The sequence below is a fragment of the Lethenteron reissneri genome, chromosome 37 (assembly GCF_015708825.2).
Source record: "Lethenteron reissneri isolate LAM-NWPU_2019-01 chromosome 37, ASM1570882v1, whole genome shotgun sequence".
NCBI lineage: Eukaryota > Metazoa > Chordata > Hyperoartia > Petromyzontiformes > Petromyzontidae > Lethenteron > Lethenteron reissneri.
Window position 1 is genome coordinate 4,707,117 of NC_083815.1, and position 60,948 is coordinate 4,768,064.

The 60,948-nt window shown below is 48.2% G+C and overlaps 1 protein-coding gene across 1 annotated transcript; it reads right to left on the minus strand.

Moving 5' to 3' along the window:
• Nucleotides 1-33,459: 33,459 nt before the first annotated feature.
• Nucleotides 33,460-52,242, minus strand: LMO2 (LIM domain only 2). The gene is given in 5 exon segments (XM_061566412.1): nt 33,460-36,666; nt 42,103-42,318; nt 45,754-45,938; nt 45,941-46,058; nt 52,223-52,242. Coding segments are annotated over 5 exon segments (762 nt in total). The 3' UTR covers nt 33,460-36,443.
• Between the last annotated feature and the right edge of the window lie 8,706 nt (nt 52,243-60,948).

The following is a 60,948-nucleotide window of genomic DNA, read 5'->3' on the forward strand; positions in this document are numbered from 1 at the left end:
TGCGGATATACCGGTGGTCAGACAACACTCCGTTTGAACGACATCATTGGCCACGAAACCTAAACTGCGCGAATACCGAATTTGAAGTCGTCACCGCCAAAACTCCGTCTTCATCAATGTTCCATTACATTCGTTTCGGGGTTTTTTGTGTCTGTGTGTGTATGTGTGAATAAGCCAAACATAAACGCACCATCTGTGTGCTAAACGTCGCAAAGGAGCGGGCCCATTATTATTCAGATGGGACAAATTTGTGGTTAATAGCTAAAGGAAAACGTGCATATGGGTGTAAGCGGCTCAAAAGCACAGGCGACCGCAGAGGTCGCACAATAATTCTCACTTCCCCCCCGCGCCCCTTGCTCCGGGATCAGATTAGCTGCGGATCGCTTGCTCGAGCGCGTCGCATATGGTTCTCCTTGCGTTGGGGGGGGGGGGGGGGGTCGTGAGCAGGGGGGGGGGGGTCCTCCACAAAAGTTATTGTAACGAGTCGCGGGCTCATTGAGCCTCCTCCCGGCCGCCACCCGCCACCCCCCCCTCTTTATCCGCAAGCCTCGTAAGAGGACGGCTACAGATGCGGCCCCCCCTGCGAATGTGTTAACACAGGAGGCAGCTTAGACAGAGGAGGCGGCGGCAGCAGATCGTCCCCGGGGGGGGGGGGCGAGGGAGAGGGCTCGCCAAATTCATGTTGCCCGGCGAGAGCTCGTTCACCGCTCCGCCGTCTTTCAAACCCACATTTTGTGTCGAGGTGGTTTCAGACGTTTCGACGGCGGTCGGAAGCCCCCCTCGCAGCGCTCGCGTTCACACATTTTGTCCTCCCGCTGTAAAAATGTCTTTGCAATTTTTGGTCGCGTGTTTATTTTTGGGGCGTGGGTTCGTTTTTTTTGCTGTTATATATCGAGAAAAATATATATGTGTTTTCTCTCCTTTTCGCTTTTTGGGGGGGGGGGGGGGGGGTAGAAAGCTCTTCCGATTTTTGCGCGAGCGGATTAGAACGTGTGGCGGCGGCGGTGGCAGCCTCCGTGAGCGGATGGGGCCGCGCGACGAAAAGCCGGGGGGGGGGGGGGGGTGAATGAATTGAGGCAGAGAGAAGCGTGAATAATAGAGGCGTGATGGCCATGTGGCAGCGGGCCGCGGATCCAGGTTTAGTATTTGGTTGTTTTGCAAGTGAATAAAACTTGTAACGGATTTTGAGATTAAGGCGGATAAGCTCTTCTTTACAGGTGTATCATGGGATTTTTAACAATGCTCGCGGCATTGCAAATTATGCAAGAGAACAAGAATAAAATTATGATGGCATAATCCAATGCCCATCATGGGATTTTTAACAATGCTCGGGCATTGCAAATTATGCAAGAGAACGAGAATAAAATTATGATGGCATAATCCAATGCCCATCATGGGATTTTTAACAATGCTCGGGCATTGCAAATTATGCAAGAGAACGAGAATAAAATTATGATGGCATAATCCAATGCCCATCATGGGATTTTTAACAATGCTCGTGCATTGCAAATTATGCAAGAGAACGAGAATAAAATTATGATGGCATAATCCAATGCCCATCATGGGATTTTTAACAATGCTCGTGCATTGAAAATTATGCAAGGGAACAAGAATAAAATTATGATGGCATAATCCAATGCCCATCATGGGATTTTTAACAATGCTCGGGCATTGCAAATTATGCAAGAGAACAAGAATAAAATTATGATGGCATAATCCAATGCCGATTACCACATTTTAACGTCGAACTCGTTTGAAATTATCGTTGCATTCATTTGCGTTTAATTGTTGTTTTAAATTATCGGTACATTCATTTGCGTTTAATAAGTTGTTCACTTGGCTACTCTGGTGTAAGTGTGGTTGTTACTGGTAACCAGTAACTTTTCTTTTGGCTTTCGTATCACGCGCACACACAAACAAATTACTTCGCTCACTCACGATGAAGATTGTTTATTTAGACGTGTTCAGCATGAGACTCAAAGCAATGTAGAACCTTCCGCTGAACGTGCCCTCTGAGTGGATCCAATCGACCTCCAGGCAGTAATTATTTGGAGGGCCCAATTTTGAAAACGTTGGCTTTTGGATTTTTTCTCTCGTTTTGAGCCTCGACTCAGACAGTGGCCGTTATTTACGCAGGAAATGAAATAATCCCTTTGGGACAGATGATACATTGACTTTTCTGCAAGGGCGACTATATTTGTGCCAATCGCGGCTTTCGAGTCCTGCCATGGTAGCGTAAATTCTCAATTTTTCTCCCGAATAAATAATCACAACCGTGTTTACAGTTATTCACAGACAGTGTGCAACCCTTCAATAAAAAAACAACAACAACAACACCACGTTATTCTGCTGCACCTCACACGGGAGATATTCGGCTCGCACTCCCATCGATGCTCTCACAAGCGAGAGGCCCAGCACGTGGCTTTGTTTGTGCCTTGAAATGAAGATGCGTCGAGCCACACGGATCGACGTGGCCGGCTAGTTAAAAAAAAAGTAGGGGAAAAAAAAGGCGTAATGATAATTTACTCGCTTTGTGCCGCTAAAAAACAGACGACGGAAAGGGGGCGCCCAGTTAACTGCGACCGGTCGACGCGGACCCATCTGCCGTGGGCGTGCATAACCTGACCGCTTGGCGAGCAGGGCGAGAGAGAAAAAAACCTGCCGCTGCCGACGGGGCCATCTTGAGGCGGGCACCACCCCAGCGGCCCCCGCGTTTTTTGTCCCTGCTCAAGCACCAAATCGTGGCATCATCTTTTCTCCGGCGGGAGCCCCAGCCCGCCACCCCCAACATCTCCGTGGCCACTACCGCCCTCCTCTTCCATCCCCGGCCTCTCCCCCTCCTCTTCCCACCACATCCCCACACACGCACCCCCCCCCCCACCACCCAATCTCACAAACTGCTCACATCCCTGGAAAACCCAGTGAGCTGCAGAAGTGGGTTGGCCGATGCCAGCAGTTCATTTCAGCCGTGTTTTTTTGTTGTATTGTGTTCGGCGTTAGGATTGGTGGTTGGAGGGTGGGGGTGCAGTGGTTCGGGGGTAGGGATGGGGTTTGTGTGGGGGGTGGGGTTCTTGTAGAGAGGGCGGGGGCTCGAGGGTGGTTGAGACGGAGGGGAGGGATGTGGGGGGGGGGCAGGGGGGAGTAGCAACGGGAGGAGGAGGCCGTGCGCGTGTTGTGTGTGCGTGTGCGTGTTGTATGTGTGTGTGTGTGCGCGTTGTGTGTGTGTGTGTGCGCGTTGTGTGTGTGTGTGCGCGTTGTGTGTGTGTGTGCGCGTTGTGTGTGTGTGTGCGCGTTGTGTGTGTGTGTGCGCGCGTTGTGTGTGTGTGTGCGCGCGCGCTTGCACCCCACGCGTTTCTTTCGCCCCGCTCGCCCGCCTTGCCGCTCCCCGGGGAGCCGTTTTTCTGAGAAATTAATGAAGCATGATGTGTGAATTCTGGGCTCCGCAGTTCCTTACCTGTGACAGCCCTTCACTGGCCGCTGAAAGGCTCATTCACCCGGCCGGGCAACAATGGGCCGGGGAAGGCTGACCCATTCACGCGGGAGTCTATCATTCCGTGTGCGGCGTCTTCACCGCTCAAATAACTGAAAGTCCCTGCTTTGCATTTCTTTTATCTCCGCATTCAAAATGTACAAACGGCAGCACTTTCAGCCATCCATCAGCCCACTAAAACAGGTTCAGAGGGTCAACCCTCTTTAAGTGAAGCATTTGAAACAGTATCAAAAAAGCATTTACATTATCATCCTTCAAACTGGCTCAAAAGTACTGCCTTGAAATATTTAATTCCGTGTTTTTTTTCTGACTTGATGTGTTGGGGTTTTTTTTTTAACACGAAGAATTTCGACGGGGTTTTTGTTTTTTTTAAGTGATGCATCGGCCGCTGCCGCCCTTTGGAGAATCTTCGTCGGGTTGAAAGCTTTAATGAGTTTCGAGGCTTTTGACGTAAAAACTTAGGCTCTCCTTCACTTTTGAAGTCAAAATGTGTGAATTCGACCTCAACCTTCGCTCGGTTGTTTTTCAGAATACGCGCGTCGGGGAAAAAAAAAGGACTGCGGGGTTTAAAGCGGTGACGTACGTCACACGACACCTCACTCGAAGGTTGTCTCGTTAACGGTGAAGCTGCAAGAGAAAAAAACGGGGGCATTCGTTTTCATTGGTGTGAGAGTTCACGCGTGTAACGAACTCTAGTGTGTGATCACTCTCTCGGAGTGGAAGAATAAATAACTGTTGCTGTAGTTGTAGCGAATGTCCTGGGTGCGATGTTAAACTGCTCGCTCGCACTCATTGCACACGAAGTGCTTGCCACACATGAACTACAGTACCTTGCTGATCTCGTCAAGAGGCATAAACCATCACGCGGACTCCGGTCATCCTCGCAACAGCGGCTTTTGGCTAACCGTCGAACAAAGATGGTCACCGCATCGTGCGCTTTCAGATGCGCTTACGCGGCCGTCTGGAACGCTCTTTCTTCCAATATTAGGAAGCCACTGATGCTATGCAATTTTCAATCTAGATTGAAAACTCCTTTCTTCAGTACTACCTTCTGTGTTTAGTTTGTTGTCCTTCTCCCGAACCTCCGATTAGCACGGTTGGCTACGTACGGTGCGAAAGAAGTTCAACGTGCATATATAGATAGGGCCGGCGATGGGTGTCACCTAAAAATACACCATCGCAAGGAGAAGCAATTTCAGATGTTCTCAACTGGCCATGGCTCCGGAAACCCAATGCGGTGTGTCGTGCTGTGTGGTGAAGTGGAGGAAAGTTGGGAGTGAGGACCGGATGAGATGGAGGGAGCTTGATCATTGGCCGAGTGGACAGCGGAGACCCTTCAGGAAGAGTACATCGGTATTTTTAGCGAGCGAGCGAGCGAGCAGGCTGGGACAACCCAGCACTGGAGCTCGGGGAGGGGGTGAAAAGTGGAGAAGGGATCCCGTTTAATTCTTTGCACGAGGGCCGATGCCAACCACGCTGAAGCCTCTGTAGCACAGATCTTGCTGTTGATGTAAAACGTGTTGCATGAGGGTCTCATTTTTCTCCTGAGCCAAAAGGCCCCACTATTGCATGGGGTTGGCTACAATATATATTTTTTTATGAACGACAGATGTAATGCTTAAGCATAACAACGATATGCATTGTTTTCTATTTCTAACCCAGAGTCATGGCAGACAGACGACCAAGTCCCATTCTGTCTCCCCCAGCTGTTGAAGCTCAGAACATACCCACACTTACACCACTCCACTACCTCCCGCAGGAGCCACCAACGCAAGGCAGCTTGGCTCAGTGTCCATGGACCGCCTCTCCTCGCCGCTCACCAACACGCCCTCTCACCCCCACCCCTCGCCCCCCACGTCACCTCGCCAGGGTAGCAGTCCTCGGTCGGTGGGAATGGGACACGCGGTAATTGGAGCTAAATGCGTGGTTCCCCGCTGGGCCCAGATTCATTCCGCCTGGTTCTTGCCGGCCACCCAGGGACTGTGACGGAAGTGTGCAGAAAAGGGGCAGTGTCAGCGCTGGGAATGGAGGCGGCGGAATGGGGCGCATGCGCCCCCCCCCCCTCCTTCTCCCCGGCGTGCCCCGTGACGAACGGAGTTTTTGTTATTAATACGGGATGGTTATGCTTTAATTAAGAGCCGCTTATGCGCCTGTCAGCCGTCCTCTTGAGCTCGCACAAAGGCCGAAGAAGTTGCGTCTCGGGGGCCACCCCCCCCCCCCCCACTGGCTCCGCCAATGCCCCCACCCTACCACCACCACCACCCCCGCTGGGTCACCGAAAGTTAATGGGCAAAAAAACAACACGATGACGGGAAGGGGCCCCCCACCTCCCCTCCCCACCTCGCGTGGACGCACACCTGCGGGAGAGCGTGCTCGGGCAAATCCCTGGAGAACGAGCGGAACGTCCACGTCCCGTCCACGTCCACATCAACGTCCCGTCGTCCACGTCTGCGTTGCGCGAATCCGCGGGTGCGTTCAGGGGGTGCCCCCGGCTCTGTGTCCGCTCGAGCGCGACGTTTCGCGCGTTACGCGGTCCGCGTGGACGTCGTGGTTCCCGTGCGCGCCGGGACGCACGTGCGTCCGTATTCACAGCGGGTAGAGGCGTGCAAATTTCACACCAGTTTATACTCGGTAGTGCGCTAGAACGCAATCGATTTACCATCGCGATCGGGTCGTGTAGCTTCCTTCGCACCGTACATAGCGAACCATATTAATCGGAGGTCCAGGGGTAGGACAACAAACTTAACACAAAAACAAGTTGTAAAGAAATACGTTTTCAAACTAGATCATTTAAAAGTGCATAGCTCCCGGTGGCTTTCCTAGGTGTCGCGAGGATTGCGGGGGATGGCGACGCCTTGGGGGAGCCCTCATCCGGCAGTGCTTTGATCGTCGGCCGATGATCATCGTGACTCGTGATCGTTATCGTGATCATGATGCTGATGAACTGTTTACGCGAGTGTTCATTTTCAGCGCCCAGGCCGTTACGCACGTGCCGCACGCACGCCGCGAACTTCCGTTCCCAGCGCCAAACGGCAGATTCGCAGCCCCTCGGAGGGACGAATGGGGTGGCAGGGTAGGACTTGGGGAGGGGGGGCAGGGGTGCAGGGCGGTTAGGTTTTGTGGGGGGGGGGGTGGGGGTGGGGGGCACACGAGGAGTAACGGCCCCACGCCATGGCCCGTCCGGCAACGCTCATTGAATGCCGCGCCGGAACTAATTGGCGAACAATTGGACTCGGGAGACTTGAGCCATTCCTCCCGTTCCTAAACGGCCGCCTGGCCGTCGTTCTCTGTCCTCTCAGTGGCCGCCCCCCCCTCCTTTTCCCTTCTCCACCCCGGACGCTCCCGCCACCACCACCACCACCACCGCCACCGCCACCACCGCCACCACCGCCGCCACCTGGAGCTTCACAATGGTACCACCAACGAGCTCCGGGGGCCTCGGCTCAATTGGCCAATTTGTTAGTGGAATTGACCAAGTGCCCTCGCCCGTTTAGCGCCAGATGTGGCGTGGAAATTGATTTATGGAAATAAATAAATATATAACCGCCGGCGGGGGGGGGCTACACCCACCCACTGTCACCCCCGCTGACTCCCCATCACCCTAACGTCCACATTGAGCCAACCGACCTCACGCCATCTTGCCCTTCGGCGTTTTACAAGTGATTTTTTTTCTCCGTTGACCTTTAAGCCTTCGCTGCATGAGGGGTTAAGATTTGCCGCGAGCTGTCAAGTTCGCAGAAGTGCTCCTACCCCAGAGCATTTGCACCGACGCAGCGGTGGCATTGTTGGTGTTTCACTGCTATTTTGTTTTGGCAGTTCTTTAAGTTTAATACTTGTGCATGCATGTGTCTTCCTCACCACGCGGCACTCCATCCCAACGTGTTTACCAGTCGTATACTCCGAAGTTTTCCAGCTTTAAATTTGATTGAAAAATACGTAATAATATTTGGTGGTGAACACATGTTCAGTCTCGCGCTGAGAGTATACACAGTAGTGGTGTGTGTATCATTACATTTTATTTAACGGCCCTGTGAAGTGAAATGTCAAGATTCAGGGCCAAGTTTTAATAACAATCACTATTTTTGCTATTGCCTTGTGTGTAGATTCTCGAGTGGCTGCCGGGTTTACATCACTTCATTCGTAATCAGCCATGGTAAATCCACTGTTGGTCTTGCGACGCAAAAATCCATCAATCCATCTCGCTTCTGCACAAGAAATGATTCCATTGCTCCGTCTTCTTGGAGGATGTCCTCTCCTTGATCTCCACAACCGCTGCCATCAGCACTTTTGGCGATGTTTCCTGCGGATCCCTACATTTCTTAATGATCAATATTACCTCTTAAACGTGCGCATGTGCTCTGATTCACGTGTTTCATCCTCCTAGCAGTCGCTCAGTATAAGCCCCAAGCCTGCAGCTCTCCTCGTTTATTTTCCTGCTCAGCATCAATATTTATGATGTATACACCATAGCAGGTGATCGTTACGCGCGTGATTGGTTACCCTTATCGTGAGCATGAGGATCGATTTCGATCGATGAATCGATGCATTGTTACACCCTCAGGTCTGCAGAGTAAGTCTTGCACACTGAACATAGCCAACTCTCTGGGGACCGATACATAGGAGGATGTGCGAAAAGGTCAGCGATGTGAACATATATGGAAAATGACAGTTAAACCACAGTGCACACTGTTTTAAACGTGAAAAAAAAATGCTTGACTGTGCTTTAGAATTGAATGTAAGTAGAACAGTAACATATTACTCCCGCACGAAAAGGTCGTATTTGTCAACGTCTATAGAGGACGGCAGAGCTTGGGAAATTGTCGGTGCCAGCTCACCAGCACGTGGCTGCCTTCCTGCCGCGTCTGTGGTTCCTTGCGCCTCCAAGTCGTTCTCTCGCTTTGAGAGCGAGCGAATACCGTGCAGAACGTTACAAGTTGAAATTAGAATAATGATAATAAAATAATAATTGATCGTTATTATTACGATAGACATGGACAAATATTGTAACTGGGCGTGGGCAGGTTAATCGGCAGGGGTGAATATGTGATGATGATGATGATGATATGCGACGTTGTACCGTCCTTACTAGCGTGTCCCAATGGCTTGGTATGCCCAACCCAGTGCCATGGCATCTAAGAGCGTTTTCCCCACATGAAGTGGTCTACTCAGTCCTCGGCAGTGCTCGCTCGCTGAGCCACCGAGGAAGCTCCATGGGAGAAGGGAAGGAGCTGCCTTCCTGGCAAAGGGGTTCATTCTTCCGCAGCTTAACCAGCTACTGGGTGGAGGTGGGAGAGAGGGAGCGAGGATTGAAGCGAGACATATTTTTTCCTCCCCTCTCTGCACACCCACCGAGCAGATGGTCTCGTGGAGACAATGCCGCCAAATGAATGGAGACATTACACATGGCCAGGCTGCCTTGCCAGCATATGCTCCACCGGCAGTTGTATGGGTGGACCCCTTTGCTATATTTCACTCTTTTGAAAATCTTGTCTGGTTGGTGACACCAACTCTCCGCTGCCTCCCCTCGTGCCCCCCCCCCCCCTAACACACAATGACCGGTTATGTTATGTACACAAGGTGTATTATCTTAATCATCATCATGATCATCGATTTTGAAAATAAGCATGGCAAGGAAAGTCGTATTGCACTTTAAGAACAATGCACGGCCCGCCTTATATTATTGCGCATTGCGTACCGCACAGGGCACAGGGGTTAGCCACTGAAATATATACTGGACAAATGTGAAAAAAGCTTCATAGCTCATCGGATTTCTCTAGGATAAATAAAGATTTTGATTCTTAAAACTCGGTGAGAATTGATTCGATTGCCTGCCTGCCACGTTAGCGGTGAGTGACATCTGAACTTGATTTTGCCCCCTCCCCCCCCCACTTCACCTCCCCGCACTGACCAGTGCGGTGAAGTATGGTCAAACAACCCCCATGTGGGAAGCCCTTCGTCGTTTCACGAGTGTGCGAAGGGGTCCGTGCCAAAATCCGAACCTGATTGCCGGCTCCTCACGTGTCTCCACACACCTTCGTACAAACTTGGTCCCGTTCACAGGGAGGAGAGATTGAAAAGCCACGAGCGATATCCCCGAGGTGTTTCACTCGGCCTCAAATGAGCACCTGTTGCGGCGTGTGACTGACAGCACGGGGGAAGGCAAAGGTGGGTGGGTGGAGGGGGGGGGTAGCACAGCCCCCGTTAACCCCGCGACAGCCTTAATAGGTGCTCGCCAACTTGAGTTAGCCCGACAGCCCGCATCGCGATAGTGGGGATCTCTCTGCCTCGTGTTGTATGCCTTTGCGAATGTAATAAGTGATATTTTAAAACAACTTTTTAAAAAACACGCTTTAATGAAATGTACTGTACTAGTAATGGCAGAAATCCACGACTCCAGGAAGTGGCCCCGAGGCTTGCCATAACGTAAGGGGCCATGGTGATTTACAGCCAACGTCAGTTGAGCGTGGACAATTAGACCCAAGCCGCAACATACCATATAAGAAATAATGATTAAAAATATATAATTTTCAATTTGTATGACAGAATATAGTATTGTCATCAGTATGACATAAGTATACCAAGTTTGCAGTCGATACCACATTGGGAAGTGGGTAAAAATTGAGTTACAAGATTTGAGGATGCAACAACAACAGATAGAGTGAGTTAATAAAAAGCGTGTAATTAAAATAAATAAGTATAACCCGTAAAAACAAAGTTTTTCACTATAAATCCTTTATATGCGTGGCAGCGAACTTAATATAAAGGATTTAAAAATATATTCGCCTGTGGAGGACGCGGGGATCGATCCCGCGACCTTCGGCATGGGAAGCGAGGGCGCTACCAACTGCGCTACTCCGCCACGGCCTGTGGAGGGGTTACGCTCTGGGCTCTTATACTGTGACGTTCAGCCAAAGCCAAGAATGAGTTCTATTTGAATATATGTAAAATACATTTTTTTGCCTAAAAAATGTAAAATTTTGGGAATTTTTTTTCACGAACATTAATTGTCTGGCACAACGAGTCTGTGTGGAAAATGTCAGCTCGATTGGATCACGGGAAGTGGGTTAAAAAACGACCGAAAGATTTGCACGGTCGTAAGCAAGGAAGCACGCAAGCAAGCAAACATGCGAACTTAATATAAAGGATTTAAAAATGGCCGCCTTGAACGAGGCTTTTAAGATGACGAGCCGTTCTCTTTGAGCCGCTTCGCCGATAGCTGAGCTGGGTAATGGCGAAACACGGCCGGCAGGACTGTTGGCCCAGGTGCACGCACGGCTTCGTGTTGGTTCTGCAAGAATAATACCGCTGCCAGCAATTCCCAGATGGACAGAGAATAGCACACCTCCCTCTCTAATGGATGGCGCGCCAAACGACACTGCGACTGCTACTAATCCTGTGCACACTTGTGCTGCACTGAAAGGATCTCGGTTTGCACAGGTGCAAGGCATACGATGGCTCACGCTACTGCTAGCGAAACTGCGTCATCGATAATAAAAAAAAAATCGATTCTTACGCCGGTAAAGTTTGCCACCAGTACACAATGAGTACGGCAACGGCAACATTGCAAAGGTGCGGCCCTGAAAGGGCTTGGTCACGCGACTGCTGGCAGAACGGCCTGCCCTCGAGGGAGCTCTGGAGAGCCACTTCTAGAAGGTATTTTTTTTTATTTCAGTTTCAATTTATTTGGTATAGCCCTGTGAGCCATTCGGCTCTTGAATCGGGTGCAGCCGCAACAAACAAAAAACTAAAACATGAACAAGAAAACATCTTAAAGTGACTATGTGACTATGTAAAAACAGAAAATCCAAGAAAAGACAGCCAAATATTGCAGAAAAAGCACCGTACACCAACGCTGTGTGCAAAAATCCCAGTGGGATGCAAGTCAAACAACAACAACAACCACAAGACAACTTAGATTAAGGCCATCAGTCTAACTCCGTACTACAACAAACAAACATGGCCAAACCAAAAAACGTTTTCGAAATCACCAAAATAAAGTCATAAAAACCATGATGGCCAGACGTCTCGGAAGACGATTCTACTCTATTCTTGCAACATGTCCAGGAGCTAAATGCCAACGTTGAGGCCTGCTCGCCATGAAAGGAGAGAGTTTGTGTCGTTTTGCCATTCTTGAAGGAGAGCAGGCTACATTGGTTTACTTTAGAGACAATTGTTTGGGTTGTATGGCCACAATAAAAACAACTATTGACTGCTGAATTTAACCGTGGCCATGAATTATGACCAGTCATCGTGCCGTGGTGACAGAGGTTCATCCAAATATGTATTTGCACTGCCTTTAATGTTTTGTGGCTGTAAGGTAAAATAGCAAGAGACACCATCGTTCTCTAAATTACACTTTTTTTGACGCAGTTGTGAATACCAAGGACTTTAATAAGGAGAAGCACAATGTCCTAAAACATCTATTTTATATATATGTAGGATAATGTTATTGGAAATTGTGTTACGTATGTTTAACACGTAGGCTTTCGCGACCAATATCATCCATCATAGAGGGTTTTTTTGGGTTAGATCGTGTGAATATATCAATGTGTCGTTAAACAGGTGGACTTCCCAAATCTAGCTGTCGCGTGATGAAGCTAGTTGTAATTACTGGTGAAACGTCGTACTCGGATTGTAAATGTTGTGCCTTGGCTCTCCAACACACAGGTGTGCTGTACTAGGGACGAATTGGCCACATTCTGTTTACGTGACAACCCTTACTAGTTGGCTGTGTTGGGTGGTGGCGGTTTTTAACGATACATTTATAAATTTACGCGATCTAACCCAAAAAAAAAAACTCTTATGTGTTGCGTATTATAATGTGTTGGGTTTCTGCACCACGGCCAACTGCAGTGTAAAAAATACAAGTTTAACCAGGAGCTATTCTTTTTAATCTTTTTAAAACCTCAGCAACTTTTCTTCTTCCTACATTAACTCTGTCTTCCTACAACCGTGAGAATGGACGCTGCAGTAAGATGCATCTGTGGATCGCCTTTCAAACGTGCAGGACAACGAGTAGGGCAGCCCATATTCTTAGGTTTTTTCGGTAAAGTCACGTAGGTAAAAATTTTAAATTAATAAAAGTAAAATAAAAATAAAATAAAATCACGACTTTTCGGAGGCAACACAAGCTTCCGTCTTCAGGTGGAACCGTCACAGCACGATAGCTGTATCAAGTGATACAGCTGCCTCCGAAACGTCGTGATTTTTATTTAATTTTTATTTTACTTTTATTAATTTTAATTTTTTACCTACGTGACTTTACCGAAAAAACCTAAGAATATGAATCCTTGCAGTCACGAAAGCTTCAAATCTAGGGCAACCCACTCTAGCACCTGACAAGGGTCCGTTAATGCCCAGCAGAGAGATTAGTTGTATGCTCCCCACCCCGAGTATTTACAAAAGCATATTTTATCGCGCTAACTGTGGAAACTTTTGTTTCAAGGAAATTGCGCTAAATAGCAGCAGGAGCACGGCTTACTGCCGGCGCCATTTCCGCAACAACAAAAACCGAGCAAGCCCCTCTGTCAAAACAAAAACAGCTGCGAGTGATCGCCCGGACAAGATCTGCCTCGCATGCTGCCTGCCGGCTTTGTGGCCCACCGCCGCCAAGAGGCATCGTTGAATTAATTGAACGTCAGCTGTTTTGACCGTTCCCACTGATCTGGGTTCACTTGATAAAATCGGCCCATTCACCAGGTTGGGCATCGGCCACCCATTATTGATGCACCGTCGCCCGCCACTCGCTCTGCGTGGGCAACGGTCGGTAATTACCTCGGTGGGGAACGGCACCTTGTCTTGACGTGAATGCACGGAGCCCCCTCCCCCCCTCCATGCGCGCTAATTCAATCGCCGTCGGAATCGGCGAGACGCACGCCGCTTGTGTAACTCGCCCCGTTGCAGAGGTCGCAAACGGGTTTTGATTCCTTACCCGTACCCGTACCCTGCCGCACCAGGGTCGCAAACGGGTACCCGTGCCCCTACCCGATACCTGGCTACCCGTACCCGGCCGGGTATCGGGTAGGGTACAGGTATCGGGTACCCGATTGCGACCTCTGGGATGAAGCCATGTTGCAGGCGCGGGTGGGTTGATTCTAGGAACTTGAATTGTGAGAAGAGACAAGACGTTGGGAAATGAGTGACAAACGGTTACTCACCAGTGACTCACGGCCTACCCGTACCCGTACCCGGCCGCACCAGGGTCGCAAACGGATACCCGTACCCAGCCGGGTACGGGTAGCCGGGTATCGGGTAGGGTACGGGTATCGGGTACCCGGTTGCGACCTCTGCCCCGTTGTTCTTCGCTTCATGATAGTTCTTCTTTCTTTCGTCTTTCGTATGGCGAGGAGTCGATGAGCAAATGTGTAAATATGTCCACGGTGGAGGTTTGGTGTAGCGAGATGGTGGATGAATACGGGAGTGACCTGGTGAATATCTAAAACGCTACCGGCAAACGATCGAATCGGCCAGTGGTGTTACTATGTGGTCAAAGATGTGAGATATAGGCTCGCATATCACAATTCATAGACTTACACGGACACCTACAAACTTAAATAGACATCCATGGACTTACATCGAGACCCATAGACTTAAACAGACGCTTACTCTGTTGCATCGTGGGAAGGTGACTAGCAGTGTTTGATGCGTTCATGTGGAGGTTGATGGGTGGAGCCAGTGGATGGTTTCTGGGGAATATTTGACACGCTGTGAATTGCCATCATGACACACGTTTAGAGAAACAGGCAAAGCAACACTTGCCACTGGATTGGCTATGCAAAGCCAAAGCCACCAATCGGACACTAATAATCATCTACCTGTGCTTAAGGCCCTGCTTTCGATCCTTTGGCTTTTGGCCCAAATATGTTTTATTGGTACTCTCCAGGGTGGCAAATGCTATCAGTGACTTTCTCAAAGCATCTTACGTCAAGAATACAAATAGCTATGATAGCAAGGTCACTGTCGTAGCTTTTCACGAGATTTTTTTTTAAGAAGCAGACAGTTGTGTGTCTGATAGAAGCATATATGGAAAATGGAAACTACGCGGAGTGTGTCTATTAAACAGATGGTGTGTACACGAAGGTTTCTGTCCACTGGAGGCATGTACCAACCCAGGCGGTACCGTTCAACCCCCTTGGTTCATGTGCTATGCGTGCCGTGCACCGCAATATACACAAATCACAACCGCTCTATTTTCATTTTTGATGCAGCGTGCTATTGCTATTAACGCAGCTTTTTTTTGGGGGGGGGGGTGGTTCGTAGGGCGAGCGTGAGTTTTGGGGCATCAATCGGAACAGCGGGAAGTGGCAGCTCACTCGCGCGGTGACAGCCGGGACAACCGGGACAGCTGGGACAGCTGGGTCACCGGAACCATCAAGCGTGTGGTCAGTCGATCCCTGCAGTGCGTCCTTGTTACATCTGGAGGGATGGCAAACAAAACCTCAAAAAGCACAGCCAAAAATACCGCAAACTTAAACAAATGTTTTTGACGCTAAACGGAACGGGTAATGGACGATTCTGGACTGGTCCACCGTGCATTCTGCTCCAGTTTTGCACGTGAAAATGTCACCACTGGTGAGTTCAATATTACACAAATGTATTTTTACTTCACTGTAAGTGTTGAGAATAATAATGACAATTTCAACTTGCAGCGCGCAGAGTATTCACTCGCTGTCGCGGAGCGAGAACGACCCGGAGGTACGATCAACCACAGCGGAGCAGCAAAGCGGCCACGCGATGAGCCGGCACCAACAATTGCCCAAGCTCTGCGGTCTTCTATATATTAAGATCTTACCGGTCAATTCATGAGTGTTGACATAAGAAGAGGGGGCTGATTCTTCAGCAGGGCATCAGAGGTGGGGATGGAGTAGAGGGGGGGGCAGCCCTCTCCAGCCCCATCCAGTCCCACCTGACACGGGGCTAGTGAGTTTGCACGGACAATCTGGACGATCCGGAACCCCCATGGGGGAGAAAGCGGGCGAACGAGGGGGCGACTGTGACGAAATGAGCGGTGGAGGGAGGCCCTGATATATGGAGAAGAAGAAGAAGTAGGAGAAAAAAAGGAGCGAGCACTTTGCCTCCTTGCTGCACGGGTTGACGTGCGTGTTATAAAATCCCATTACCCCGCCACGTCACGTGACTAATTTGCTTTTGTGGCCGGCGCACGACCATGGGGTAGTCGACGTGGCGCTGGCTGAGCGGCGGAGGGAGACGGTGCCGCTTGCGCCAAGGCTGCGCGGGGCCTGACAGCCGCATCTGACTTAGAGCGCCGGCGATTTGGTTAACGCGTTGTCGGTTTTTTTGTCGAAGTAGCCTTTATCTGCGTACGCAACAGAGGATCCCCTTGGAGTCAAAGAGGTAACTTTAATGTTGTTTAAATTAACACAAAAATGGCCCAGACGTGTGCTTCATTCGCGCGGCTTCCGTTCCACTGGGTTAACTTGGCGAGGTCAACAGTGACTGGGTTGGTGCCACGGTGGCGAGATGTTAACTACCTCGTCTGGTATACAGGAGGTCGTGGGTTCGATCGCTAATCCTGACGCCTGCTGTATATTTGGGGATTGCATGTTCCCCACGGTGGTCACGTGGATATTTCTCCGGTCGCCTCGGGTTTTTTCCCTCCACATGTAGAAACATACCTTTAGAGTATTTGGCTGCTATTAATTTCCACGCGACAAGCCACTTCGTTGAGCTATCATTTGGGATTGCCAGGTCGCTTCTGAAAAAGAGCTCTACAGCGCAGTGGGCCTTACCTAGTGAAGTTAACTAAATAAAAATGTTACTTTGGTGGCGTGCGGAGACTTTACCGTGGCTTCCGGTCACTCATGCAAGGAACTTGGTGCAGCAGAGTAACTGGTGGACGGCTGTCTATGAAAGTCAGTGGCGTAGCATGCTTGGCATGGACCCTCGTGCAAGGAATTAAATTGCCCCCTCCATCCACCCGACCCGCTGCCCAACTTCAACTCTCCCCACAGCCTCGTGCCTGGAGCCCTCCCTCCCGTCCATCGTGGACTCTGGTGCAGTTGCACCGCCTGCACACGGAATAGATGTGCCGTTGTGTGTAACGCTACGTTGTGTGTAACGCTACGTTGTGTGTAACGCTACGTTGTGTGTAACGCTACGTTGTGTGTAACGCTACGTTGTGTGTAACGCTACGTTGTGAGTAACGCTACGTTGTGAGTAACGCTACGTTGTGTGTAACGCTACGTTGTGTGTAACGCTACGTTGTGTGTAACGCTACGTTGTGTGTAACGCTACGTTGTGGGTAGGATTATTATTTTTTTCACTGCTCATGGCTGGCATGAAAGTTTTTCGAACCCCGTAACCTTTGACGGTGCCGCGTGCAAGATTGTGTGCTAATGTTTTCTCTGTAAAGTTCCCCATGAATCTTTCGCACAGCGATGCCCGTTAAACTTCCTTCGCATCGTGTTGGGCCACCTTCAGCTTTAGAATTCTGGATCACGACAAAATACGCACACACATAGTGCAATACGAGATAAGTGAGAGTACAACGCAATTGCGTAATCATCACATCCCTGGCTTCGCAGGTTCATTATAAATTAAGCTACGAAATAGTAATAATAATACATCTGTACTATCCAAGATCATCTGCACCATCCCAGGACGCCAATGAAAATAGCTGCTCACAGCTTCGCGAACCCTTGCTGTTGAAATTAACAAAAATCCGTCTGTCTGTCTAGAATACAAATATACAGCTGTTTGCAAGCCACTGGTGGTATGCGGTGACATCGGTCGCCTTGCTTGAGAGGGAATGCGTCCACCACCACCACCAGCAACAACACCAACAGCAACAATCGCAGGGCTGGCAAACAGCACGCGCGTGCTGAACCGATCGATGGCTCCCTCCAACGCACAGCCGGAGCCGGTGTCAGACACAGGCGGTCGTGAGTTGCACAAAGGACGCGGTAATAGGCGTGCGTCTCCCGGAGAGGCACGGCAGGGTGGACGATGCACCCACCACCCACCACCCCACACACGCACCCCGTCTCCCCGGCGCTGGAGAACCGTGTCCCCCTCCCCTACCCTCCCCCCCCAGTGCTAACGAGGGGCGACAAATGGAGAGCGGTGGAGGCTCCCCAATGGCAGGAAGCCCCGTGTCCTCACTCACTCACACCCCCCTTCTCCCTCTTCTCCTCTCTCGCTTGCTCAACTCTCTTATTCTCCGCCTTTCTGTTTCGCCCCTCTTTATCTCCCGCTGTTTCTCTGTGTCCCTCTTTCTCTCTCTCTCTCTCTCTCTCCTCTCTGTGGCTGTCTTCTATATCCATCTCTGTTTATCACTGGCTCTATGTCCCCTTGTCCGTTGCTGTTTCTCTATCTCTGCATGTCTGTCTTTGTGTATGTATTTCTACATACTCTCTTTCTCTCGATCTGTCCCTGTGTCTCTCTACAGCATATCAGTGTCTCTCCACCTCTGTTTCTTTCTGTGTCCCTACATCTGTCCCTGTCTATCTGATCTATTTATATTTATCTTCAAACACACGTGTACACGTCATGTAAATACTATGAACTCAAGTGAAGTGCAGGCTGATTTAGTCCGTGGCTGGAAGTAAAACTCAGCTCGCCAGGTTCATAGCGTGGTGCAGTAACCACTGCGCCACCGCTCCCGAGGCATCAATTGGCTTTCTGTGTTATGCGGGAACAACACTTGGCCTTAATCACAGCAAACACACCGACATGCCCCGAGTGTGCGTTGCGTGAATGCGTGCCTGCTTGGCCATAAGCCTCCTCCTCCACTGAGCCACTTTCAATATTGATTCTGTCGGGGAGAGAATGGCGTGGGAGATGCAGCGAGTCGGTGCGTGGAGTCACCTAGGATCCGCTCAGGTGAGACCACCGCAAGTGGAGGAATTCCAACATTTGGCCGCGGTTCATGCGACAGCAAACATCGCGTTACGGCTCCGTCCCGTGACCCCCTTCCTGCCAGCAGCGAGCCTTCGACGCTTCACTTGTACTCAATGTATCGATCAAACGTCATTGTTTAATATAGATTAGCACAGTTGGTTACGTACGGTGCAAAAGAAGTTCAGCATGCATAACATAGCGCCCTTCACGTGAAAGTCGTCGCAGGACGCGTCGTAAGTAAACATAACATTTAATCAATACAATTTGAGTTACAAAAAAACTAAAAAAAAGTATACACATTTGAAAATATATAAAAGAGATTATAAAGTCCGTCTACGGCCTGGTTAAAAAAAAACGCACGGTGTACCTAGCCTGTCACATGCACACTGGTGATGTAACCACCATCTCAGTGGCCAACGGCAGTTGTTGTTGGAGAGTGGTAGAAAACTAGCACACCGCTTAGCTCGCTGTACTTTGAACCTGGCCATCTGGGTCTGGCCATCTGGGTTCGATTCCCAGCCACAGCTAACATCGTCATTGTGAGTGTGGTTGCCACCTTTCCACAGAACCACACCCGGATATATTTCTCAGCTAGCCTCTATGTCTATCATAACCATGCGGTAGAGATTTAATAAACACCAGATCTGGGTACAAATCAACTCCTGCCACCTGAACATCGCTGCCAATTCCTGGACTGTCCGACTCGTATCTCTGGGCAAGTGGCAGCCCTGGTGGCTACTTCTATCCGACCCGCTCCTGGGTTTCCCTTCTGCTGTTATGAAACTAAACTGAAATTTTGGTTTAACCAGGTAAGGCCCACTGAGCTGTATAGCTGTTTTTTTTTCAAAAGCGACCTGACCACAAATTATAGCTAAATGAAGTAGCTTACCATGTGGAAAGTTATAGCAGCGTGTTTCTACATGTGAAGGGAAAAACTGGAGGACCCGGAGAAAAATCCATGCGACTACGGGATGAGAGACATGAAAACTCCAATTATACAGACGTTAGGATCGGGATCGAACCCACAACCTCCTTCATACCAGGCGAGATAGTTAACATACCGCCAATCACATGTTTGGCACAGAACACAGCTGCAAAATACCGATTCGCTTATTTAAACAAATGCCGCTGAATAACATTTGCCTGGAAAGCAACTAGGTTGATGAACTAAAAAATATATTCTCTTAAAATACATTTTGTTCGTGGAAAAATGAAAAGAACGAAAGTTGATTTATTCAAATTTATTTAAACAAATGTCGATGGCCAAATATCTCCGCCGCTTTTTACATCAAATTCCTTCCATGAGTCTCGCAGCATTTCTCCTTTTCTCCGTGCCGCCTATACCGAGGCGGCGAGAATGATCTGAGGGATCTTTTGTCGAGCGCCTTGAAAGGGAGCCCATATTCTTCAAAAGGCATTTCTGCTCCCTGCACACACACACACATATACTTCTGTTGCTGCTTCAGCTCCACCTCACAAAGCTCCCCCCCCCCCCCCCACGACAATGGCTCGCCACACTGAATAGTTCCCCATTCTACTTACTGCCGCCCCTATAGCGCCCAGCTCCCATTCAACGCTCCGCATTAACCCCGCGGTTTATTCAGCAATTAGCTGTTCCTTTACCAGCCGCACCCCGCGGTGCAGACTCTGCGCTCCCGACGAAAATTAGTGTCCGATTTGATACGGCCATATTCCTTTCATAATTAATGCCCCTGCGCATACGCTGGGTCCCGTGCCCGCTGACGTGCGTTGAGAGGGAGCCACCTTTTTGCGCATGTCTGTGCGTGCGTGCGTGCGCGTGTGTGGCGGTGTCGAGATGGACCTCTGTGGAAGGAGGCTCGCGAAGGCGCTGCTGCTGCTGCTGCTGCTGGGCATTTGGAGGCAGTCGCCCTCCAGCAACAACGGAGGGCAGAGAAGCGACGCTCACAACAGCGAGCCGGAGAAAGCCGGAGCAGCTGGGATGCAGCAAGTTGGCACAGTAGGGGGTTCAGCTGGTGCATCTACCGGTCATCTCAGTCAGCCGACGCATGGCACCTGAGACTGTCCCGTGACCTCCTCCTGTCAGCAGAGAGCCGTCGACACTTCACGTGGCCTCAAAGTGCACCTGGCCTGGCACAGACGCCGTGGTGACGTCACCGTCACTTCGTGGCGAATGGTGGGGGTGTTGGTGTTGTGTCTAAGGGGCAACAATGTGGGGTGTGCGGTAGTGTTGGCGGTGAGAAAGCTGCGCGCTACGAACCCGGACGAAACCCGAGTTCGATTCCCGCTCACGGCCAACACCGGTGATGATCATCTGAATCGGTGCCGGGCCTCCCCTACGTCGACTCAGCCTCAAATGAGTACCTGGCGCGGTGTATAAACATCGCTGCTGGAGAGATAAAGGCGGCCGGACGTGTTGCTGGCCACCCACCCCCCTCGTGCGCTGTGTCGGCCTTGATAGGTGCTCGCTAACAGCGCTTGCCTTAACAGCATGTTATCGCTAAATAGGAGGTCCGTGCAGGATGACACTTAACAGCAGTAGCGTGGGGACAGACTGATGTTGGTATTTTAATACCATACGACATTCTACTGCTGAAGTTTATCTTGTATATGAATACATTTGTAGATGCCAAATTAAATATGTGGCCGTGAATTTAAAAAGCGACATTGTCTAAAGTGAAAAATTGCATTACTTTAACAATCATTTATTTTAATGATAATGCACTTAATAATGAATGGCTTTTACCGAAATAAACTATTTTTCCAAAGGATCCTACATTTCAATAATTGGCCGATTCAACTTAAGCTGAAGTACCACAGAGAGAAGCCACATCCACACGTGCGTGGTTTCTCTCTGGCACTTCAGCTTAAATATTCCAATGTAGGGCCCTCTTGAAAAGATATCTTCACGAGAGCCATAGCTGCCCCGCTGTGTTCTGGCCACCTCATGGCCATAACCCACAACGCCTGGTATTTCCTGGCAGTCTTCCATCCACTGCACTAACCAGTGGTCTGATTAGATAATTCAACATTAAGTCATTTTGTCACTTACGCCCAAGACTTCTTCTGCAGTTACTGTCTAGATAAACGAATATTTAAATAATGCGAGCATACGATATTTGAAAAAAAATAATAAGTTACGTTTTTGTTAAACGTGAAATTACTCGATTGGGTTTCGTCACCGTCGCCCTGATATTCTCAACAGCAGAGTCTGAAGCGAGGACAAATGCGTTCACACTGACACAGCGTGGCGTGCGGGGAAACTTCAATGTGAGCTGAGCAATGTCAGGGGCAACTCACGGTCATCAATAATGACCGTCAAAACATTATCTCCCCTTTTGATTTCGCCACCTTTAGTTTGTCGTTTGTCGACGGGCCCTTTAAGCGGCCGTCTGTCAGGACACGGCCAGTGTGTCCCCGTCACGTGTGGACGCGGGTATGTCGCGGTCTCCGTGTGTCCATAGCCGCGCCGTTTGTCCACTGCCAGACTGTGCGATGCTGTGCGTGGCTTTTTGCTGGAGTGGTTTGCGTGCGGTGGGTTCACGGTGCCGCGTCACCCAGTGGAGGGAGGGGAGGGGGTGATTGGCCGTGGACTGTGATGTACTTTTGTTGAATTGTCTCGCGGTGCCGCGTGTGCTGCCTACGACCAAAATTATGCGGAATATTCACACTCTCAAAAAAAGCTAAGCTGGTTTGAGCCTGGATAGTTTTTGCATGGGCGACCCGCACGAAGCACGATGCATACAACATGTTTCTATGGGCGCCGGCGAGGCTACGTTGTCAGCCGAAGTCATTGCAGTTTATTGTTGTACTGCACTATGCTCCAGTGTGCCTATGCTCTCTGCCTTCACCTACCCACACTGAAACGCGTCGGGAAGTTTGGTCTAATAACCCCCATAGGCCCACGATGGTGTAGGGAGGGCTTCATCTAACAGTGGATCAACACAAGGGCTGGATGTACACTATTACATGATCATTGATTACAGTATTAAGTGTTTATTTTATTTGGTCTTTCCCCCAAACGTCATCCTCATTGTGCCATCTCGAGTCCTCACGTCACGAGACACCCTCGCCGTGCGTGGGAAGAGGGGGGGCACCTCATCCAGCAGTGGACGGTGCATGCACATGCTGCGTACTGGCAATGCGTTGCATTGCGCGCAGTGCCACGGGGAGAGGGATGGGTGAGGGAGGGAGGGAGGGAGGGAGGGAGGGGGTGAGGGGTGAGGGAGGGAGGGGTGTGGGAGGGAGGGGTGTGGGAGGGCGGGAGTGAGGGGGTGAGGGAGGTGAGGGAGGGAGGGAGGGAGGAAGGGGTGAGGGAAGAAGGGGGTGAGGGATGAAGGGAGTGAGGGAGGGAGGGGTGTGGGAGGGCGGGAGGGAGGGGGTGAGGGAGGGAGGGAGGAAGGGGGAGATGGAGGGAGGGAGGAAGGGGGTGAGGGAGGAAGGGGGTGAGGGAGGGGTGTGGGAGGGCGGGAGGGAGGGGGTGATGGAGGGAGAGGGGGAGGGAGGTAGGGAGGGGGTGAGGGAGGGAGGAGGTGAGGGACGCAGGGGGTCAGGGAGGGAGGGGGATGAGGGAGGGAGGGAGGGAGTGAGGGGGTCAGGGAGGGAGGGGTGAGGGAGGGAGGGAGGGGGTGAGGGAGGGAGGTTGGTCCCTCGTTAGGAGGGGACGCAGCCACTGTGGGGGTCGTGGGTGTCTGGGCCTCCCCCCCCCCCCCACATCTGTAGATATGGCTAAGAGACACCCACGATATATGTGTGTGTGTGTGTACTCCCTTCAGCAAGGTGACATAACATTCCGATTGTGCCGATGACGGAAACCTTTCACCAGCACAGCGGCGCACGAGGAGCGAAGATCAGGTCCTGAGTCAGCAGCAGTGGGTAGTCATGATGTCGATGTTAATATCATCCTGAGTCAGCAGCAGTCGGTAGTCATGATGTTGATGTTAATATCATCCTGAGTCCGGGGTTTCGGGAACCAAAATAACGGGAAGAGAATTGTTTTTTTTTACTCAATAAAAAAATGTCAAGAGCCGCAATTGCACTGCGTGGTGACACACGAGACAGCGACTCCTCAAGGAGCCGCAGATTTGCCGACGCACCCCCCCCCCCCCCCGTGATTATCGTCCGGGATGGAACTTCTCTTGGCCGCGACGAATTTGCGGCGGGGAGAACCTCACCGATCCAATCCGTCACCAACCCAATAACCACCGGGAGCCCTTCGCTAATCGGACACCCTCCTCCTCCTCCTACCCCCCAAACTGCCAACGTGTGACGGCCGTGCCTCTCTGCTTGTTAGTGGCGTGCGCGTGTGTGGCTTGGCTGGGTGGGGAGCAGTGGCGCAGCGGTTAGCGCGCCTCGCTCCGCGCTTCGAACCCGGCGACCCCGAATGCGAACTCCCGCTTCACGATCAAATAGCAGTGGCGAATATCTGAACCGGTCCCGCGCCTCCCCTAGGTCGACTCGGCCTCAAACGAGTACTGTCCCTGGCGCGGTGTGCAGTAGAGTGTTGTAGACATCGCTACTGGGGAGACAAAGGCGGTCGGGCGTGGTGATGGCCACCCACCCCCCCCCCCTCGTGTGCCGTGCCGACCTTCATTTAGGTGCTCGCCAACAGCACGTGCCCCAACAGTCTGCTGAAAGGCTACACGGGGGATCTTTGTCTCTGTGTAGTCTGAGTGTGCATTTCAACTGCTGTGCCCCTGCGCGCCTGTCCCCGCAACGCCTCGCAGTCAGCCCCCCACCCCACCCCTCCCCCCCTGGGGAGCCGTTTTTCTGAGAAATTAATGAAGCATGATGTGTGAATTCTGGGCTCCGCAGTTCCTTACCTGTGACAGCCCTTCACTGGCCGCTGAAAGGCTCATTCACCCGGCCGGGCAACAATGGGCCGGGGGAAGGCTGACCCATTCACGCGGGAGTCTATCATTCCGTGTGCGGCGTCTTCAGGCAGCCCTTCAATGGGAATACTAATTTCGCTTCTTTATCTTTTCTGCATCAATCAAGCGTCCAATGGGGCTTTCAGCGAAATAAAAACTTTGTTTACAAATTGACTTCAAGGGAGCCCCTTTGCCGCCCAATGGGCGACGGCTGGCACACAGTCGTGGCTCGCTCTCTCGCTCTCTCGCTCCCTTTCCATTTAGAAGTTGAATTTCGAGTGTTGTTTCTTAATGCCACTGTTTGCTGTTACACACATGGCGTGGCCGACGAGACCACGGCAAAGATGAGCAGGCACGCTGTGAAGCTCGTCTTCTCTCCTTGGCATCAAAATATCTCGACACGTGTTTGTCCAATTATATTTCTCGACATATATACAGCACTTTCATAAATTCCCTGCATTTTTATATACTCACATGGGCAGTTTTTTATTTTGCAGTGCGGGACATATGAGTGTATATATATGTTGAACTTCTTTCGCAGCGTGCGAAGCCAAGCGTGCTAATCGGAGGTGCGCAAGTATGGTGACGGTGGCTTGGGGAGGCTTCATCGAGCAGTGGAGTTGACCCATGGCTGACGATGACCACACGAGTCGAAACGAAGTGAGCAAATTTAGAAAACAACATCGCAGTCGCGCCAACGCAATGGTCGTCTTATTTGTTCAGTCCTCCTGTGGACAGCAATCAGACTCGGCAAAATTGCGGAGAGCAGGCTTCCGATGTTGACATCTCCAGTAATGTGCAAGAAAACAGCCACGAACGAACGAGTGTGAAAACCTGTCGTAATAATAAAAATATTCTTTGGTTCTTTCGGTAAAGTCACGTAGATAGAAATAATAATACAAATAAAAACCACGACGTTTCGATCGCAACACCAGCGGTCGCTTGTCGGTTGCTTGCGTTGCGATCGAAACGTCGTGGTTTTTTTGTTTACTTTTTATTTTTTTCAATCTACGTGACTTTACCGAAAGAACCAAATAAAATTAATTCCTGCAGTCACGAAAGTTTTAAGTCAAAACAATAACAATCACATTGTCAAAGTGTCGACATGTATCCCTGTATGCATAATGCACTCCGAAGACAACAATGTTTCTGATTTCATCAATTTTTTTTTGCCACGGACAGCTGAAGCGATGCCTATCCCTCTTCTATTTGAATGGAGATTGGCGGATGATGGGGTTGGGGTGGTGGGGGGGTAGAAGAAAAAAAGTCCCGTCACTTTGTAAAGCTGAGAAGGGAGAGAGAGAGAGAAAAAAAAGCATCTGCTCAGCTGTAGGGGTTGCGAGTTGTGCCTGAATGTGAACATATGGTGAGTTAATTGAAGTCGAGGCAACTATCGCGCACCCCCGGTGCCCGTTTCGCCTTTTCCTCCCCGACCGCGGCCAAACACCGCAGCTACCGACTGTGACTAAAGTTGACAGAGGCTCCCCCAGTGGGGAACACGGCCGCGGGATTTAGCCGTGACCAATTAGGGTTTGTCCCGTCTTTTGTGCATAATTTCACCGTTTTTGGGGTTGTTCGCGACTCCTTTGCCCGTGCAAAGCGTCGCACAATGTGCGAGACGTGTGGCGTCGCTTCCTCGTTGTGAACGCCCGTCGTCGTCAACAGCATCGGCCACGGTCACTCCGCTGCTGGATGAACGGTGGCCTCCCCGATCCGCCACCAATCTTTCACGATCCTGTGATGTGATAATGATCCGCCCGGCACCTTTAAAATGAAGCTAGAAAACTATGTTTTGTTTGGGCAGGTAAGGCCCACTGAGCTGTATAGCTTTTTTTTCAGAAGCGACCCAGTCACCAATGATAGCCCAATGAAGTGGCTCACCACGTGGACACGTATAGCAGCCAAGGGAAAAAAAACGAGGGACCCAGAGAAAAATCCACGCGAACACGGGAGAACGTGCAAACTTCAGGGTCGGAATCTAACCCACGACCTCCTGTATACCGGGCGAGGGAGTTAACATCTCGCCACCACAAGATGAGCACACCGCTTCATCTCATAATTTCTCTAAATATAAAACTGATTTCTTGAGGGCAGCTTTTTGTGTTTAGTTTGCTGTTCTTCTTGCCCTGCACCTCAGATTATCATGGTTGGTTACGTACGGTGCGAAAGAAGTTCAACATACATAAATTATTTCAGATGCATGTGATTCCTTGGATGCCACTCCATAATTACAGTTGACCAATAGCCATCATCCCTTTTGGCAATGTGTCCCGCCCAGGCCCTCTGACATTTCTATAGGGTATGAAATGTTGTCATTAGCCTGTGTATCTTCATAAATACGCGTGTTCCTCTGTTTTCATTTTAAGCATGCATCTCTCAATTATTATTTACACTCTGTTATTCCATTTTTGTTTTGTGTCATGACCATGTTTCTGAGCCATAAGTCAGAGCGGGTAGTGTGCTATGGTTACAATCCCATGGTAGCATTGGCAAATCGAGTACATTTCTTTTTTAATAATCCACATGCTATAAATATCTTCCCAGGGGGGTGAGTTTCAAGCTTCCAAATTTCAGGTTTTTAAAGATAATTGTGGATCTAAATTTTTATCATCTTTTGAGAGCACGGTTCGCTATGTATGGTGCAAAAGAAGTTAAACACACATGCACACATACATCAGCACTGGCAGGGCTAAGTGGGATCTCAGTGTGACTTTGGGCTAATCATGCCCAAGAGTGGAGTAATTCTGGAAGGTGTGCTGTTGTCGGTTGTGCCAAGCCAGATATGATGCAATGGATATCATAACGCTGACAATGTGAAAAAGCCAGTGGATTAAACACAGGATGAGTATAGTTTACCTGTTTGAACATGTGCATACAACTATTTAAGATTTGCACATTCATGGCCATGATCTGCAGTATGTAATATATTTAATAAGCAACATTATTTGCGTTATTTCATTATTTATTTCCATGTCCGTTTATTTCCAGGGCCATTGACTCTGTTGTACCTGTTTTTATTTTTTTTTAAATGGTGCTGTGTAGTTATTTTAAAATGTTTTTGTTATTAGCTATGCACTTTAAGTGCAGCCTGCATAGAATTAACCATTAAGACCACACCTCAACTGTGTGTTCAGCGCCATTAACTATTAAACATCTAATACCACTGATTGGCAGCTAATGCCTTAACGCAGTTCACATGAACATCAGTAACAGGGGACAATGTGTGGCGAAACTATGAATCCATTCTCAGCCAGGGCTCACATACAAAAATTAACCCGTAAAAACACAGTTTTTCACTATAAATCCTTTATATGCGTGGCGGCTAGAGTCCTCTCGTCCTCTGGCTTGAGATGGCTGCCACCTATTGGTCAGATGATTGCCTGCCACCATTAAGCAATTGGTAATTAAATATAATTTATTTTTTCCTAAAAAGTGTAAAATTTTGGGGAAAAAAATTCACGAAAATAAATTGTCACGCACAACGAGTCTGTGTGCAAAATGTCAGCTCGACTGGATCACGGGAAGTGGGTTAAAAAACGACCGAAAGATTTGCACGGTCGTAAGCACGCAAGCAAGTGAACTTAATATAAAGGATTTAGAAAAAGAGGTACAGGGGCAGCACTGCGATTTCTTGCTCAGGCCACTGCTAGTGGAAGATGGCATTCACTCGACGGAGCTCTAGATAGTCCCTCCAGAGGGTATTTGGCCTACTCTTCCACACTTTCCAGATCTCTTGGCAGTGGTGGGAGTACAAACACTTGAACCCCCGACACACGCGATCTGGCCACCGACTATGGTGAACCCATTTACTGCTGGGTGGATAAGAGTCGGGATTTAAGCAACTTCGCTTCGACTGCCACCGCTTGTACTAATAGGGTTTTTTCCCTTTTTTTTGGCAACAAAAGTGACACCTTTTGCAAGGAATCATGCTTACATTAACCACAATACTTGCAGTCAAATGCAAACAAAAATCAATACTCTGATATCTTCTTGGTTCTTTCGGTAAAGTCACGTAGAAGGGAAGTAATAAAATAATAAAAATAAAACATAATAAAATAATTCGCACGACGTTTCGGCCACAACGCAAGCAGCCGTCCTCAGGTGAAACCAGGTCTGTCGAGGCGACAGCGTCTGACGCTATCGCGAGAATTATTTTATTATGTTTTATTTTTATTATTTTATTACTTCCCTTCTACGTGACTTTACCGAAAGAACCAAGAAGATGAATCCCTGCAGTCACGAAAGCTTTAAATTGAAATTTAATACTCTGATAATTTATGCATTGTCTTTGAAACTGATTGGTCCACACCGGAGACAGCTTTCTTTCTGCTGTCTCTGGTGTGGACCAATCAGTTTCAAAGACAATGCACAAATTATCAGAGTATTTTTTTTGTTTGCATTTGACTGCAAGTATTGTGGTTAATGTAAGCATGATTCCTTGCAAAAGGTGTCAGTTTTGTTGCCAGAAAAAAGGGGAAAACCCTGTTAGTATATTTTGGTACAGGCAAAGGAGGTCCCATGATGCCACCGCTTGCTTCAGCGGATCGAACCGGTTCACCTCTGCGTCGCAAGTCACGTGCGCTAAGCATCGCAGCACGACAGCATTCCGGTGGGCATGTTCATGTTCAAGAAGCTGAATCTCGCAGTGCACGTTGGGATTGGCGAGGAGACATTTTGAATCCATTCTCCCACGGCGAAGGCATTTTGAACCGGACGCCACAGTTTCGGTTTTTCGTTGACTTGTGCGTGTGTACACGTTAAGCACTTTTTTGTCAATCCACTGCTGGATTAGAGCCCGTCATGGCGTGCAGCTCATTGGGGTTATTTCACCATACTTCACCCTGCTGAGAATGGCAGAATTCTACATTTGAAGCTTTCGTGACTGCAAGGATTCATACTCTTAGTTCTTTCGGTAAAGTCACGTAGGTAAAAAATAAAACTAATAAAAATAAAACAATAAAAAATTACGACGTGATTTTTTATTGTTTTATTTTTATTAATTAAATTTTTTACCTACGTGACTTTACCTAACGGCAGAATTGGCTAGGCCACTGTTTAACCATTTTTCAGGGGCAGATTTACAAACTGTAGCTAATTAATTCATTGACTCTGCTGATGAGGCCACGAAGGTTAAAATTGTTTGACTCGATTCAATGAATGCCACAGGGTAATATTGTTCTCAACATGCAACACATTCATGGATTTTCTTTTTTCGTGGATATAAAAAAACAGACGTCTCATTATTCATGGATAATTAAGTTTATTGTCTCAATAATTAATTGCTGTTATCTACTCAACATAAGCATCGATGATTAATGCAGTCATAGTCGTCCAAGAGTTGCTGCTATTATTGTAATGGGTAAAGTGTCACAGAAGAGTAGGTCAATTGAACCCTATGGCGGTTCCCCGGAGTAGCCATAGTACCATAGTCGCCGTGGCTCTCGCACCAATGTCCGCGATGCAGTCACTTTTAGTCTGTTGATGGTCGGCGATGCGGCAATCGACTCATCTCGACGAGCTGTACACGATGCACTATTCAAAGTAGAATTTTTCGATAGCGGATTTTTTGTATGCTAATGTTTTGCGTTTTGACATCGCCGCGGAGTTAAGTACACCCCTGGAAAAAAATAGTGTTCCAGAAATAAAATATTTAATTGCCTCGGCCCATTTTGTATTATTTGGTATCCCGGGGTACCGCCATAACGATCAAATACCCTCCGGAGTAGAGGTCCTTCTGGCAGCAGTGACATGAGCAAAAATTGCACGGTTGCGCCTTTACCTTTTTTCCCATGTCAAGATTTACGTATTCAATCATCATCTGGCTGCTTCAGTAAAGAAGCTCTGCTTCAAAGCAGCTTTCAAGCCTCGGTTGTGGAAGTAGCCTGGCACATCATTTGCCTGAACGCAAGTTTTTACCTGACCCAGCGTGACTCTGCTGCCTCCTAGTGGTTCAGAGAACTCTCTATCTCTCTCTTTGCATTGAACAAAGTGATTGAAATTCCCTGTGAAATCCATTACGATCAGTAAATCCGTGGCTGTGAACTTCCATTCTCGCCACTCACAAGCCCGATGGTCACAGGTTATTAAGACGCAGCTGTGTCATTGGAAATCGCACACACACACACGTGCTGCTCTGATCACCCACACTAAGGAATTAAAGCGTTGTTATGTTTCATCAACCAATGTAGAGCAACGGGGCCGTCCATAAATGACGTCACGCGATTTTGGACGGTTTTTGACCCCCCCCCCCTCGTCACACGGCGTCACAAAAAGTCAGATCCCCCCCCCTCAAATATGACGTCACAAAGCTCTGCCCCCCCCCCCCCCAAAACCATATTTCCATTTTGAAATTAGAACATGCTTCAAGTCGCTTTAAACTATTGTCATTGTAGTGCGTATTTAATGTGGCGCTGCACTCTGATGTTTTAGGAGAAAACATTTATTAAAAAAGTCTATTTCAGTAAGTAGAACGTGTTGTCTATATTTATTTAAAGTTGCGCATTTTGATGTGACGTCACATTTCTCAAACCCCCCCCCTCGTCACACATCGTCCCAAATGTCTGACCCCCCCCCCCCCTAGGTGCGTGACGTCATTTATGGACGGCCCCAATGGGTAAATGTGCAGCCCAGCAATCGTTTTCTCGCGCAACTGCTGGCAGGAGAGACTTAACTCGTAGGTAAGATATTTATTGTGCTGGTAATATCATAAAATTCACACCCCGCGAGTTCCTAAGCCACACATTATTCATTCAGTGTTTTATTGACACATTCATACTGCTTAATGTTTTGGCCAAATGAACCTTATGGCGGTACCCCGAGGTACCACAGCGCCCCGGCTCTCGCATAATGTCCGTGATGCAGTCATGTTTAGTCTCTGTTGATGGTCGGCGAGGCGGCAATCGACTCATCTGGACGAGCTGTACACTACGATGCACCACTACGGTGCGTACGCGAGCGTTCAGGGTTTCGGCGCAATCGTGTTCGCTGCGTTTCGACATCGCGGAGTGTGGCACCGATTTCGGATTGATTGGTACCCCAGTCGCGGAGTGAAGTACACCCCTGGAAAAAAAATAGTGTCCCAGAAATAAAATATTGAATTGCCTCGGCCCATTTTGTATTATTTGGAACCCCGGGGTATCAGCCATAAGGATCAAATGTACAACACAGCTGTCGTGGCAAATAAATACATAAATTAACACATAAAACTTTCGTTTCCGTCTACGAACAGCATGTATATGGTGATATGCAAATATGAAAGGGGCAGATTGCACCCAACTCTGTAAATGCTGATACAACACCATTGCCATTCCCATCAGGTGCTTTGTCTCATAACCGCGCCATTACAATATATACAAAACGTCACATGTCCACCCTGCCTAATTAATGATAATTAAACCACTTATAACGTGCACGAATTTCGCGAAACTCGGCGGCGCAGAATTAACCAGCCCTGTGTAGTTTTTGAACACAAGATGTGACCAGTGCCGAACTTTCAAGGGCCCCGCGCTAAATACTTTCAAGCTATCAATTCCGGTTCAATTAATCTGTACTTGCTCTATTACAATAGTACTATATCGCCTTCAGCTATTATGAACGACTGGGTGTTTAAGGTTAGCGATTTGTCGCATTATTCGGCTGTATGCCAAATGAAAAAATACAATTAAGAATATTGGCCTATACCATCAGCCCCCAGCGAGTTCGATATGTGACATTGGACTGTTCAGTTACATGTATAATTAATATTAGTGACCATCTGGCAAGTGCAACATTAATGATCTTCACGGTGAGAGAAGTTAATAACGTTGGCCAATTGACCCAATAATCTGTACATTATGAATGGAACATATCAGCCCTAACAGGTTTGATTAATTGTTTTGATTCGGGGTCACAATTGAATTAGGAATCTATCGTGATACAATTTGTACTGACTTACTATAAATTATAAATACTGGAACACATTTTTTTACGTATGTGCATGTACAATGAGCTTTAGAATAGATTTTTATCGACAGATCGTTCCATCCCAAAAGAACATACCAGGTTGTAAACGGTTTTTATTGCTTATCATTAGAACAAAAGATGGTCTGGAGGTGGGCGGGTAGCTCAGAGGTCAGAGCGCTGAACTGGCACCACTAAAATATTTTGGGTTCGAGTCTAGACAGCCACCTATGGCTAAACTAAGATGTTTCAGCCCAGTCATTGATTGTACAAAAAAAACACAACGTATAATATTCTGTTGTCGGCACTTAATTTGGCTAAATTACGGTTCTAAGAATAGAAATTACTGGTTTGACCGTCATGTTACTGACAAATGATCTCTGTAGCAAGGCGAGTGGAAAATCACTGCGCCTCCTCCCCCACCATGTGTAATATAGGTAACTTTAAGTAATTCTGTGATTTCACCTTCGCAGACCATTCTCAACAACAGCGGTACATCGCTCTGCGAGAATTCCGATTGGATTCTTTGTTTCGTATTCAGGGAAAAAGACGAAATATAATATGAAAACCTTAATTCTGTATTATAATGACAATATGTTACATCCCTCTGTCAATCCACTGCTGGACGAAGGCCCTCCCATGCCATGTCGGTTATGGAGGTTGATTAACCATACTTCACCACGCTGGTCAGTACGGGTTGGTGTCGGGCTGGGGGCGGGGCACGAACTGGTTCAGTTATCACTTGCCACTGACGTTGACCATGGCTGGGAATCGAACTCAGGTTGCTAGATGTACATCACCGTGCACTAACGACTGTGGCACCGTGCGGTGAACAATTACTATCCAATTATTTTTCATTTTTAACAAGCAAGCACCCACTGAGCTGTATAGCTCTCTTTTCAAAAGCGACCTGGCCACGAAGTGGCTTATCACGTGTAGATTTATAGCAGCCAAATACTCTAAAAGGCACGTTTTGAAATTGTGCAGGGGAAAAACCAGGGGACCTGGAGAAAAATCCATACATGACGGGGAGAGAGACATGCAAACTCCGAATATACAGCAGGCGTCAAGGTTGGGATCAACCCACAACCTCCTGTGTACCAGGCGAGGTAGTTAACATCCCGCGGCCACCCAAGTATGATCAAGCAACCCCGGTGACAAGCACGGCGTGGGGAGGTCTTCATCCAGCAGTAGCCAGGCAAGGGGGCTGTAAGAAAGTATTATGTTAGACGAACCTCACGCCGTAAATTAATCTTTATCATATTCTTAGGGGTTTTTTCGGTAAAATCACGTAGGTAAAAAATGAAAACGTCGTGATTTTTTTTTACTTTCATTAATTTTACATTTTTTTTACCTACGTGACTTTACCGAAAAAAAACCCTAAGAATATGAATCCTTGCAGTCACGAAAGCTTCAAATCTAGAATTAATCTTTATCATTCCAACCAGACGTCTATAACTGCGGGACTTAAAAAAAAACACACTGAGCGCTGTTGGTGCAGGCACAGTGGATGACCACGCCATTCCTCGCCCCTCTCTCCCAAGATATTCATCGGAGGACGTTTTCTGACGCAAGGCAGCAGTTGCACATGGTCCAACTCCCAGACCTGTGTGTGCGTGGGTTTTTTTTTATATTTTCCTCTTTCCCCACGGCAGTGTTTCTCAATCTCCCGCACGCGTGTCCACAGTCGATTTAATGGATTTGAAAACACATCCTGTGCAAGATTTTTAAGAGCTTTTGCAAAATACATATACATATATACGTGTATTCTCCCATTAGGGAGTAGCATTCTCATGCGAACCGTGTTGCTTTAATAGAAAACGTAAAAATTCACCACAGTCGTCAGTAACACCACCTTAAAAATAAACATGATAGGCGACGTTTCAAGCAATGACCCTTCTTCATGTGCTGTGAAGGGCCATTTCCCTTAATGTCGCCGATGATTTGTATTTTTCTTTTAAGGCAGTGTTGTTGACGAATGTCTATTTCTTTAATAGATTTCCAGGGGACACATTTAGGGGGACCCAACCGCTCTAAGCACGATTAAACACCACCACGACCCCCTTCCCAATTTTACAGGTAACTCTTTTATCTACGATATCACCTGTGCATGCCACAGCCGGCCTTCATCGGGGCAGGCCGGGCAACTATTGACAATCCCTCTATTAATGACTCCTGTAGATTAATGTAGGTCATGACAGTTTAGCAAATGGTAACGCTACGATGATACGGTAATCTCTCAAGGCGCTGTTCAGGAGAGTGAGCCGTCATTCGGACGTCTACAGTTAAGTATCAAAGAGGCCGATGACAAGCTGTGTATAAATGTGTAGGGCATGTTTCACAGGTAGGAAATCTGCATCGTGTGGGCAGTCTTTAGGCTTCCGAATGACAGATTAGTCCCCGAAACAATATTTTAAGAGATTACCTCATTTTGTAGAGTGACCGTTCGCACAACTCTTATCTGTACATTTCAGCATATCAGTTGAGATTGTTTTCCAATAATTTTCTTGCATTACATATTTAATTATTATATTCCGTTATCATCTACATTCATCGACAGACGCATATGCGAAATGGATTGTAAATGTGTAACCATGTTTAAATGGCAAAATGTCATGATTAATTTATACATATTACGGACGTAGCATTGCATCAATTCATCAATAAATATTGATTCTTATATTCACGATACACACATCAAATCACATGCGTGAGAACCAATGTTTATCAGTTCTTATATTATAAGTGTAATGCCATGGATTTGCGTGATATTTTCGGCCACGAGAGGCCGCTAGAGTAACCACAATCTCATTTATTTATATTTTATTGAATTGAATAGTTGCCCTGAATGAATAATGCCAGTCCAGTGAAACATGGGTATCATGCGGGATGAGGATTTGAGAACAAGTCATTTTATCCTGAACAAATATCCATTCACAATGCACCAGCAGAAACCTGCACAAATACAGTATCGCAAAACTATTTTGTCTGACTGCCTTGAAGTTGGCTTTCTTAAAAAAAAATGTATCCTCTTAATGCAAATCCTTCTACAGCCTGACCACAGTAACCATGAATGTCAGAAAGTCCAACGCTCGTTTCGCAACATCGTGTGTTACGACAAAATCAATCTCCAGACCAGGCAGCATTATTCACTGTTCAGTACCATTGCTTGTAATTCATGTCGGCTTTTTTGGGCCCAGAACACATGATCGGACCTCCCCTCAGAGGTGGTTTGTTGACTCAATAAAACTGAGGAAAAATAATACGTTTGTATATATACATACACTGTATTCTCCGGGTTATAAGACGCTCCGGAAAGTAAGGCGGACGCGAAGCTTGCGTCTGCACCGCCGGTGGTGCTGAAATCGGTCACTCGTCAGCACATTTTGTGCGCGTGACAAAACTCGCTAAACTAAAGAAAACAACTTTTTTGTTGTTTAAATACCAGGTAAGGCCCAATGAGCTATATAGCGCTTTTTTTCAGAAGCGTCCTGGCCACAGATGATAGCTGAAGTGGCTTATGTGGAAATGTATAACAGCCAAATAAATCCTCAATACGCATGTTTATTAAACGAACCTTATGGCGGGAGCCCGGGGTCACCAATAAACGGAAGTCAAAATCGTAAATTATTAAAAACATTTTCCGACTCCGTCCCACCGTGCACATAAACGCCGCGACCCAGCTGGCGTGGATCGTTCTGTTGTCGTGTCGTGTCCAAGCGCAGCGAGGACGAATGCGCAGAACAAACAAAACTTAGAAACTTTGATTAGTGCATCGTGTAGAGCTCGTCGAGCGGAATAGATTGTCGTATCGTTCGCCTTCAACAGACATAAAACAACGTCGCAACGCAGTTTGTGCGAGAGCCGGGGGCTTATGGGACCCCAGGGTCCCGCCATGAGGTTCAGTTGTAAACAGGCGTCAGGCACAGTTCCTCGATCGGCAGGTCGCGTGCCCATGGGGTAACAGCGTGGAAGAGTAGGTCCAATAGACGCACCTCTAGAGGGCCTCTCTTGAGCTCCTAATAATGGAGGCCCTTCCAGCAGTAGTGGCGTGAGCGAGCGATTGCTACACCTCCATCGCACTCCTCTTGTTTTGGACCACACGCAACTCGCATCCTTCTTAAACGTCTCTGTCGGTAGTTTTTGGAACGAAATATCCTGCATGGAGCCAGAGCGCGGAAGCCTTTTGGGTTGGGTTGGACTCCCTCTCCTGGAGCCCGCAAGCCTCTATCCTCCCAGCACCAGGCCTTCCGTCATCCATCAGCTTCTCGTGCTGCTGCTGCTGCTGCCATTCCTCCCCAGGCGACTCAGGTCATCATGATGTTGATCTTGCTCCACTCGTAGATGTCCTGCTCGCAGATGATGTCCGAGTTGACGAGGAGGTAGCGGTCGCCCACGCAGAAGTGCTTCTGGCAGGCGGCGCACTTGAAGCACTCGAGGTGGTAAACCTTGTCCCGCACGCGCATCGTCATCTCGAAGGCTCGGATGCGCTTCTCGCACGACGCGCAGTGACCGTCCTGCCCAAAGAGCCTGGGCACAGACACAGGCGGATCTCATAACTTCTCAATGCAGGTGGAAGGTGCGGGGTGGATTTGTGTGTGGGGGGGGGGGGGGGTTTCAAGCACATTAGTTAGTGGGCCGGCACTGAACAAGAGCAGACTGGAGCCCTAACGGTCGAGATATGTTTGTCTGCAGAGGTCCACACTGGGTCATCGGTGTTGACCTCTAGGTTGAAAACTCATTTCTTTAGCGCAGCATTTTTTGTGTTTAGTTAGTTATCACCCCCCCCCCCCCCCACACACACACACTCCGATTAGCACGGTTGGCTACGTGAGTTCAACATACACACACGTATGTACAAATAGGGCCCTATTTGTACATACGCATTATTTCTGGTAAATATCAATATCATGCCAATTGTTGGGAGTCTCAAGTGGTAGTTGGGGGGGCAATCGTCCCTCCCCTCCCCCCATCTCCCCGCCCCTTGGATCCGCCGATGGACAGAGACGTCAGCCACAGGTTTTACTGGCCGCGCGCGAAGGCTGTGCCAAGCTGCGTTGTATTGTTATCATAAATCCGTGCTTAATCCACTGCTGGATGAAGGCTTCCCCAAAGCCGCTGCCACCACCCACGATCCTGCGCACGAGCCGATTTCATCGCTCCGTCTCCCCCCCGTGGACGCTAGTCCAACGCGTCCCACTCCCTGGCTGCCGCTACGCCAAATTTCAAAACCTGCCCGCAAATTTTTACTAATGCCCCAGGTCACCCTTGCAAATGAGCTTTTCCTCGGGTCTCTTTATTTCTCACCTGGTTAAACAAAAAAAAAAGACTTGAAAACTTCACTGGATCAAGACTATGATGATATATTTGTAAAAATAACAAAAATGCTGACTCAATTACCACTGCTGACGATGCTGGCACACATCCGCTAGCCACTGGTTTGCCGGTCGAACGTGGGGCAGAAGTGCGTTATGGAAAAAGTATAAGTCCGGTTTGTTGTTTTCCCACGTTAGCATTTAGTGCTGTGTACTCTGTGAGTGGTTTGTTAGCCCATGTTTGGCGTGATGAGGTGTAATAACTAACGGTGCGAACGATGCACCGATCCATCGAATGACATCTATTCTTACGCTTGCGATCACGTGCACCCAACCGTGTTCTTTTCAATTAGTATACGCTGTATGTAATGGGTGAGTGTCAGCCTGGACACCCTTGCAAATGTCATGCTCCATCTCAAGGTATTTTTTACGTAATATAAATAAATAACACGTGCGGCTACGAGAGGATCTCCTATTCACCATAATGTACGTGCATAAAATAATCGAATCACGATCCGGACACGCAATGATTAATCGAATCGACCGGACGTGGGTGGATGGATGAATAATTTCCACTCCGATTGTAAATCCACGCCTGGAGATTTTTGTTGTGTTGATTCTGCACGCAAGCGACACACAATTCCATGAAGCGATGCCCTGTCGCGTGTTTTTTTTCCCCCTCCTTATTCTTCCTTCCATGTAACTTCCCGATCCATAGGGGCCGTCCACGATTTTTGACCCCCCCCCCCCTCGTCACACGGCGTCACAAAAGTCAGACCCCCCCTCAAATATGACGTCACAAAGCACTGCCCCCCCCTGCCCCAAAAAATAAAACATGGTTCAAATCGCTTTAACTATTGTCATCGTTGTGCGTATTTAATGTGGTGCTGCACTTTGATGTTGTAGGAGAAAACATTTATTAAAAAGTCGATTTAATTAAGTAGAACGTGTTGTCTATATTTATTTAAAGTTGCGGGAAAGCGGAAGCCACTTTATTTATTTATTTGTCTCACCAACCAGCACGCACTGGCACTAATTTTGAAAAATCGTTCAGCTGTAGCTCTCGCACTTCATTGCCACGGTAACATTCCTACAAGTAAAACCTGCGCGTAGAAACCCACTGCCGCCAGACAGGAAAGCGAATTGTCTCCACGCAACTCTATTTACATTTCAATAAACCTCGTCGTGTTTTGCAGGAAATACCATTATTATATGTAAAGTTACATAATAGTAACAATTTATACTGGTAGGAACCTCCTGGTTACACCAGCCCACAGGGGATTATTGTGTCCGTCCGTCCGTCGTGCAGGGAGGGGCTGGGTGGGGAGGGAGGGGCTGGGTGGGGAGGGTGGGGCTGGGTGGCGAGGGGAGGTGGGGAGGGGCTGGGTGGGGAGGGTGGGGAGGGGCTGGGTGGGGAGGGGCAGGGTGGGGAGGGGAGGGTGGGGAGGGGCTGGGTGGGGAGGGTGGGGCTGTGTGGGGGGTGGGAGGGGTGGGGCTGGGTGGGAAGGGGCTGGTCACCCCGTGGTGCCCTTATAAAACTCAACGTTTAACCTACTTACGCCAGCTTGTGCGCCGTTGATCCTGGCCATTGACCGAGCAACCCAACGTTCCTACCAGCTCCCTCCGCAGGAATGTGTTTATTTACAGCCCTTTGTCAATCGATTTCCGGATGAAGGCCTCAACTACACCGTATCAGTCGTGGGGGTTGTTCCACTATACTTCACCGTGCTGGTCACTTTGGCTTGGTAGATTTAAGGGAGACCAACGCCCGTTCATAGCAGAGGTCGCAATCGGGTACCGATACCCGTACCCTACCCGATACCCGTACCCTACCCGATACCCGTACCCTACCCGATACCCGCACCCTACCCGATACCCGGCTACCCTACCCGATACCCGTACCCTACCTGATACCCGTACCCTACACGATACCCGGCTACCCCATACCCGTACCCTACCCGATACCCGTACCCTACCCGATACCCGTACCCTACCCGATACCCGTACCCTACCCGATACCCGGCTACCCTACCCGATACCCGTACCCTACCCGATACCCGTACCCTACCCGATACCCGTACCCTACCCGATACCCGGCTACCCTACCCGATACCCGTACCCTACCCGATACCTGGATACCCTACCCGATACCCGTACCCTACCCGATACCCGGATACCCTACCCGATACCCGTACCCTACCCGATACCCGGCTACCCGTGCCCGGCCGGGTACGGGTAGCCGTTTGCGACCCTGGTGCGGCCGGGTACGGGTAAGGAATCAAAACCCGTTTGCGACCTCTGGTTCATATTGGTCACCACATTCACAACTGATGTTGTCAATGGCTGGGAGTCAGACTCGGGCTTTTGGGTCCACAACACAGTGTGCTCGCCGCTGCACCATTAAATACAAATAGTTCTGTGTTTAATGTGCACAACATGTAGTTATTGCAGAATATTTCTCGTTAGAAACCCCGTATTTATATATTTTCTATGTATTTAGTGTATCCCTTTTTGAATGTTTATTACTTTACTTGTTAGGGAACAGGATCGTTGTTCCATTGTTGAAATGTATGTTATTGAATGTTGTGCCTTTGCTGTATTAAATTCAATTTGTGTTATGGACTTCATGTCAGAAGGGAAAATGAACTCTGCAGCTAGTTGTGGATGACCCCGTGTCAAAGGATAGTCCTCGAAGAAGACACGACATAACAACATCTCAAGTGACTCCAATAGACTAACAGGGTCTACTGTTTAAATTTGCTACAAATATCGTCCATCGTATGCCAATCCAAACGCGAATTTCACATTCTTAGAGCTGGAATTTCGTCAAAATAAAGTGGAAAACATTTATTTCTGATTTTTTTGGGACAGTCATTGAATCAGGCCAAATAGTCACACTGCACTACTGAAGCATGTTAAATCACATGCGGCTGAAACTCCGACTCCAACTATAACAAACCATTAAACTAAACTCGGGCTCTCAGCAGTGTTGTCCAGGTGTCCTCTGACCCGAGACACCCAGCCACCTCCCACCAATGAAATGCCTCTAAACCGTTAGGCTGAGGGAGCTTATTGGCTGAGATACCATGGCACTCATCTCAGTAGTTCACATGAAGAAGCCCTTGAAAAACCCTGCAGCGGAAGTTATTTAAGCTACAAAATTCCTGTAGTTGTTTTTTTCATTTCATCACATGTTGGCTCTCAGAACTAGGTATATAACTTGTTAAATAAATAGGCAGGATGATTGTGTGTGCACAATACAGGTGCCTGAAGAGGCGGTAAAATGGTCTGCACATTAAAGCAAAGAAGCGGTGGAGAGGTCAACGTTTAAGGTTTAACTGACATTTAAGTAGGAACACATGGATTGGAGAACTTGTAAAGATGTATGGAAACATGTCTTTCCATCATTCTGCTTTTAAATCAAGAACCAAAAGTATTGCAATGATGATTCCTCGATTATAATTGTGGGTTTCAGCCACGCATGATGAAACCACGCTCTCAAGCATAGCGATTTCCTAATCTTCCTCCCCCCACATACAAAATGAGGCTTGTTATACAAATTCTGATGGCTTATCAGATGTCCAACCTGTCAACCCATTCGGTGTACCCGTATTCTTGTACGGGGAAATTGAGTGTGCAGGTCCATATGGCGTGCAGCCGTTTCGATAGAGGCAAAATTATTATATTTCTCTTCTTGGTTCTTTCGGTAAAGTCACGTAGAAGGGAAATAATAAAATAATAAAAATAAAACATAAGAAAATAATTCTCCGGACGTTTCGGCCACAACGCAAGCAGCCGTCCTCAGGTGACGCTGTCTTTCCGACAGACCTGTTCTTCACCTGAGGACGGCTGCTTACGTTGTGGCCGAAGCGTCGTGAGAATTATTTAATAATGTCGTATTTTTATTATTTAATTATTTCCCTTCTACGTGACTTTACCGAAAGAACCAAGAAGATGAATCCCTGCAGTCACGAAAGCTTTAAATCGAACTAAAATTATATTTGTTTGTTTTACTCCCTTGTGGTGGGACTTTGTAGAAGGAACGTTGAGATTTATCAGGGCGCGGGGTGTCCAATAAAGGGGTTGACATGTCAGTCAGTCATTCGTCAGTATCCATTGCTGAATCAGAAAGAACCCCATTAGAACACGTGAGACATTGCCTCTTTCGCGAGGGCCACCTGCGTCAGCGTCAGATCGAGTGAAAGTCACCGGCCGAGAGCACTCCGTCACAATGGTGACCACACGCCCCCATTAAAAACGCAAAAACCGACACATTTTGTTAAATCAACCAATGACATTTCGTTTCTTCCCACTCCTCCCCTTCCCCCTCAATCAGCCAGGCAACTCCAGCCATATTCTTTAGGATCTTTTGCTAAAGTCACGTAGATGGGTTCAAACTAATAAAAATAAAATAAAACTTCAACGTTTCGATCACAACACAAGTGATCGCCCCGATGACCTCCTGATGACGACCGCTTGTGTTGCGATCGAACCGTCGTAATTGTTTGCCTATTTTATTTTCATTCATTTGAACCTCAATCTACGTGACTTTACCGAAAGACCCAAAGAATATGAATTCCTGCAGTCACGAAAGCTTCAAGTCAAGGACTCCAGCCATTTCCCGAGCAAGACCTCTTCCCCCCACGGTTACCGCAGATAGTCCCGGCGGCAGAGCTTGCGTCCGAGCTTGTAGTAGAGCCTTCGTCCCACCTCGCCCAGGCGGCAGCCGCAGAGGTCACAGCTGAGGCAATCCTCGTGCCAGAACTGCTCGATGGCCTTGAGGAGGTAGCGGTCGCTGATTGGCTGCCGGCACCCGCCGCACATCAGCATCATCGGCGGCATTCGCAGCACCTCGTCCACGGGCTCCCTGGGGGCGCAGTGGCACGCGCAGCTCATAGTCAGTGCGCCCGTTGCCGGGGCAACAGAGGTCGCAACCGGGTACCCGATACCCGTACCCTACCCGATACCCGGCTACCCGTACCCGGTCGGGTATGGGTACCCGTTTGCGACCCTGGTGCGGCCGGGTACGGGTAGGCCGTGAGTCACTTGTGAGTAACCGTTTGTCACTCATTTCCCAACGTCTTGTCTCTTCTCACAATTCAAGTTCCTGGAATCAACCCACCCGCGCCTGCAACATGGCTTCATCCCAGAGGTCGCAATCAGGTACCCGATACCCTTACCCTACCCGTACCCGGCCGGGTACGGATAGGGTACGGGTACGGCCGGGTACGGGTACGGGTACCCGTTTGCGACCCTGGTGCGGCCGGAACGGGTACGGGTAAGGAATCAAAACCCGTTTGCGACCTCTGCGGGGCAAGCAGACGTACGAAGACCTTGCCACTGATGTTAGCCGTGATGGGGGGTTGAACTCAATGACCTCCCCCCCACCTCACGTATTTATATTTGAAAGGAGGGTGGAGAGAGGTTAACTACCTCGCCTGGTATACAGGAGGTTGTGGGTTGATCACGACCCTGACGCCTGCTGTATATTTGGAGTTTGCGTGTCTCTCTCTCCCCGCGATGAGATGTTAACTACCGTCGCCTGGTACACGGGTGTGTGGGTTGGATCCCGACCCTGACGCCTGCTGTACATTTGGAGTTTGCGTGTCTCTCCCCGCAGTCGCGTGGATCTTTCTCCGGTTTTCCTCTCCACATTTAGAAACATGCCCGTTGAGTATTTTCTGCTGAGCGTTTCCACATGAGATGTTAACTGCCTATGCCTGGTATACAGGAGGTCGTGGGTTGTGATTCTGACACTGATGCCTGTATATTTTGAGTTTTCATGTCTCTCCCCGGGGTCTCGTGGATATGTTCTCCGGGTTTTCCCTCCATTTAGAAACATGCATTTAGCGTATTTGGCTGCATTACGTTTCCACATGACAAGCCACTTCGCTGAGATATAATTTGTGGCGAGGTCGCTTTTTAAAAAAAACAGCAATGTAGCTCAGTGGGCCTTACCTGGTAAAATAAAATTTGTATTTTTGATATGTTCTGTTGTTTAATTCCATCAGCCTATTGGCTTTCCAGGCCAATGCTATCAATCAGCAAACTCGGGACCGATTTCGACCATCTGGGTCTCATCAGCAGAGTCAGGGTTGGTGAAAAAAAATGCTGCTGGGTTACCGGATGTTATTGGCAAGAGCACGCCAAATAAAATATGGGACCCAGTTCAATGGCAAAGCAACACCGTTCACTAACTCAATGTGCCTTGCCATGCAGCAGCACCGGTAACAAAAAAAACCTAACAGAGCCAGAATTCTGCTCTTTTATCTCCTCAAATAACGAAACATGATTTAGTTTATCAGCCTAAACATCAATACGCTCATTGTCTTTTGCACTGAATAGGAACAGTGAGTTGGATTCTAGGACCAAGGCTAACATCAGTGACAAGCGATATCTGAACCAGTCCTTGGCTCCCCCCTTCACCGACCTGCACTGACCAGCGTGGCGAAGTATGGGCAAAGCCCCCCTTGACCAATATGGCATGGGGGGGGGGGGGGCTTTGGCTATTATTTACTCTGTAGCAATGGGGTCCTCCCGGATGATTGGGGTCCTCCCCCCAGATGATGGGATCCTCCCCACCTGGTCGGATTATTGTTATACAGTCTCAGATAAAATACTTGACGGTACTGTTTTGCAAAGAGGAACTTACACATGACACGTGGTAAGGTGGCTTGTGAACGAATAATACTTCCAAACTTCCATCCCTTTCAAGTACATGCACAGTACACATTACGTCGATCATTGTACACTTCACGCACCGGATAATTGCTGAACACGTCCGACGCAATTTGGGAAAGGTGTAGGTCCACTTAAGAGTGTAAGACAAAGATGCCCCGTACAGCCTTTACCATTAATATTGGGGCAAGTGCTGTTCGCGAGCGCACGTTAAGTCCGGCAACTTCAAATGTGGGTGGGTGGTGGCCAACACCACGCCCGGCCGCCTTTATCTCCCTAGTGGCGATGTTTACACACCGCACCAGGTACTCATTTGAGGCTGAGTCGACCTGGGGGTGGGGGGGAGGCCCAGATAATCGTCACTGTTGGCCGTGAGCTGGAATCGAACTCGAGTGGCTGGGTTCGTAGGGCAGTGCACATCCACTGCGCCACAGCTCCCCACACACGTGTGCCTCTTCACTGGAAGCATGGCTCATGCCCATGATCTCGAGATCATGGGAGATGGCAACGGTTTCGGCAGGCCTTCATCCAGCGGTGGATAATTCACGGCTGATGATGATGATATGATCAATGCAATAAAACTAGACGACTCTATACGACGACATCGCTGCAGTAAAAATGGGTTCATGTTCACATTACGGGGGTAACCCAATGCAGCTACTGTATGATGAATTACACATACAGCCCACAACATCCGTCACATATCCCGTCAACCTGCCAAAAATATACACTTTCAACTTATATAATTATATCATATAGGCTATGTGTTTCGCGGTCTATCCTCCTGGCAAAGTGAAAACGTTGACCGCGTGACATGTCTATGAGTTAATACCACGGCTCTTTGGTCAATCCACTGCTGGATGAGGACTTCCCCACGCATTTTGCTCGTAGGAAGAGTTGTTCGACCATACTTCACTACCTTGGTCAGTTTATGGTTGAGGGGGAGGGGGGGAGACGCTACCACATCACTCTCTTGACTGATGTGAGCCATGGCCCAGGGAGTCGATCATGTTTACAACTCATGCGGTGCGCTAACCACTGCGCCACCGCTCCACCTCCCGTACAATTCACAATTATCATCATCGGTAGCTATGATCGATCCACTGCTGGATTAAGCCCCCCCCCCCCCAAAAGCAGTCGCGATCTCGCACGATCTTGCGATGTAACGATCCGAGACGACACCCGTCCCATGGCTGACGTTCTCTCTGTCGCGCCAGTGTCACAACTTCCCCTCTGCGTGAATATTCGCAGGGCCCTGATGCACTCGGCATTTCGAAGTGCATTCTGCTCCACGATGGGTTGCAACTCAGCCCAGTACTTTGTATCGCTGTGGAACAATTCCTCGGCGAAGCGGTAATTGTATACCCATTGCCAGGGCGTATTAATTTTATATTACGGGACGCTGCTCGTACCGCTGGTTCGGTGTAGTGATCATCGGCGTAAGGCACTGGCCACTGCAGTACGATGTACTCCAATCGACAATTACCCTGCACTGTATTATTATACCCTATATGTACCCACAACCGCACACACACACACCAACCTGTACGTACGCAAGGACTTTAACCTTGTCCTACGGTGCAATTCTGTGTGAGTACGGGCATATAGATGTATAGGAACTTACTCTGCTGGCTCAGTCGTTTTCCGGGAGCTTGATGTCGACATGTTCATGCAGAGACCCGCACGCACAACACACAACACACACACGCGCGCGCGCACCGGAGTGACACAGCCAAGCCTCCAGCAGCGTTTTGTAGAAGTGGCGCGCACAGAGGGCCCCCTGGCCAAAGCCAAACTTCCTCTCCGCGCGCTCGTCGTGACTCGTCGCACAATGGGCGGAAATTAGCGCAATAGCCGCTTGCAAGTCTCGCGTCGGGTTTGAGACACGAAGCACTGAGAGTGGTGCTCTCGTCTCGGGGGTCGGCGGAGCTTCATTTCAGCCGGGTCTGTCGTCCCCTGTCAGCGACCGTCACCCGGCATTCCACGTCCAGTATACTTCCCGCTATGGCTGCAGCTACTTCTCGGAGTGTCCCACCTACATCAGTGTAACAGTGACACGCAAACTATCACAGTACCCGGCATACCACACCCAGTATACTCCTCGCTATGGCCTTGGCTGCTGATAGTTCGGTGCCAGACACTCCAGACTACCAGCGACCCATGAAAATGTTCAGTGAGATACGAATCTCTGAGAGGAATGCTTCGTTTTGTTGTCTCCCAAACGCCAGTCCCTGCCGATTTGCCACCGAGGCAGTGGACGGATTTTTCGACGTTTATTGACCTTTTTCGCTCGAGTTGTAATTTAAGTCGCTGCACGCTGTACGCGCCTGATGATTGTACCCACACGTATACACAAGATCTACAGTATAAAACGAATCAGCGCTGTTACAACACGTACAAACAATACATTCATTATTGTCCTGCACTGCATCGAAATGGGAATTTAATTGACACGCACCATGCGTGGTGGGAGCAGCTATGAGCCCTGTGACCTGCGTTCGATTCCTGGACACGCCTAAGATCAATGGCGAGTGATATACCAAGCGATACTGCTATGACATCTTCCCCTTCATCGTACACTCACCACCGTGGTGAAGTATGGTCAACGCCTCCCCACCACCCCCTCCCCCCCATGGACCCGGCATGGAGAGGTCTTCATCCAGTAGTGGATTGACAAAGCGCTGTAAATTGTTTTATACCGAGTGTGTGATCTTATTTTTTCCAGTAGTTGTAAAAATCACACTGGAGTAAATAGTTTCCAAAAAGTAGGAAACAGTTTCCAAAAGTTGCAAGAGCAGGTAATCATGGGGCGAAGTGCATTAGCAAGTGTGAGGTTAATGCAAAAAAATATGCTATAGTTTCAACCAACCCGCATTGACCAGCGTGGTGAAGTATGGTCAAACAATCCATACGATTGACAGGGCGTGGGGGAGGGGAGCCATTCTTCCGGCAGCGGATTGGCAAAGGCCTGATAAGTATTATAATAACAGCATTACATTCTCACTTTTACAAACGGAGGTACGTTCCCTACATCATGCCTCGACGCAGTTTATTTTTTTCAGAAGGGCAAATCATTCCCTGCTACGAGCACTACATTATGGAACCAGAACACAAATTAGTCACTCTGACATTTTGACCATGCTGTGCATTCATGCGTTCCGGTGTCGGCAATGATTAATTAATTACAAATGTTAGATATATTTGTAAAAAAATAAAGAGACATTGTGAAAATGAGTACAGTATATTCTTCCGTTATATAGTTTTTTCATCGTGGCTTCTGGAGTTGTGTTTTGTTATGCTTAATCTCGTAAGCAGAACGGGGATCATTAATATCTTATCTATAAACGTAAATTTTTATGATAATTTGTTTTTACCCTTTTATCTGGCAACAAAACTGATACATTTTTTACAAGGAGTCATGTTTGCATAGACCACAATACCTGCAGTCGTAATGAAAACAAAAAACATAACTCTGATAATGTATGCACTGTCCTTGAAGTTGATTGGTCCACACCCGAGACAGCTTTCCTTAGAGCCTAGTCTCACATGGTGTTGGACCAGATGACGCCAAAAGGCGCCTTTGTGGACCAATCAACTTCAAGGACAGTGCATACATTATCAGAGTTATGTTTTTTGTTTGCATTACGACTGCAGGTATTGTGGTCTATGCAAACATGACTCCTTATAAAAAAAAGGTGTCAGTTTTGTTGCCAGATAAAAGGGTAAAAAAACAATTATCATATTTTTTTCTTCTGGCAAATGAGGTTCCAATGGTGTAATTTTTTTAATTATACGTAAATAATTCCAAAGGTCGATGTCACTAAGCCCTGCCGACCACCTCCCGTCCAGCGGCACACGTGAGAACAGGGATGAGACTTTTTTAATCCCCCCCCCCTAACTCCCAAGTAGTTTTGCGTTCTCCGATATGTCGAGTAATCGAAGCGGTGATAAATAACTGACTTAGATGGTCAAATATCCCGGCCTAAATCCGCAGTGTTTGGGCTACGTTTGTGAAGTGCGCTTTGTTGATGTAAAGTCGTTTTACGGAATCGCGACCCCGTGATGCCATTAAACAGCGCTACCACCAAGCAGCACTTTTCCTTTGTTTTCATTCCTTCCCCAGTTACGTTGTTGATGATGGATTGATTGTGCCCGATAGGCACTTCACTACAAGTCTTACGTCGACTCTATAGAGTCGTTCCCTGGCGTTAAATGACATTGTGACCACTTTATGGGTGTTTTTCTATGCCCAAACAGGACGTGCATCCCTCTCCAAGGGCTTTTAAGAATTGGCAAAGTTACTCAAGAATTGAAAGTTCTTCAGGAAACTTATTATTCTTATTCCGTTCTCAATTCCTGAAGAAGCTCCCGACACGTGTGAAAACACATTGGAGAGCCGTGCGGTAACAACCGTGAAAACCTCCTGCACAGCTCTCACGAATCACCATCAACCATGATTAATCCACTGCTGGATGAAGGCTCTAAGTAAGTTGTCACCATCTCCCACGATCTTGCGAACAATTCACACAGCACCTGCACACGAAGTTATACAATCGCTCCATCTCCCACCGTGACGTCCCTCTCGGGCGAATTCCAGCCCCTTGCTGAAAAATATTATTTCATGCATTCTGAACTCTTTTCCCCACGCTACAGGTTGTCATTCTTCTAATTTCGTATGACTGATGTAGATGCAGAGCAAACAACGACAATTTCACGTTCAGGTAATCAAAGCCTGAAAACCGCGTCACCTTTGCACATAAATGTGGTCATTTTGACGTTAGTCAATTTGTAGATTTGTTTGATTTATAACTTGTTCAGGTTTTGTTTGATGCTAAACACATATATACATTAAACTTTGCATGTAAATTCCAAACATTTCATTTCTTGACTTAAACCCCCAGTCTTCTAAACTACACGTCCATCTCTAAGCTCTGCACGAGATTCGATGCCCGAAACGTCAACTGCGATAACGTACTTCCGTTCTACGGCAGTGCCAATTATGCACGGGCACGACTGTTTCATCACGGAAACAACCCACCGTGGCATTGTTTCTCATAATCAGAAGGGGGGAAAAAAACATCGTCCATTTATACAGGAAGGTCTTGCTGAGTTCCAAGAATGTTTTGCAGGAGGGTCCTGCGTTGGGATGTTGGTCCATTTCCGTTCGGTAATTAACGAGTGTTTTGCTTCGTGCGGGAGGAAACTCGCGAACCCGGAGACAACCCACCCCGAGGCCGGTGGCATTTTATTTTAAAGCACGTGCGTTTTAGGAACCCACTTGCTGTACTGCATTGCCGTGACCGTATCGCAGGGAAGCGTGTTTTGTAATTTTCAGACAATTTGCGTGCTCCGATAAACCGTGCCTCCGAAGTGATTGATCAAAGGGCCTAGCAGCGCGCCACCGCTCCTGTCGACACGTGACCTGTACGCACATTGAAATGTGATTAAAGAAAAAAAGACCTCGCGAAGCTGGATTCCTGGAAGTCAGAATGAGGGGCACGGTATTACCCTCGGTGGTGCCCTTTGGTGCCCTCTTTGCCGTTGCTACTTTTGGTTCTCGAGTCAAAAAGCGGAAGAATGCTTCACAAAAAGCACGTGGTCCTTTCCCTGCCTCTCTCGGTGTTATTCCAAGCACCCGCACCTCCATCGCGATGGCTTTGGAGAGACCTTCATCGAGCCATGTAAAGATCATATCTGATGATGATTAGTAGAAGTATGATGATGTAAAATTGTGAAATAAATCAATTAGTAGTACGGTATGATGGTTTGAAAACAAGATGCTGATATTGACATCTGGCACTCAGTGTCTCTGACAAGTGATCGTAGCCATGCCAATCACCCCTTTGGATATTTTGTCCTCTCTCTCGATCAGATCTCGCGCTCTGCATTTTAGAAAGGGAAATGTAAATGTCTTTGGTGTCGTGATCATCATCGTGCTCATTTTGGTTATCGAGTGATACACGCGGAACTATAAACGTAGTTCAATATACAAACGAAAGTATGCTACGATGCATGCAGTTTATATCCACGGTATATTTGAACATACATATTTCACAATGCCACAGTGCAATAGCGTCATGTTATTGCCACGCTCATGAATTAACCCATCTCAAGTCTCTCAATCGCCCCCAAAAATTCCACAAGAAACAATGCACACTCCACATTGTAGAACGAGAGCAACACCCACCCGTGCCACCATGCGTCAGGTCGTTTTAACATTGTAAAGAGGTGTTCAGATGGGGGGGGGTGGGGTGGTAAGCCAACGAGAGAGATGGCCTGCAGACCCTTATTTAATTCCAAACTCCACTTTGCCCGTTGAGTCAGTGGGTTTGGAGAGTGGTTAACCGCGGAAGCAGACCGGCACCAGCGATACGATGGGTGGGTGCAATGTGCCCCGAAGCTGATAGCCCGAGTCGTAATAGCCGGGGCCACACAGGCCGGGTTATTACAGCAGCACGAAGAAAATTAAATTGATAGCCAATGGCTTGCCAAGTAGCAGTGGTGAATATACACATACGCTAGAGGAGTACAATAATATAATCATTGCTTGTGAATGACTCGTACCGTGTTATTCCTTGTGCACTTATTGCAGATGAGTTATAGCCCTGTGTTGATCCAGCGCTGGTTAAAGGAATCTTCCACGCCCAGTGTCGGATTATCCCAGTAGCAAAAGTATCTACAAATGCTACGGGCCCCGCACTTTCAAGGGTCCCGCGCTAAATGCGTTCAAGTTATCAATTCCCGTTCAGTGATTCTGCACTCGCTCTATTATTATAGTACTATACCGCCTTCAACTTTTATGAACGACTGGGTGTTTATGGTGAGCGATTTGTCGTATTATCTGGCTGTATAGCAAATGAACAAATACAATTACTTTATTGTGCAAGTAAAAAATGTGTGTTTTTTTATTTATGTGTTTTTTTTAAGGCCCCTTTATAACATATGCTGCACGCCCTGTTAGTTATGTGGGGGTTGTTTGACCATACTTCACCACACTACCCAGTGTGGGTTGGTGAACTGGGAGTAGGTGGTTGATTTAAATGAAATAATTAAAATGTTCATAGTAATTCGCATGTGTAGTACAATGTTGTAAATGTAATAATTGTATTGTTTACATTGCAGTATAGGCAAAGCATTAATGTATTTGGCCAAACATCAAACGCAGCATCCTGTGTAAAAAATAGCGAGGGTTTGCTGTATAAAAAAGACAAGTTTGTTATCGGAGTAACTGCCTAATTTCTGAGATATTTAGGTTCACACATCACAGGAGGCGAATTAATTGGTTCACTGATGTGAACCGTGGTTAACTCGATACCTAAAGCAATTCGAAATTACAGCCCTGCGCTATGATTTCCCTTCTACGTGACTTTACCGAAAGTACCAAGAATATAAATCCCTGCAGTCACGAAAGCTTTAATTCGAAACCCCAGGCCATCATTTTTGGTTCGCCCCAAATTTCCAAACCTTTATTTTTAGGTTTATTTTGTTCTAAGCATTCCCTAAACTGTTATACTATAATTGGTATTTATACTGTAATGGGTATTTAGTCGAGTGGTGATGACTTGTAATCCAGCACGGTGGAGGCGATGGTTTGTGTATCACTCAAAATGTTGGTAAACTCACTTCCCGCGGTGCGTCGAGGAAGTGCCACCGTACCTTGGCTTTCCAGTTGAGATCGCGAGTTGCCCCCTCACACTTGTGGATTTTCTGCAGGTGATCCGGTTTCGTTGTACGTGGAGCCACGTATTAATCGGCCGAAACGCCTTATTATATATTCTTGGTTCTTTCGGTAAAGTCACGTAGGAGGGAAATAATAAAATAATAAAAATAAAACATAATAAAATAAAATTCTCACGACGTTTCGGCCACAACGCAAGCAGCCGTCCTTAGGTGAAGAAACAGAGCTGTCGGAAAGACAGCGTCCTAATGAACACTGCTAAGCTTGGCAGCGTATTTTAAGCTGGGTGGGAGGAGGAGAGCGCCTTGACAAAGGAGTTTACATATCAACAGAGGAATTTGGCATATTGATGACAAATGCCTTATTATATGTAGAGAATATGTAGAGAATCGCAAACCTTGGGCAATTGGCTCACCGCGTGGCTGCTACCGCCATCCCGCTCGTCTGTGGTTCCTCGCGCATCCGAGTCGTTCTCTCTCTTCGAGAGCGAGCAAATGGTGTGCGCGTTCTGAGTTGAAATGACGATGATTTTTGATTGGTTATTAAATATTCTAGATGGCAATTACATGTGCAATTAAACAGAACTGGAGTATAATTATGTATCCCGTGTTTAATTATTCGCAGTTTACCAGACACGCCCCATAACCTTTGATTTGTAACAAAATTCCAGCTTTCATAGAACACCAGCATAATGAAACACCATCCGTCACAGTGTTGCAAAACACATGGAATGAAACGTTTACATTCAAATATACGCCCATGACTAACTAGGCAGTGTATTTGTATTTGCTCGACCATCTCATGACGTTGCATTCTCTCACGTCGTGTGTGTGTGTGTGGCCTCTTTAGCCACGGCACGAGCCTGCCTGCCGCTACTGCTGCGACGGACCCATGTGAAGCAGCGATGCTGCTGGCACATGTGGAGGAGCATCGTGGGTGTCTGGGCGTACGCAGAAATGTTAGATAAGGCCTAGAGACATTCGCCACGTTTCCAAGTTACGGCCAAGAGGCACCCACGACATTTTGGGTGAACATCTTGGTATTGTTTTAGTATGAGTCATTTTTTTTGGACATCACTTCTACAAGAAAATATATTCGCCAATTATGCTAATATGGCAGCACATGAGCAGTATGGGCTGCGTATTGAGTTGATAGTAGATGTGTAGATGTGAGAAATACCGAATTTTTAGTACAGATGAACTGCTTCATAATAAACGTTTTTGGGTTAGATCGCGTTATTTATAAATGTGTCGTAACCCTCCACCACCCGACACGGCCAATCAGCATCATCGGGCGAATTGCCCGATGATGCTGGCTGCAATTACCAGCGAAACTTCGTACTCAAAAATTGTAAATGTTGTGGTTTCACTCTTCAACACACCGGTGGGCTAAAGTAGTGAACTATTTGTCTTTTGTCAACGTGACACTTTTTTTTGCTGATTGGCCGTGTCGGGTAGTGGAGGATTACGACACATTTATAAGTAACGCGACCTAACCCCAAAACGTTTATTATGAAGAATATTGGTCGCGAAAGCCTGCTACGTTAAGATGAACTCCTCTCATCTGAAATCTAACCCTAATAACCGCCGGGAACACATCCATTGACGAGCGCAGCAAGTGCTGCCACAGTGAGCGTGGTGCAGAGGTCGCAACCGGGTACCCGATACCCATACCCTACCCGATACCCGGGTACGGGTAGGCCGTGAGTCACTGGTGAGTAACCGTTTGTCACTCATTTCGGGTAGGGTACGGGTAGGGAACAGGTACCCGTACCCGGCCGGGTACAGGTACCCATTTGCGACCCTGGTGCGGCCGGGTACGGGTAAGGAATCAAAACCCGTTAGCGACCTCTGGCGTGGTGGTAGCACGGCAGTGACGGCACCCCGCTCAGGAGGGAGGGAGGGAGGAGGATGGGGGCCTGGATTCACAATCGGGGCGTCGCTGTCACTCCGAGACGGAGTCGTCGTCTTCGCGTTCGCTCACAACGGGCGTTTCCACAGCCCTGCCGCCGCACAGTGGGACGGAAGCTTGGTTTGCTTCGTGACTTCCTGCCTAACAATAATATACTACCATCTTCTCCGGCTTGTAAGACCCACTTCCGTCCCCCCACCTCCTCCTGCTCGTCTCCTTTGGCACGCGCCAGAGGTCGCAAACGGGTTTTGATTCTTTACCCGTACCCGGCCGCACTAGGGTCGCAAACGGGTACCCGTACCCGGCCGTACCCGTACCCTATCCGTACCCGGCAGGCGCGGGTGGGTTGATTCTAGGAACTTGAATTGTGAGAAGAGACAAGAAGTTGGGAAATGAGTGACAAACGGTGACTCACCAGTGACTCACGGCCTACCCGTACCCGTACCCGGCCGCACCAGGGTCGCAAACGGCTACCCGTACCCGGCAGGGTACGGGTAGCCGGGTATCAGGTAAGGTACGGGTATCGGGTACCCGGTTGCGAACTCTGGCACGCGCTGACCACTTTCACCACCAAACCACCAGGGTTGGGACACTGTGAGTTCAACTCATGGACACGGATATCATTAGCCGTCGGTGTTATTATCTAAGGCGGTCCTGGGCTTCTCCTAGGGTTACTCAACATTAAATGCGAACCTGGTGCAGTGTGGCTCCATCAGTACGAGCCACTAATCCGCGCGATGATGAAGTATGGTCAAACAACCCACATGGACCGACACAGCATTCAAAGCCATCAGCCAGCAGCGAATTCATACAATGCTCTACACTATTACTATTATTACTTCTGCTGAGTGGTGCATCTAATCTTACAATTTCCATACTTCCTGCTGAATTTGCCAACAAAGTATGCTCACAAATGTACGCCTTGCAGGAGCAACTCAAGCCACCGGTTGCCCACGTGTGACGTGAAGCAATGTCCAGCGCCGCCTGGTGGAAGGCTCCCAACATCACACACGGGCCCGTGCGCTCGACTTCACACCCGGGTCACCCAGCGTCACGCATCAGCACAAAGGGGGTCGCACAACCAAAAGAACAATAGTAGGGTTTCGATTTAAAGCTTTCGTGACTGCAGGGATTCATCTTTTTGGTTCTTTCGGTAAAGTCACGTAGAAGAGAAATAATAAAATAATAAAAATAAAACATAATAAAATCATTCTCACGACGTTTCGGCCACAACGCAAGCAGCCGTCCTCACCTGATGATGGCTGCTTGCGTTGTGGCCGAAACGTCGTGAGAATTATTTTATTATGTTTGATTTTTATTATTGTATTATTTCCCTTCTACGTGACTTTACCGAAAGAACCAAGAAGAACAATAGTAGGGGTTGGGTTTTTTTATCTCTCTCCATTTTTGAATTTGGTCAAACAAAAAACAAACAACTCGACGTTAGGGGGTCGCACAACCAAAACAACAATAGTAGGGGTTGTTGTTTTTTCTCTCTTTTCAAATTTGGTCCAACAAAAAACGAATAACTCGATGTTCCAAGAGACGTAATGCTACGTGAATAAACGTCACGAAGCAGTCATTAAAGAACATCAGGCTTCTGACCCCTGGCCATGACCTACCCCACACTGCTGGATGAAGAGCTCTCCACCACCCAAAACCAACCACCATGAGAGCGCGCGGTTTTACAATGCCACAATCAATTTGGTTTCTGCGCAAGAGTTGATTTTATCGCTCCATCTCCACGGCGGAGGTACCCTCCCGGGCGTGTCCCACTCTCACACAGTACTTGCCATCAGCCATCCCATCGTCCCTTCCAGCTATGTGTCCTGTCCAAGGTGCCTGACTCTTCCGGACGGGCCAATATGATGTCTTTAACCTGCCTACGTCCCTTGAACCGTGTGCGTCTCTGTCTCCGTGTCATCTCTGCGCGCATCTTTGCACACTTTTCAGCTCTTGCTCCATTGCATTTGCCAATGTCCGGTGGGGTTTTTTTTATCCGTTCGCCATCGCACTTTAAACTCCCGCGGTTCTCCGAGGCGCAGACGGGTCGATACGAGAGCTGCCACGCCGCCGTCGCAGAGTGCCGCCTCTTCTCACGACGCCCAGCGTATTCTATTTAAATGGATTCTACTCAATAGATCCGAACAGAAATGTAACACAAAGTTAATTGCTTACTAGTTTTTTATGCTATTGATTTTTTTCTTCATTTAAAAAATATATTTAAAGATTATTACAAATTGGGGCGTCACCCCTACGCCCTGTACATAATCGCCAATGACCTGCAACACAACCGCCATTCGCCACTAAGTGGCGGGGTCGTCACCACAGTGCTTGTGCCAGGCTAGGTAGGTAGAAAGTAAAATAAATCAAATCACTTTTATATTTATTTTATTTTATACCTACGTGGACTTTACCGAAAGAACCAAAGAGTATGTACCTATATATACAAATTGTTGCTGGTAATTTCACATCACAGCCCATGTCTATCATGGGATTGTGTCTGGATGTGTCAGTGTCTTTGTCGCAAGCTGTTTACACCTCCACTTGATAGTGATGCAGCCCCAATATTTACGTGATGAATTACCCACGCGGATGAGTGGCGCCTCCGCAGTAAAAAAAACTCAGTTGGCCACAGCATGGGAATTGTTTCCTCGTCATGCGACCCAAGGCTATCCAAGGCAGGCAGACACGGGCGAGTGTGGCGCTGCGGGCACCAGGTTCAGGGATCCAATGATTCGCTCTTGGGGCTTGCATCTCCCATCGCCGCTAGAGGGCGACACTCGCAGTGAAATCCGAGCGCGCACGGCAGCATATTGCGGGGTTGTGAAGCTTCTCGGTTGAGACTGGATCTCAAGATGGTGTACAAACACAGGGCGGCATTGTTGGCAGCAAGGGGCGTAGGAGGGCATCTACCAGAGAAGTGCGTGTTCCGTTATTTGCCCAGGATAGGGGCAGGGGAGATACAGGGCGGACAGCAAAAAGGAACTTCGTAATCATAGGTAGAGGAGATAATAGTTTTTTTACCCTTCTATCTGGCAACAAAACTGACACCTTTTTTTACAAGGAGTCATGTTTGCATAGACCACAATACCTGCAGTCATAATGCAAAAAAATAACTTCAAGGACAGTGCACATTATCAGAGTTAGGTTTTTTGTTTGCATTATGACTGCAAGTATTGTGGTCTATGCAAACATGACTCCTTGTAAAAAAAGGTGTCAGTTTTGTTGCCAGATAGAAGGATAAAAAACAATTATCATATTTTTTACTGGCAAATGAGGTTCCAATGGGGTAGAGGAGAGTTTAGTTTTTTTTGTTTTAGTTTCATGTATTAGGTATAGCCCTGTGAGCCATGCGGCTCTTGAATCGGGTGCAACCGCAACAAACAAAAACATGACCAAGAAACATCTCAAAGTGACTACGCGCAAACAGAAAAATCCAGGAAAAAAACAGCAAAGTCTTCCAGAAAAAGCACCGTACATCAACGCTGTGTGCAAAAATCCCAGAGGGATGACTTGAGTTGCGACTTGAACAGGGGGAGGAGAGGGAGCTCCAAACAGCAGAGGCCACGGAACAAGAAAAGCGATCTTTCGTTTGCGGTGAGCTTCAACACTGGGGATTGTGGATTGGGTGCATGGGCTGCTGCAGCAGACAGCAAGAGGAGGGTAGCGAGATAAGAGGGGGAGATAGGGAAAGATTGTTTCTGAATGTTTGCCGAAGTGGGTTTAAGATGTTACATTGAAAGTTACGTGCTGTATTTTAGACACCGTTTAAAAAAAAAAAATTTTGTCATATTTTCTGTTGAAAACATCACCAGTAGCTTTTAATCGTTTCTGAAAATGTACGCAACTGATGGGAGTTTTATGTTTCACTACGTTTTAACACGTTTACTGGTTGTTGTTTGTACATATGTAATGATTTTGTCATTCCACTGCTGGACGAGTGTATGTCCAGTCATCGGGGTTCATTTAACTAGACTTCACGACTGTTTTTAAGCTTTAAACAGATATACAGTATTTTTGTAAGTTGTAAATATTTGGACATTATTTTTGATATAGCATGTTTTGTTTGTATTTTGTCATAGAAACATTTTTCGTCATGTAAACAGCAGTTATAATGCCAACTTTTAGCAAAGCAGGACACTATTGTCGTTGAATATCACTCTTTTACTGTTTTTGCATCACTTTTGCAGTTTAAGTGTCAGTTTCCACCGTGATTTTGCGCAAAACCATGGAAAACCGCTTCAATGGCTTAAAAACCTGTTTCAGTTTTGGGTATCCTAATAAATCAGCGCACCCTGGTGGTAAAACAGTGCCCCTAGCGGTCAAAAAATGTGTATGCGTAAAAAAACCCTATAACATTTCCTCCTTTTCTGTTCCAGGTCTCCTTCATGTCCGGTCCAACTCTCAACCTTCTTTGTGTCGCCACTCTCTTCCAGGCCACCTTCATCACATCTGGATCAAGTCTCAACTCTTTGGGTTCAACATCCACCTGCACACATGATCCATTTGTGTACACACACAGGACTCCCTCCAGGTTCTTCAACACCTCCACCTACACAGACGTCAGTTAACATTCACAAAGGCACGTACCATCTTTCCGATGTATATTCAGCAACTCACCTTTGCCAAAATTTGAACCTATGCAATTGTCATGCTCCGGCTGGTCACCCCGTGGTGCCCTTATAAAACTCAACGTTTAACCTACTCACGCCGGCTTGTGCCCGCCCTCACAGTCGGGCATATTGCCAGAGATACACCACGCCGCCGTTGACCCTGGCCATTGACCCTGGCCATTGACCCTGGCCATTGACCCTGGCCATTGACCCTGGCCATTGACCCTGGCCATTGAACCTGGCCATTGACCCTGGCCATTGACCGAGCAACCCAACGTTCCTACCAGCTCCCTCCGCAGGAATGTGTTATCATTCATTTGTACAATCTGATTAAAAAAATATTTTCTGACCGAATACATTTTTTAAAAAATCGTTTGATTTTTATTGTAAACATTTTTTTTCTTAAATACAAGCGTTGGATTTGAACCCACGACTCCGTGACTCACAGCCCCTCGTGCTCCCCACTCGACCACCAACCAGTGTGAAACGTCAGAGGGCCCCACGTGGAATCGGGACTGCACTGCACGCACGTGGGGTTTTCAGCGCGATTGAAATATCATTATTGCACGTGCCGCAATCACGTGTTGACCTTATCCTTCGAGATTTGACGTTTTCGTGACTGCAGGGATCCATACTCTTTGGTTCTTTCGGTAAAGTCACGTAGGTATAACATATAAAATAAATTAAATCTCTTGCCCGCTTCAGCAATTGTTTATTGCTGTGGTTGTTCCACCTGATGTGTTGCGCCCGAAACGTTGTGATTCAATTTATTTTATACATACGTGACTTTACCGAAAGAACTAAAGAGTATGACCTTATCATGTTATGCGGTCCGTTCCGTGACGTTTAAATAAATCACTAAAATATTACTTCGGGGATTCGACCCCGGATTGACTGCTTGGTAACGCTACCGTGTTGTTCCCGACACTACAAGGGTTCAGGGGAGGGCTGTAAATGATATGGTTATTGCATCGTTCATATTGTGGTAGTTACACAAATGCAAATAAATGAGAAAAAAATAAGTAATCTTTTGATTACCATTAATTTTTTATGTAATAAAAATCCAAACAGGCCAATGGAGCTGGAATTGAACCCAGAACGCTACAGCCTAAATTCCATATCCACTCCCCGCTGAGCTTCCATGCAGCGCTCTACGCGAACTGGAATCGCTGTCAGCATAATCAGCAGCAGCACAGGCGTTGAAGAAGCAGGCACCACATGGGCTTCCCCCAATTATATATTTATCAATGGAGGCAGCATCCACTGGACAAACCACGACAGATGCGGATACCCGATGCACAAACGGAAAAAAAATATATAAAACACTCCATTGTGCGACTGAGGTCATCCAGAACAGACCACACGACGTATAACGATACAATTTCCGAGCCACAAATATTAAGGAGACATCACAGCGATACACTCCGCTGCTCCTCACGGGGATGTCTGGCTTGGCCACCTGAATGTGACGTTGTTGTTTCCTCTGCATCTACAATCAGCCATATGACAGAATTAAGCATGACGGGTAACTGTTGGACACCTTGTTCTCTTAACTTGATGGAAATTCCTGAAAAAGCTGTCAGCCCAGGCGGATGCACGGTGCGAAAGTTCAACATACGAACAGGGGCTTTCCGGATAGCTGAAAAGTGCGGCTATGGCTAAAAACAACCCCAGGCGGTTAGGCTGGACTTACAGGGAGAGGGAGTCTGGCTAACTAGTAACTACAAAAGTCCGGCTATGGCTGACAACCCCAGCGACTAGCCGGATTACCAGGAGCGAGTCGGGCTAGCTCAGGGGTCGGCTACCTGCGGCTCTTGTAAGACTGCTTCGTGACGTCACAATGCACGTGGTATTCACCACGTGCATTGCAGCTATTGGAATATTGAGGGGATTTTTTCTTTTACAATATTCGAAGAAAATGGCTCTTCTTGTTATTTTGGTGGCCGACCCCCTGAGCATGCTGAAAAATCCGGCTATAGCTGCAAGCCCAGGCGGCTAAAGCAGACTAACAGGGGCGAGTCCGGCTATCTTAAAAGCCGGGCTATCGCTGCAAGCCCAGGCGGCTAAGCCGGACTAAGAGTTGGTAAGCGACAGGGAGGGTTGATGGGCGGGGGGGGGTTCGGCTATGGGGGGGGGGGGGTCCGGCTATGGGGGGGGGTCCGGCTATGGGGGGGGGGGGGTCTGGCTATGGGGGGGGGGGTCCGGCTATGGGGGGAGGGTCTGGCTATGGGGGGGGGGTCCGGCTATGAGGGAGGGGGTCTGGCTATGGAGGGGGGGGGTCTGGCTATGGAGGGGGGGGGTCTGGCTATGGGGGGGGGGGGTCCGGCTATGGGGGGGGGTCTGCTATGGGAGGGGGGTCTGGCTATGGGGGGGGGGGGTCTGGCTATGGGGGGGGGGTCTGCTATGGGGGGGGGGTCGGCTATGGGGGGGGGTCTGGCTATGGGAGGGGGGGTCTGGCTATGGGGGGGGGTCTGGCTATGGAGGGGGGGGTCTGGCTATGGGGGGGGGGGTCGGCTATGGGGGGGGGGTCTGGCTATGGGAGGGGGGGTCTGGCTATGGGGGGGGGGTCTGGCTATGGGGGGGGGGGTCTGGCTATGGGGGGGGGGGGTCCGGC